This window comes from Parambassis ranga, chromosome 3 (assembly GCF_900634625.1).
Source record: "Parambassis ranga chromosome 3, fParRan2.1, whole genome shotgun sequence".
Classification (NCBI taxonomy): domain Eukaryota; kingdom Metazoa; phylum Chordata; class Actinopteri; family Ambassidae; genus Parambassis; species Parambassis ranga.
The window spans coordinates 26281416-26339914 of record NC_041024.1 but is presented as its reverse complement, the minus strand read 5'-3'; the positions used below and the strand labels follow the sequence as shown (position 1 = coordinate 26339914).

At 42.1% G+C, this 58499-nt stretch overlaps 2 protein-coding genes and 1 long non-coding RNA gene across 4 annotated transcripts; all 3 read right to left on the bottom strand.

Annotated features, from left to right (window-relative positions):
• Positions 1-19040: 19040 nt before the first annotated feature.
• Positions 19041-23908, bottom strand: LOC114433851 (uncharacterized). The gene is made up of 3 exons (XR_003670408.1): positions 23727-23908; positions 19359-19421; positions 19041-19281 (listed from the first exon to the last, which is right to left on the bottom strand). It is a non-coding gene; the product is annotated as an uncharacterized LOC114433851 (long non-coding RNA).
• Positions 23909-25764: 1856 nt separating this feature from the next.
• shcbp1 (SHC SH2-domain binding protein 1) lies at positions 25765-53377 on the bottom strand. 2 transcript variants are annotated; one of them, XM_028401350.1, is made up of 13 exons: positions 52728-53377; positions 51447-51668; positions 51231-51346; positions 50354-50562; positions 47087-47182; positions 46775-47005; positions 46479-46656; positions 46118-46238; positions 42271-42402; positions 40132-40250; positions 28639-28725; positions 27944-28079; positions 25765-26321 (listed from the first exon to the last, which is right to left on the bottom strand). In XM_028401350.1, exons 1-13 carry the CDS (start codon positions 52831-52833, stop codon positions 26014-26016), a joined length of 2061 nt encoding a protein of 686 aa, XP_028257151.1. In that variant the 5' UTR covers positions 52834-53377; the 3' UTR covers positions 25765-26013. The 2 variants fall into 2 exon arrangements, with proteins under 2 accessions (XP_028257151.1, XP_028257152.1); XM_028401351.1 differs by lacking the exons at positions 25765-26321; positions 27944-28079 and adding an exon at positions 28127-28334 and having other exon boundaries at positions 52728-53375.
• A 1850-nt stretch (positions 53378-55227) lies between these two features.
• uqcrfs1 (ubiquinol-cytochrome c reductase, Rieske iron-sulfur polypeptide 1) lies at positions 55228-57183 on the bottom strand. The gene is made up of 2 exons (XM_028401352.1): positions 56910-57183; positions 55228-56069 (listed from the first exon to the last, which is right to left on the bottom strand). The coding sequence occupies exons 1-2, from the start codon at positions 57118-57120 to the stop codon at positions 55459-55461; spliced, it is 822 nt and encodes a 273-aa protein (XP_028257153.1). The 5' UTR covers positions 57121-57183; the 3' UTR covers positions 55228-55458.
• Between the last annotated feature and the right edge of the window lie 1316 nt (positions 57184-58499).

Sequence of the window (58499 nt, the reverse complement as noted above, 5' to 3'; positions counted from 1 at the left end):
ATCATCGAGTCTGACCCTAAACACATCTATACAACAATATTGAGGCTTTGACAGAGCGCCACCTACTGGCTACACAAAATGTTGTGTTTTTTATAGGTTTTTCTGCCTGCCCCTGTGGCCTGTTTGAGTAGGGTCACGAAAATTGGCACACATGTTTATCACCCAAGACGCACAAAAAAGTCTCTTGGACCCCCCCTCCAAACCCAACAGGAAGTCCGCCATTTTGAAATGTCTGTTAATTTTGTGGCGATTTGTGACCCTGCTACAAAGTTTTCACGCCTCGCATACTTCATCCAATCAAGCTGAAAATCACTGTGTCCACTCAGGACACGATACAGAATAGACGCATTCCAAAACTCTTACAAAAGTATTACGGTGTGGTGGGGGTGTGGACTCAAAGTTGACCATTTCGCCATTACAAATGAACTCCCTGTATTTATTGCCCTAACGCGTAGCCCCGCTGGCCAGTTTCACACAGGATCATGAAAATTGGCACACATGTGTATCACCCCAAGACGCACAAAAAAGTCTCTTGGACCCCCCCTCCAAACCCAACAGGAAGTCCGCCATTTTGACTTTTGTGGCCATTTTTTGCCTATTTGTGACCCTGCTTCAAAACTTTTCACGCATCACAAACTTCATGCAATTGAGCTGAAATTCACTGTGTCCACTCAGGACACCATAGGGAATAGACGCATTCCAAAACTCTTTCAAAAGTATTACCGTGTGGCGGGGGAGTGGCCTCAAAGTTGACCGTTCGCCATTACAAAGGAACTCGCTGTGTTTTATGCAGTACTACCCATATACTTCATGCAATGTGGCCAAAATCTTACAGTACTGCCATGGACCCGAGTCTGAACACATATATATGCTAATAGGATGATAAGGTCATAGCGCCACCTACTGGTAGCAGGAAAGTGTGGTTGTAAACATGTGTTTGTTGTACATCTCTGCAAATGAGAGGAGAGGAGGGCATAGCACAGGAGAGTATAGGAGACAAGAGCATAGGAGAGAAGACAGCGATAGCCCCCGCGGATCGCAAGGTGCGCGAGGGCCCGCAATGCTGCTTGCAGCTTTAATTAGGGCCCGAGCACCGAATGGTGCAAGAGCCCTATTGAAAACCCTTAGGATTATTATTTTTTTTTTTTTTTTTTTTTTTTTTTTTTTTTTTTTTTTTTTTTTTCCCCCTCCGAGATCGCATTTTTGGAGGCCTTAACATGCCCAAAAACTCACCAAACTTGGTAGAAAAATTCATTCGCCCGAAAAATTTTGAAATTTGCTGACTTTTGAAATGCACACATAAAAATGGCTCTATAGCGCCCCCAACGCGTAGCCCCTCTGGCCGGTTTGACACAGGATTATGAAAATTGGCACACATATGTATCACCTCAAGACGCACAAAAAAGTCTCTTGGACCCCCCCTCCAAACCCAACAGGAAGTCCGCCATTTGAGGTTTGTGGCCATTTTTGGCGATGTGTGACCCTGCTGCCAAACTTTTCACGCCTCGCATACTTCAACGGATTGAGCTGAAATTCGCCGTGTCCACTCAGGACACCATAGGGAATAGACGCATTCCAAAACTCTTACAAAAGTCTTACGGTGTGGCCGGGGCGTGGCCTCAAAGTTTGACCATTTCTGAGGACACAGAAAGTCTCTATAACTTCTTCGTTTTCTGTCCGATCTGTACGAAATGTCACATGTATGATCAGAGTCTGACCCTAAACACATCTATACAACAATATTGAGGCTTTGACAGAGCGCCACCTACTGGCTACACAAAATGTTGTGTTTTCATAGGTTTTTCTGCCTGCCCCCCTGGCCTGTTTTGAGTAGGGTCATGAAAATTGGTACACATGTGTATCACCCCAAGATGCACAAAAAAGTCTCTTGGACCCCCCCCTCCAAACCCAACAGGAAGTCCGCAATTTTGAAATTTCTGTTAATTTTTGGCGATTTGTGACCCTCCTACAAAACTTTTCACGCCTCGCATACTTCATCCAAATGAGCTAAAACTCACTGTGTCCACTCAGGACACCATAGGGAATAGACTCATTCAAAAACTCTTACAAAAGTCTGACGGTGTGGCGGGGGCGTGGCCTCAAAGTTGACCATTCGCCATTACAAAGGAACTCACTGTATTTATTGCCCTAATGCGTAGCCCCGCTGGCCAGTTTGACACAGGATCATGAGAATTAGCACACATGTGTATCACCCCAAGACGCACAAAAAAGTCTCTTGGACCCCCCCTCCAAACCCAACAGGAAGTCCACCATTTTGACTTTTGTGGCCATTTTTTGCCTATTTGTGATCCTGCTTCAAAACTTTTCACGCCTCACATACTTCATGCAATTGAGCTGAAATTCACTGTGTCCACTCAGGACACCACAGGGAATAGACGCATTCCAAAACTCTTACAAAAGTCTTACGGTGTGGTGGGGGTGTGGCCTCAAAGTTGACCATTCGCCATTACAAAGGAACTCCCTGTATTTTTTGCCCTAATGTGTAGCCCCGCTGGCCAGTTTGACACAGGTTCATGAAAATTAGCACACATGTGTATCACCCCAAGACGCACAAAAAAGTCTCCTGGACCCCGCCTCCAAACCCAACAGGAAGTCCGCCAATTTGACTTTTGTGGCAATTGTTTGCCTATTTTTGACCCTGCTTCAAAACTTTTCACGCCTCACATACTTCATGCAATTGAGCTGAAATTCACTGTGTCTACTCAGGACACCATAGGGAATAGATGCATTCCAAAACTCTTTCAAAAGTATTACCGTGTGGCGGGGGAGTGGCCTCAAAGTTGACCGTTCGCCATTACAAAGGAACTCGCTGTGTTTTATGCAGTACTACCCATATACTTTATGCAATGTGGACAAAATCTTACAGTACTGCTATGGACCCGAGTCTGAACAGATATATATGCTAATAGGATGATACGGTCATAGCGCCACCTACTGGTAGCAGGAAAGTTTGGTTGTAAACATGTGTTCGTTGTATCTCTGTGGAAATAAGAGGAGAGCATAGGACAGGAGAGTATAGGAGACAAGAGCATAGGAGAGAAGACTGCGATGACCCCGCGGATCGCAAGGTGCGCGAGGGCCCGCAATGCTGCTTGCAGCTTTAATTATTTTTTTTTTTCCCCCTCCGAGATCGCATTTTTGGAGGCCTTAACATGCCCAAAAACTCACCAAACTTGGTAGAAAAATTCATTCGCCCGAAAAATTTTGAAATTTGCTGACTTTTGAAATGCACATATAAAAATGGCTCTATAGCGCCCCCAACGCGTAGCCCCTCTGGCCGGTTTGACACAGGATTATGAAAATTGGCACACATATGTATCACCTTAAGACGCACAAAAAAGTCTCTTGGACCCCCCCTCCAAACCCAACAGGAAGTCCGCCATTTGAAGGTTTGTGGCCATTTTTGGCGATGTGTGACCCTGCTGCCAAACTTTTCACGCCTCGCATACTTCAACGGATTGAGCTGAAATTCGCCGTGTCCACTCAGGACACCATAGGGAATAGACGCATTCCAAAACTCTTACAAAAGTCTTACGGTGTGGCCGGGGCGTGGCCTCAAAGTTTGACCATTTCTGAGGACACAGAAAGTCTCTATAACTTCTTCGTTTTCTGTCCGATCTGTACGAAATGTCACATGTATGATCAGAGTCTGACCCTAAACACATCTATACAACAATATTGAGGCTTTGACAGAGCGCCACCTACTGGCTACACAAAATGTTGTGTTTTCATAGGTTTTTCTGCCTGCCCCCTGGCCTGTTTTGAGTAGGGTCATGAAAATTGGTACACATGTGTATCACCCCAAGATGCACAAAAAAGTCTCTTGGACCCCCCCTCCAAACCCAACAGGAAGTCCGCCATTTTGAAATTTCTGTTAATTTTTGGCGATTTGTGACCCTGCTGCAAAACTTTTCACGCCTCGCATACTTCATCCAAATGAGCTAAAACTCACTGTGTCCACTCAGGACACCATAGGGAATAGACGCATTCCAAAACTCTTTCAAAAGTATTACCGTGTGGTGGGGGAGTGGCCTCAAAGTTGACCATTCGCCATTACAAAGGAACTCCCTGTATTTTTTGTCCTAACGCGTAGCCCCTCTGGCCAGTTTGACACAGGATCATGAAAATTAGCACACATGTGTATCACCCCAAGACGCACAAAAAAGTCTCTTGGACCCCCCCTCCAAACCCAACAGGAAGTCTGCCATTTTGACTTTTGTGGCCATTTTGTGCCTATTTGTGACCCTGCTTCAAAACTTTTCACGCCTCACATACTTCATGCAATTGAGCTGAAATTCACTGTGTCCACTCAGGACACCATAGGGAATAGACGCATTCCAAAACTCTTTCAAAAGTATTACCGTGTGGCAGGGGAGTGGCCTCAAAGTTGACCATTCGCCATTACAAAGGAACTTGCTGTGTTTTCTGCAGTACTACCCATATACTTTATGCAATGTGGACAAAATCTTACAGTACTGCTATGGACCTGAGTCTGAACAGATATATATGCTAATAGAATGATATGGTCATAGCGCCACCTACTGGTAGCAGGAAAGTTTGGTTGTAAACATGTGTTTGTTGTACATCTCTGCAAATGAGAGGAGAGGAGAGCATAGGACAGGAGAGTATAGGAGACGAGAGCATAGGAGAGAAGACAGCGATAGCCCTGCGGATCGCAAGGTGCGCGAGGGCCCGCAATGCTGCTTGCAGCTTTAATTAGGGCCCGAGCACCGAATGGTGCAAGAGCCCTATTGAAACCCTTAGGATTATTAGGGCCCGAGCACCGAATGGTGCAAGAGCCCTATTGAAACCCTTAGGATTATTATTAGGGCCCGAGCACCGAATGGTGCAAGAGCCCGATTGAAACCCTTAGGATTATTATTTTTCATTTTTTTTCCTTCCCCCCCTAAGATCGCATTTTTGGGGGCCTTAACATGCCCAAAAACTCACCAAACTTGGTAGAAAAATTCATTCGCCCGAAAAATTTGGAAATTTGCTGACTTTTGAAATGCACATATAAAAATGGCTCTATAGCGCCCCCAACGCGTAGCCCCTCTGGCCGGTTTGACACAGGATTATGAAAATTGGCACACATATGTATCACCTCAAGACGCACAAAAAAGTCTCTTGGACCCCCCCTCCAAACCCAACAGGAAGTCCGCCATTTGAAGGTTTGTGGCCATTTTTGGCGATGTGTGACCCTGCTGCCAAACTTTTCACGCCTCGCATACTTCATCGGATTGAGCTGAAATTCGCCGTGTCCACTCAGGACACCATAGGGAATAGACGCATTCCAAAACTCTTACAAAAGTCTGACGGTGTGGCCGGGGCGTGGCCTCAAAGTTTGACCATTTCTGAGGACACAGAAAGTCTCTATAACTTCTTCGTTTTCTGTCCGATCTGTACGAAATGTCACATGTATGATCAGAGTCTGACCCTAAACACATCTATACAACAATATTGAGGCTTTGACAGAGCGCCACCTACTGGCTACACAAAATGTTGTGTTTTCATAGGTTTTTCTGCCTGCCCCCCTGGCCTGTTTTGAGTAGGGTCATGAAAATTGGCACACATGTGTATCACCCCAAGATGCACAAAAAAGTCTCTTGGACCCCCCCTCCAAACCCAACAGGAAGTCCGCCATTTTGAAATTTCTGTTAATTTTTGGCGATTTGTGACCCTGCTACAAAACTTTTCACGCCTCGCATACTTCATCCAATCAAGCTGAAAATCACTGTGTCCACTCAGGACATGATACAGAATAGACGCATTCCAAAACTCTTACAAAAGTATTACGGTGTGGTGGGGGCGTGGCCTCAAAGTTGACCATTCGCCATTACAAAGGAACTCACTGTATTTATTGCCCTAACGCGTAGCCCCGCTGACCAGTTTGACACAGGATCATGAAAATTGGCACACATGTGTATCACCCCAAGACGCACAAAAAAGTCTTTTGGACCCCCCCTCCAAACCCAACAGGAAGTCCGCCATTTTGACTTTTGTGGCCATTTTTTGCCTATTTGTGACCCTGCTTCAAAACTTTTCACGCCTCACATACTTCATGCAATTGAGCTGAAATTCACTGTGTCCACTCAGGACACCATAGGGAATAGACGCATTCCAAAACTCTTTCAAAAGTATTACCGTGTGGCGGGGGAGTGGCCTCAAAGTTGACCGTTCGCCATTACAAAGGAACTCGCTGTGTTTTATGCAGTACTACCCATATACTTTATGCAATGTGGACAACATCTTACAGTACTGCTATGGACCCGGGTCTGAACAGATATATATGCTAATAGGATGATTCGGTCATAGCGCCACCTACTGGTAGCAGGAAAGTTTGGTTGTAAACATGTGTTTGTTGTATATCTGTGGAAATGACAGGAGGAGAGCATAGCACAGGACAGTATAGGAGATGAGAGCATAGGAGAGAAGACTGCGATGACCCCGCGGATCGCAAGGTGCGCGAGGGCCCGCAATGCTGCTTGCAGCTTTAATTTTTTTTCCTTCCCCCCCTTAGATCGCATTTTTGGGGGCCTTAACATGCCCAAAAACTCACCAAACTTGGTAGAAAAATTCATTCGCCCGAAAAATTTTGAAATTTGCTGACGTTTGAAACGCACATAGAAAAATGGCTCTATAGCGCCCCCAACGCGTAGCCCCTCTGGCCGGTTTGACACAGGATAATGAAAATTGGCACACATATGTATCACCTCAAGACACACAAAAAAGTCTCTTGGACCCCCCCTCCAAACCCAACAGGAAGTCCGCCATTTGAAGGTTTGTGGCCATTTTTGGCGATGTGTGACCCTGCTGCCAAACTTTTCACGCCTCGCATACTTCATCGGATTGAGCTGAAATTCGCCGTGTCCACTCAGGACACCATAGGGAATAGACGCATTCCAAAACTCTTACAAAAGTCTGACGGTGTGGCCGGGGCGTGGCCTCAAAGTTTGACCATTTCTGAGGACACAGAAAGTCTCTATAACTTCTTCGTTTTCTGTCCGATCTGTACGAAATGTCACATGTATGATCAGAGTCTGACCCTAAACACATCTATACAACAATATTGAGGCTTTGACAGAGCGCCACCTACTGGCTACACAAAATGTTGTGTTTTCATAGGTTTTTCTGCCTGCCCCTGTGGCCTGTTTTGAGTAGGGTCACGAAAATTGGCACACATGTTTATCACCCCAAGACGCACAAAAAAGTCTCTTGGACCCCCCCTCCAAACCCAACAGGAAGTCCGCCATTTTGAAATGTCTGTTAATTTTTGGCGATTTGTGACCCTGCTACAAAACTTTTCACGCCTCGCATACTTCATCCAATCAAGCTGAAAATCACTGTGTCCACTCAGGACACGATACAGAATAGACGCATTCCAAAACTCTTACAAAAGTATTACGGTGTGGTGGGGGTGTGGCCTCAAAGTTGACCATTCGCCATTACAAAGGAACTCCCTGTATTTTTTGCCCTAACACGTAGCCCCGCTGGCCAGTTTGACACAGGATCATGAAAATTAGCACACATGTGTATCACCCCAAGACGCACAAAAAAGTCTCTTGGACCCCCCGCTCCAAACCCAACAGGAAGTCCGCCATTTTGACTTTTGTGGCCATTTTTTTGCCTATTTGTGACCCTGCTTCAAAACTTTTCACGCCTCACATACTTCATGCAATTGAGCTGAAAATCACTGTGTCCACTCAGGACACCATAGGGAATAGACGCATTCCAAAACTCTTTCAAAAGTATTACCGTGTGGTGGGGGCGTGGCCTCAAATTTGACCATTCGCCATTACAAACGAACTTGCTCTATTCTATGTAGTACTACCCATATACTTCATGCAATGTGGACAAAATCTTACACTACTGCTATGGACCCGAGTCTGAACAGATATATATGCTAATAGGATGATTCGGTCATAGCGCCACCTACTGGTAGCAGGAAAGTTTGGTTGTAAACATGTGTTTGTTGTATATCTGTGGAAATGAGAGGAGGAGAGCATAGGACAGGAGAGTATAGGAGACGAGAGCATAGGAGAGTAGACTGCGATGACCCCGCGGATCGCCAGGTGCGCGAGGGCCCGCAATGCTGCTTGCAGCTTTATTATTAGGGCCCGAGCACCGAATGGTGCAAGAGCCCTATTGAAACCCTTAGGATTATTAGGGCCCGAGCACCGAATGGTGCAAGAGCCCTATTGAAACCCTTAGGATTATTATTTTTCATTTTTTTTTTTTTTTCCTTCCCCCCCTAAGATCGCATTTTTGGAGGCCTTAACATGCCCAAAAACTCACCAAACTTGGTAGAAAAATTCATTCGCCCGAAAAATTTTGAAATTTGCTGACTTTTGAAATGCACATATAAAAATGGCTCTATAGCGCCCCCAACGCGTAGCCCCTCTGGCCGGTTTGACACAGGATTATGAAAATTGGCACACATATGTATCACCTCAAGACGCACAAAAAAGTCTCTTGGACCCCCCCTCCAAACCCAACAGGAAGTCCGCCATTTGAAGGTTTGTGGCCATTTTTGGCGATGTGTGACCCTGCTGCCAAACTTTTCACGCCTCGCATACGTCATCGGATTGAGCTGAAATTCGCCGTGTCCACTCAGGACACCATAGGGAATAGACGCATTCCAAAACTCTTACAAAAGTCTGACGGTGTGGCCGGGGCGTGGCCTCAAAGTTTGACCATTTCTGAGGACACAGAAAGTCTCTATAACTTCTTCGTTTTCTGTCCGATCTGTACGAAATGTCACATGTATGATCAGAGTCTGACCCTAAACACATCTATACAACAATATTGAGGCTTTGACAGAGCGCCACCTACTGGCTACACAAAATGTTGTGTTTTCATAGGTTTTTCTGCCTGCCCCTGTGGCCTGTTTTGAGTAGGGTCACGAAAATTGGCACACATGTTTATCACCCCAAGATGCACAAAAAAGTCTCTTGGACCCCCCCTCCAAACCCAACAGGAAGTCCGCCATTTTGAAATTTCTGTTAATTTTTGGCGATTTGTGACCCTGCTACAAAACTTTTCACGCCTCGCATACTTCATCCAATCAAGCTGAAAATCACTGTGTCCACTCAGGACACGATACAGAATAGACGCATTCCAAAACTCTTACAAAAGTATTACGGTGTGGTGAGGGCGTGGACTCAAAGTTGACCATTCGCCATTACAAATGAACTCCCTGTATTTTTTGCCCTAACGCGTAGCCCCGCTGGCCAGTTTGACACAGGATCATGAAAATTGGCACACATGTGTATCACCCCAAGACGCACAAAAAAGTCTCTTGGACCCCCCCTCCAAACCCAACAGGAAGTCCGCCATTTTGACTTTTGTCGCCATTTTTTGCCTATTTGTGACCCTGCTTCAAAACTTTTCACGCACCACAAACTTCATGCAATTGAGCTGAAATTCACTGTGTCCACTCAGGACACCATAGGGAATAGACGCATTCCAAAACTCTTTCAAAAGTATTACCGTGTGGCAGGGGAGTGGCCTCAAAGTTGACCATTCGCCATTACAAAGGAACTCGCTGTGTTTTATGCAGTACTACCCATATACTTTATGCAATGTGGACAAAATCTTACTGTACTGCTATGGACCCGGGTCTGAACAGATATATATGCTAATAGGATGATTCGGTCATAGCGCCACCTACTGGTAGCAGGAAAGTTTGGTTGTAAACATGTGTTTGTTGTATATCTGTGGAAATGAGAGGAGGAGAGCATAGCACAGGAGAGTATAGGAGACGAGAGCATAGGAGAGAAGACTGCGATGACCCGGCGGATCGCAAGGTGCGCGAGGGCCCGCAATGCTGCTTGCAGCTTTAATTATTTTTTTTTTTTTTTTTTTTTTTTCTTTCCCCCCCTTAGATCGCATTTTTGGGGGCCTTAACATGCCCAAAAACTCACCAAACTTGGTAGAAAAATTCATTCGCCCGAAAAATTTTGAAATTTGCTGACGTTTGAAACCCACATAGGAAAATGACTCTATAGCGCCCCCAACGTGTAGCCCCTCTGGCCGGTTTGACACAGGATTATGAAAATTGGCACACATATGTATCACCTCAAGACGCACAAAAAAGTCTCTTGGACCCCCCCTCCAAACCCAACAGGAAGTCCGCCATTTGAAGGTTTGTGGCCATTTTTGGCGATGTGTGACCCTGCTGCCAAACTTTTCACGCCTCGCATACGTCATCGGATTGAGCTGAAATTCGCCGTGTCCACTCAGGACACCATAGGGAATAGACGCATTCCAAAACTCTTACAAAAGTCTGACGGTGTGGCCGGGGCGTGGCCTCAAAGTTTGACCATTTCTGAGGACACAGAAAGTCTCTATAACTTCTTCGTTTTCTGTCCGATCTGTACGAAATGTCACATGTATGATCAGAGTCTGACCCTAAACACATCTATACAACAATATTGAGGCTTTGACAGAGCGCCACCTACTGGCTACACAAAATGTTGTGTTTTCATAGGTTTTTCTGCCTGCCCCCCTGGCCTGTTTTGAGTAGGGTCATGAAAATTGGTACACATGTGTATCACCCCAAGATGCACAAAAAAGTCTCTTGGACCCCCCCTCCAAACCCAACAGGAAGTCCGCAATTTTGAAATTTCTGTTAATTTTTGGCGATTTGTGACCCTCCTACAAAACTTTTCACGCCTCGCATACTTCATCCAAATGAGCTAAAACTCACTGTGTCCACTCAGGACACCATAGGGAATAGACGCATTCCAAAACTCTTACAAAAGTCTGACGGTGCGGCGGGGGTGTGGCCTCAAAGTTGACCATTCGCCATTACAAAGGAACTCACTGTATTTATTGCCCTAATGCATAGCCCCGCTGGCCAGTTTGACACAGGATCATGAGAATTAGCACACATGTGTATCACCCCAAGACGCACAAAAAAGTCTCTTGGACCCCCCCTCCAAACCCAACAGGAAGTCCGCCATTTTGTCTTTTGTGGCCATTTTGTGCCTATTTGTGACCCTGCTTCAAAACTTTTCACGCCTCACATACTTCATGCAATTGAGCTGAAATTCACTGTGTCCACTCAGGACACCATAGGGAATAGACGCATTCCAAAACTCTTTCAAAAGTATTACCGTGTGGCGGGGGAGTGGCCTCAAAGTTGACCATTCCCCATTACAAAGGAACTCCCTGTATTTTTTGCCCTAATGTGTAGCCCCGCTGGCCAGTTTGACACAGGTTCATGAAAATTAGCACACATGTCTATCACCCCAAGACGCACAAAAAAGTCTCTTGGACCCCGCCTCCAAACCCAACAGGAAGTCCGCCATTTTGACTTTTGTGGCAATTTTTTGCCTATTTGTGACCCTGCTTCAAAACTTTTCACGCCTCACATACTTCATGCAATTGAGCTGAAATTCACTGTGTCTACTCAGGACACCATAGGGAATAGATGCATTCCAAAACTCTTTCAAAAGTATTACCGTGTGGCGGGGGAGTGGCCTCAAAGTTGACCGTTCGCCATTACAAAGGAACTCGCTGTGTTTTATGCAGTACTACCCATATACTTTATGCAATGTGGACAAAATCTTACAGTACTGCTATGGAGCCGAGTCTGAACAGATATATATGCTAATAGGATGATACGGTCATAGCGCCACCTACTGGTAGCAGGAAAGTTTGGTTGTAAACATGTGTTCGTTGTATCTCTGTGGAAATAAGAGGAGAGCATAGGACAGGAGAGTATAGGAGACGAGAGCATAGGAGAGAAGACTGCGATGACCCCGCGGATCGCAAGGTGCGCGAGGGCCCGCAATGCTGCTTGCAGCTTTAATTTTTCATTTTTTTTCCTTCCCCCCCTAAGATCGCATTTTTGGGGGCCTTAACATGCCCAAAAACTCACCAAACTTGGTAGAAAAATTCATTCGCCCGAAAAATTTTGAAATTTGCTGACTTTTGAAATGCACATATAAAAATGGCTCTATAGCGCCCCCAACGCGTAGCCCCTCTGGCCGGTTTGACACAGGATTATGAAAATTGGCACACATATGTATCACCTCAAGACGCACAAAAAAGTCTCTTGGACCCCCCCTCCAAACCCAACAGGAAGTCCGCCATTTGAAGGTTTGTGGCCATTTTTGGCGATGTGTGACCCTGCTGCCAAACTTTTCACGCCTCGCATACGTCATCGGATTGAGCTGAAAGTCGCCGTGTCCACTCAGGACACCATAGGGAATAGACGCATTCCAAAACTCTTACAAAAGTCTGACGGTGTGGCCGGGGCATGGCCTCAAAGTTTGACCATTTAGGAGGAAACAGGAAGTTGCTATAACTTCTTCGTTTTCTGTCCGATCTGTACGAAATGTCACATGTATGATCAGAGTCTGACCCTAAACACATCTATACAACAATATTGAGGCTTTGACAGAGCGCCACCTACTGGCTGCACAAAATGTTGTGTTTTCATAGGTTTTTCTGCCTGCCCCTCTGGCCTGTTTTGAGTAGGGTCATGAAAATTGGCACACGTGTGTATCACCCCAAGATGCACAAAAAAGTCTCTTGGACCCCCCCTCCAAACCCAACAGGAAGTCCACCATTTTGAAATTTCTGTTAATTTTTGGCGATTTGTGACCCTGCTGCAAAACTTTTCACGCCTCGCATACTTCATCCAATCAAGCTGAAAATCACTGTGTCCACTCAGGACACCATAGGGAATAGACGCATTCCAAAACTCTTACAAAAGTCTGAAGGTGTGGTGGGGGCGTGGCCTCAAAGTTGACCATTCGCCATTACAAATGAACTCCCTGTATTCTTGCCCTAACGCATAGCCCCGCTTACCAGTTTGACACAGGATCATGAAAATTAGCACACATGTGTATCACCCCAAGACGCACAAAAAAGTCTCTTGGACCCCCGCTCCAAACCCAACAGGAAGTCCGCCATTTTGACTTTTGTGGCCATTTTGTGCCTATTTGTGACCCTGCTTCAAAACTTTTCAAGCCTCACATACTTCATGCAATTGAGCTGAAAATCACTGTGTCCACTCAGGACACCATAGGGAATAGACGCATTCCAACACTCTTTCAAAAGTATTACCGTGCGGCGGGGGTGTGGCCTCAGAGTTGACAATTCGCCAGTACAAAGGAACTCGCTGTGTTTTATGCAGTACTACCCATATACTTTATGCAATGTGGACAAAATCTTACACTACTGCTATGGACCCGAGTCTGAACAGATATATATGCTAATAGGATGATACGGTCATAGCGCCACCTACTGGTAGCAGGAAAGTTTGGTTGTAAACATGTGTTTGTTGTATATCTGTGGAAATGAGAGGAGGAGAGCATAGCACAGGAGAGTATAGGAGACGAGAGCATAGGAGAGAAGACTGCGATGACCCCCGCGGATCGCAAGGTGCGCGAGGGCCCGCAATGCTGCTTGCAGCTTTAATTATTAGGGCCCGAGCACCGAATGGTGCAAGAGCCCTATTGAAACCCTTAGGATTATTATTTTTTTTTTTTTTTCCCCCTCCGAGATCGCATTTTTGGAGGCCTTAACATGCCCAAAAACTCACCAAACTTGGTAGAAAAATTCATTCGCCCGAAAAATTTTGAAATTTGCTGACTTTTGAAATGCACATATAAAAATGGCTCTATAGCGCCCCCAACGCGTAGCCCCTCTGGCCGGTTTGACACAGGATTATGAAAATTGGCACACATATGTATCACCTCAAGACGCACAAAAAAGTCTCTTGGACCCCCCCTCCAAACCCAACAGGAAGTCCGCCATTTGAAGGTTTGTGGCCATTTTTGGCGATGTGTGACCCTGCTGCCAAACTTTTCACGCCTCGCATACTTCAACGGATTGAGCTGAAATTCGCCGTGTCCACTCAGGACACCATAGGGAATAGACGCATTCCAAAACTCTTACAAAAGTCTGACGGTGTGGCCGGGGCGTGGCCTCAAAGTTTGACCATTTCTGAGGACACAGAAAGTCTCTATAACTTCTTCGTTTTCTGTCCGATCTGTACGAAATGTCACATGTATGATCAGAGTCTGACCCTAAACACATCTATACAACAATATTGAGGCTTTGACAGAGCGCCACCTACTGGCTACACAAAATGTTGTGTTTTCATAGGTTTTTCTGCCTGCCCCCCTGGCCTGTTTTGAGTAGGGTCATGAAAATTGGTACACATGTGTATCACCCCAAGATGCACAAAAAAGTCTCTTGGACCCCCCCTCCAAACCCAACAGGAAGTCCGCAATTTTGAAATTTCTGTTAATTTTTGGTGATTTGTGACCCTCCTACAAAACTTTTCACGCCTCGCATACTTCATCCAAATGAGCTAAAACTCACTGTGTCCACTCAGGACACCATAGGGAATAGACGCATTCCAAAACTCTTACAAAAGTCTGACGGTGTGGCGGGGGCGTGGCGGGGGCGTGGCCTCAAAGTTGACCATTCGCCATTACAAAGGAACTCACTGTATTTATTGCCCTAATGCGTAGCCCCGCTGGCCAGTTTGACACAGGATCATGAGAATTAGCACACATGTGTATCACCCCAAGACGCACAAAAAAGTCTCTTGGACCCCCCCTCCAAACCCAACAGGAAGTCCACCATTTTGACTTTTGTGGCCATTTTTTGCCTATTTGTGACCCTGCTTCAAAACTTTTCACGCCTCACATACTTCATGCAATTGAGCTGAAATTCACTGTGTCCACTCAGGACACCACAGGGAATAGACGCATTCCAAAACTCTTACAAAAGTCTTACGGTGTGGTGGGGGCGTGGCCTCAAAGTTGACCATTCGCCATTACAAAGGAACTCCCTGTATTTTTTTGCCCTAATGTGTAGCCCCGCTGGCCAGTTTGACACAGGTTCATGAAAATTAGCACACATGTGTATCACCCCAAGACGCACAAAAAAGTCTCTTGGACCCCGCCTCCAAACCCAACAGGAAGTCCGCCATTTTGACTTTTGTGGCAATTGTTTGCCTATTTTTGACCCTGCTTCAAAACTTTTCACGCCTCACATACTTCATGCAATTGAGCTGAAATTCACTGTGTCTACTCAGGACACCATAGGGAATAGATGCATTCCAAAACTCTTTCAAAAGTATTACCGTGTGGCGGGGGAGTGGCCTCAAAGTTGACCGTTCGCCATTACAAAGGAACTCGCTGTGTTTTATGCAGTACTACCCATATACTTTATGCAATGTGGACAAAATCTTACAGTACTGCTATGGACCCGAGTCTGAACAGATATATATGCTAATAGAATGATACGGTCATAGCGCCACCTACTGGTAGCAGGAAAGTTTGGTTGTACACATGTGTTCGTTGTATCTCTGTGGAAATAAGAGGAGAGCATAGGACAGGAGAGTATAGGAGACGAGAGCATAGGAGAGAAGACTGCGATGACCCCGCGGATCGCAAGGTGCGCGAGGGCCCGCAATGCTGCTTGCAGCTTTAATTTTTTTTTTTCCCCCTCCGAGATCGCATTTTTGGAGGCCTTAACATGCCCAAAAACTCACCAAACTTGGTAGAAAAATTCATTCGCCCGAAAAATTTTGAAATTTGCTGACTTTTGAAATGCACATATAAAAATGGCTCTATAGCGCCCCCAACGCGTAGCCCCTCTGGCCGGTTTGACACAGGATTATGAAAATTGGCACACATATGTATCACCTCAAGACGCACAAAAAAGTCTCTTGGACCCCCCCTCCAAACCCAACAGGAAGTCCGCCATTTGAAGGTTTGTGGCCATTTTTGGCGATGTGTGACCCTGCTGCCAAACTTTTCACGCCTCGCATACGTCATCGGATTGAGCTGAAATTTGCCGTGTCCACTCAGGACACCATAGGGAATAGACGCATTCCAAAACTCTTACAAAAGTCTGACGGTGTGGCCGGGGCGTGGCCTCAAAGTTTGACCATTTCTGAGGACACAGAAAGTCTCTATAACTTCTTCGTTTTCTGTCCGATCTGTACGAAATGTCACATGTATGATCAGAGTCTGACCCTAAACACATCTATACAACAATATTGAGGCTTTGACAGAGCGCCACCTACTGGCTACACAAAATGTTGTGTTTTCATAGGTTTTTCTGCCTGCCCCCCTGGCCTGTTTTGAGTAGGGTCATGAAAATTGGTACACATGTGTATCACCCCAAGATGCACAAAAAAGTCTCTTGGACCCCCCCTCCAAACCCAACAGGAAGTCCGCAATTTTGAAATTTCTGTTAATTTTTGGCGATTTGTGACCCTCCTACAAAACTTTTCACGCCTCGCATACTTCATCCAAATGAGCTAAAACTCACTGTGTCCACTCAGGACACCATAGGGAATAGACGCATTCCAAAACTCTTACAAAAGTCTGACGGTGTGGCGGGGGTGTGGCCTCAAAGTTGACCATTCGCCATTACAAAGGAACTCACTGTATTTATTGCCGTAATGCATAGCCCCGCTGGCCAGTTTGACACAGGATCATGAGAATTAGCACACATGTGTATCACCCCAAGACGCACAAAAAAGTCTCTTGGACCCCCCCTCCAAACCCAACAGGAAGTCCACCATTTTGATTTTTTTTTGTAATTTTTACCGTTTTCTGACCCTGCTATAAAACTTTTCATGCCTCGCATACTTCATGCAATTGAGCTGAAATTCACTGTGTCCACTCAGGACACCATAGGGAATAGACGCATTCCAAAACTCTTTCAAAAGTATTACCGTGTGGTGGGGGAGTGGCCTCAAAGTTGACCATTCGCCATTACAAAGGAACTCGCTGTGTTTTATGCAGTACTACCCATATACTTTATGCAATGTGGACAACATCTTACAGTACTGCCATGGAGCCGAGTCTAAACAGATATATATGCTAATAGGATGATACGGTCATAGCGCCACCTACTGGTAGCAGGAAAGTTTGGTTGTAAACATGTGTTTGTTGTATATCTGTGGAAATGAGAGGAGGAGAGCATAGCACAGGAGAGTATAAGAGACGAGAGCATAGGAGAGAAGACTGCGATGACCCCGCGGATCGCAAGGTGCGCGAGGGCCCGCAATGCTGCTTGCAGCTTTAATTTTTTTTTTTTTTTTTTTTTTTTTTTTTTTTCCCCCTCCGAGATCGCATTTTTGGAGGCCTTAACATGCCCAAAAACTCACCAAACTTGGTAGAAAAATTCATTCGGCCGAAAAATTTTGAAATTTGCTGACTTTTGAAATGCACATATAAAAATGGCTCTATAGCGCCCCCAACGCGTAGCCCCTCTGGCCGGTTTGACACAGGATTATGAAAATTGGCACACATATGTATCACCTCAAGACGCACAAAAAAGTCTCTTGGACCCCCCCTCCAAACCCAACAGGAAGTCCGCCATTTGAAGGTTTGTGGCCATTTTTGGCGATGTGTGACCCTGCTGCAAAACTTTTCACGCCTCGCATACTTCATCCAATCGAGCTGAAAATCACTGTGTCCACTCAGGACACCACAGGGAATAGACGCATTCCAAAACTCTTACAAAAGTCTTACGGTGTGGTGGGGGCGTGGCCTCAAAGTTGACCATTCGCCATTACAAAGGAACTCCCTGTATTTTTTGCCCTAATGTGTAGCCCCGCTGGCCAGTTTGACACGGGTTCATGAAAATTAGCACACATATGCATCACCCCAAGACGCACAAAAAAGTCTCTTGGACCCCCCCTCCAAACCCAACAGGAAGTCCGCCATTTTGACTTTTGTGGCCATTTTGTGCCTATTTGTGACCCTGCTTCAAAACTTTTCACGCCTCACATACTTCATGCAATTGAGCTGAAATTCACTGTGTCCACTCAGGACACCATAGGGAATAGACGCATTCCAAAACTCTTTCAAAAGTATTACCGTGTGCCGGGGGAGTGGCCTCAAAGTTGACCGTTCGCCATTACAAAGGAACTCGCTGTGTTTTATGCAGTACTACCCATATACTTCATGCAATGTGGACAAAATCTTACACTACTGCTATGGACCCGAGTCTGAACAGATATATATGCTAATAGGATGATACGGTCATAGCACCACCTACTGGTAGCAGGAAAGTTTGGTTGTAAACATGTGTTCGTTGTATATCTGTGGAAATGAGATGAGAGGAGAGCATAGGACAGGAGAGTATAGAAGACGAGAGCATAGGAGAGGGAATTATGTTAACCACGCGGATCGCAAGGTATGCGAGGGCCCGCAATGCTGCCCTCAGCTTTAATTTTACCTTTCCTCTTCTCAGTAGCATCCTTTCGAGCCTGTCCTAGCTGTAATTCCAATAACTGAGCCTGAATCCCTTTTAATTCAACATTCTGTTGGTCTGATTTTGTTTTGTGTTCTTCCATGTGATGTGTAACATGTTGCTCCCACACATTGGAAGCACTTCCAGGCAGATCTGGGTTATTATTTAAAGCTTGTTGCACAGAGACTGGAGGCCCTCCTCTACTGCCTTCCTGAACCACTGCTGTTGGACACCCTGCTGGCTTGGATTCATACCTGTTTTCCTTGCCCAATCCTCTCTGCATTTTACCAAATGCTCCCTAGGGGGCACTGCTGGGTCCAGAGCCGTTGCTTGACACTATAGGGGCCCTAGGCGAGAAGGTAACACTGGGGCTCTACGGGCTACTAGATTCTATAGAAATGCCGCCCCAAACACAAAGACATGTACAGTGATGATTATATAAGCAAACTTTTATTTAAATAATGTGGAACACACATATGAAAATATTATCTTAAGGAAACATAAAAAACCTGTACAACACAATCAAAATACATCATAGAAATATGTACTCTCTGAAGACTGTCCACAGTGGTGGAAAGTAACTAAGTATTTGTACTTTGTTACTGTACTTAGGTAATTTTTCATGTATTTTTTATGTATCCCCAAGTTAAAAAAACAATCCTTGAGTCCAGTTGTCTCGATTTAAACTCTTGGAAATTAAAAGTAAGTACTTAAGACTTTGGTTAAGTAGGATCATTGATGTAGCACATCTCTTTTACTTGAGTATATATTTTGCTGGGTAATTGTACTTTCACTTAAGTACCAAATTTCACTGCTTCCTCCAACACAAGATATGATGACTAGTATTGTTAATATTAAGTTTGTCCACAGTGCAGGATCATCAGTGAGAACTGGACACCTTGGAACCTTCCTCTGTTACCAAGTCAGATGCTGGAGGAGTAGAGGAAGGAGTGGAGGCTCTCAGGTGTTGGACTGCTGCTGGGACGTCCTCTGGAGTTTCCTCACAGGGCTCCACATGACCTGTGTGGTATAAGACCATAATGATCAGCCTGATAATTAACACTGTAAATAATCCAGATTATTCATAATGCACATACCTTTATCTGTGAAGGTTGTGGCATCTTCATGAGGAGACACAGACAGGTGTTTAAGCACAGCACCTGATGAAAAACATAATTTAAAAAAGCCATAAAATAACAACTATATGACAATAATTAACTAGCTTGTCATTTACAGAGAAACACCTGAGCATTATATAAACTAAATACATACATTAGTTTTTCCTGCTGTGGTTTAGAGGTCATTAACTCTAACAGTAAGTTGTAACAGCAGCACTTAGCGGCATTTTTTCCACCAGTGTGTTCACATCTCCTACTGAGTATGGCTTATAGCACAGAAATGAGCCTGCCTGTACTAATGGAAACTGAAAAACAGACTCAGTCGGTTGGGTTTGCTTATCTTGCTGTGTGTGAAATCTAAGTGTCATGGTATGTCGCCGTGGCAGATCAGACTTACTCATCTGGCTCTGCACCTCAACTATGGTTTGGTCTATCTGTTGCAGCAGATCAGTTGGGTTGGTGTGAGTACAACTATTACCATGTCAACATTATCATCATCATCTGTATACACCTCTCCTGCTAACTGAGAAGTCACTACCACCTGCCTTCCTCTTCCTGTTTTGGTGTCAGTTGTAGTGTCCAACTCCTTACAGTCCTCATCAAGACAACACAAATATGCCTGGTATAGAATCTTACGTTTCTCCTCATCTGCCTTCGCTGCCTTCTTCCACTTAACTTTCTCTTACACACTCACTGTCCTACGCTTCTCATTTTTATCTCGCTTTAATTTAATGTTATTCTCCGCTTCAGCGGCTTCCTATCATCTCCTTTCACTCCTTGCTCTATCAAAGCTGCACACACCGCAGCCTGCATGTCAGCAGCTGCTCTCTTCTTGTTGTCTGGACCTGCCTGTCCGCGACAACGGCTCAACATCTTACCAAATCCTTCTTGCGTACCTGCTGTATGTTAAAAATGTACCTTCCTATATGTGCCTTCTTCTATTCCTCAATCTGACTCTGACGGTGCAGAGACACACACACACACACACAGAAACTCATTCAACCTACACCCACACACACTCCGCTCCGCTCCGACAGCGCAGAGTAAACACCTTTCCTCGACGGCGCGAGGTCAAAACAGTTTACCACAATCTTCAATACATAAAACACAACTTAAACAATAGGCTATATATTTTCTTCTCTTTTCTCGTGATTTTTTTGTCTTTGTATATTTTGTGATCACTGTGACACTTTTCTTCTGTGTGTGTTTTTAATTTTTTTATAAGCTTTAGGCGATCATCACTGTCGTTTCAGGGGTCACCAAATCCCACGGGCTTTCAACCGAGCTTTATCTATATTTGCGTCCAAATATAGCGGGGGACGCAACTCCCTATGACATAACGCTCATTCACGTTATTGTATTAACCCTTTTTTTATTCTTTTTATTTTTATTTGGTTAATATCTCTCTCAGTATCACTTTTCCTCTTTCTCTTTCACCTCATCTCATTTTCTCTTTTACTTAACCCTCATGCATTGTTCGCAAACACTACCCTAATGTGTTGTTCGGGGACAAAAACGTCCCCTAACTTTAACGGTTTTAAAAATATATTAGATAAATATTTTTTTGAATTTTTTTTGCATAGACCTTTTAATTAACTTCAGTTCTAATCAACAGTAGTGAAAAAATCATTTTCCCCCAGGATTTTAACCCTTTAATCACCAATTTTATGAGGGGTGGTGCTGAAAATTGAAAAAAAAAAACACAAAATGGCTCATTTTTAATAGAAAAGGTGAATGTGGACTGGATTCTTTTGAACCTTTATTACAGTCTTGGTCATGTCAAACATCAGTAAAAAAATTGACTTGATTGCATTATTAGTTTTTGCACAGCACTGGATTTTCTTTTTTTCTCCCTAATGTGTTGTTCGGGGACAAAAACGTCCCCTAACTTTAACGGTTTTAAAAATATATTAGATAAATATTTTTTTGAAATTTTTTTGCATAGACCTTTTAATTAACTTCAGTTCTAATCAACAGTAGTGAAAAAATCATTTTCCCCCAGGATTTTAACCCTTTAATCACCAATTTTATAAGGGGTGGTGCTGAAAATTGAAAAAAAAACACACAAAATGGCTCATTTTTAATAGAAAAGGTGAATGTGGACTGGATTCTTTTGAACCTTTATTACAGTCTTGGTCATGTCAAACATCAGTAAAAAAATTGACTTTATTGCATTATTAGTTTTTGCACAGCATTGGATTTTCTTTTTTTCTCCCATTTTGTCCCATAGACTTACATTATAAACACACTTTTTTTGACTGCACAGCCATGGCACTAAATAATCATGCATTCTTGATTGTTGGTGGTTTACCCTGTTGGTAGGAGGTAACATTTGTGATTTTTACAGTTAACAACTTAATTACCATATTAACCCTTTACCTGCAGGCCTGTGCTCATGTACTGTAGTTTCTGGCTTGTATATGGAGTTATAGGGAGTATTTTAGCACATAATTGTGTGTCTACACACTGTGTGTGTATGTTAGAGAGGAAGAGAGCCATTTGCACACTGATCTTGTTGTCTGTGAGTACACACAACCACAGAGTCTTCATAGTAAACAAAAACAAAGAAAGTGTTGCTATGCACGTGTGGCCCTTTGATGTCTACAAGTGCAGACTAAACAAAACAAAAAGGCAAGTGGTCTTACATGTGACCTTGTGGTCATTTGATGGTGAGAAGAGCAGAAAGCAACATGAAGAGAGGATTCACTTGTGCACAATCTCTGGAAATGATTGTGCAGCCTGGCTCTATGAAGGGCCAGGCTGTGAAGCTGTGAAGGCTGCACAAGTAGATCCGTCACTTGTTCACAAGCGAATCCTTCATTCGTTCACAAGTGAATCCTTCACTCATGCACAGGTGAATCCTCTCTTCATGCTGCTTGCTGCTCTTGTCACCATTAAATGACCAGGAGGATGCATGCAAGTCCACTAGTGTTTTTGTTTTGTTTAGTCTGAACCTCTCAGCATCAAAGGGCCCGGCACTTACTTTTAGGGCTGCAACAAATTTACTTTACTTTACTTTACTAAACTACTTTTAATACTAATTTTAGTAGGGGACTAAACTGTAGATTAGATTTGGTTAGTCAATGATTATTTATTATGTTATCAAGTTATCTATCTATGGTGTCTATTTAGTAACATGCACATGTACGTATGGTCGTGTGGAGCGCAACACACCATGGAAAAGGGGCACTTAGACCTCACTTAGACTAATTCAGTGATCTCAACTGAGACACTAACCTAAAAGTAAAGTCACTCTACTGGAGGACATGTTTTCCGAAAGCTAAAAAAAAAAAACAGCTATTTTACCCATCCACAACTTCAGACGCCAGAACTCCTGGATGTTTTCATTTTACATGCTTATGCATTGCCGTTGTACGTCTGAATTAGGTACACTTCACTTACTTAGTAACTTTATTTTCCTGACTTTCCTTCCCTGACAGTGTGCAAATGGCTCTCTTCCTCTCTAACATACACACACAGTGTGTAGACACACAATTATGTGCTAAAATACTCCCTATAACTCCATATACTTAAGCCAGAAACTACAGTACATGAGCACAGGCCTGCAGGTAAAGGGTTAATATGGTAATTAAGTTGTTAACTGTAAAAATCACAAATGTTACCTCCTACCAACAGGGTAAACCACCAACAATCAAGAATGCATGATTATTTAGTGCCATGGCTGTGCAGTCAAAAAAAGTGTGTTTATAATGTAAGTCTATGGGACAAAATGGGAGAAAAAAAGAAAATCCAGTGCTGTGCAAAACCTAATAATGCAATAAAGTCAATTTTTTTACTGATGTTTGACATGACCAAGACTATAATAAAGGTTAAAAAGAATCCAGTCCACATTCACCTTTTCTATTAAAAATGAGCCATTTTGTGTGTTTTTTTTTTCAATTTTCAGCACCACCCCTTATAAAATTGGTGATTAAAGGGTTAAAATCCTGGGGGAAAATGATTTTTTCACTACTGTTGATTAGAACTGAAGTTAATTAAAAGGTCTATGCAAAAAAATTTCAAAAAAATATTTATCTAATATATTTTTAAAACCGTTAAAGTTAGGGGACGTTTTTGTCCCCGAACAACACATTAGGGGGTAAAATTTGCCCACAGTGTACCGTTGACCTATGAAAAATTTTAAAATCATATTAACAAAATTTATGTAAAATTAAGCTTATTGAGGAAAAATGATTCAATTTGTCCACATATTGACAAAGTTATGGCCAAAATAAACAGAAAAATTTCTCTCAGAGGACAAAAATGTCCCGAACAACGCATGAGGGTTAATCTCATTTTCTCTTTTAAAGTAAAGCAAAGTAAATACTTTCACCCTTCAGTATTCACCTGGTTTTCCTTGGAGCTCGCTGTCAAATTGCTTGCTTGGCGGAATCTCTCAAGTCTCTTTATCCACCTCGTCCACTCCTGTGGCTTTGAGAAACCCAACGGTTCAGGTGGCTTAATGTCGCATTGGAAGCGAAGAAGGAGCTAGTCATTGTGCTAGCTCCTTCCTCGTCACTGCTAGCGCTCATTCAACCTGCTCCCCGTAAGTTCAGAAATTCCTCCTGAGTCGAAGCCACATGTTGTGTCCCCCACATGTGTGAGTCACCAACTGTACTTCCAAGATAACTTTTTTTTTCTGTTTCCCTTAACATGTCCTACAAGCAGCTGGCGCCCTCTACAGGTCAAAGTGATTAACCATTTACAATATTCCACATTATGGATGCTCGCCTCTTCCAGTGCGGACTTAAGTCTATCCGCACTGGAGCTGGAGTGCTCGGCTGTGCATGTAACTCACCTGTGTTTGCTGCCAACATCCAGTAAAGTTAATGAAACCAAGATAATCCTCTCAAGCGTGGTCCTTCCTCTGCACGTAGACATCTAAAACTCCTGTTAGCCATAGCTAACAATACCATCAATGAAATGCAGCTCCCCAACACCAGCAGCACTCACGCAGCCCCACATAAGGACACTGCCACCACCATGTTTCACTGTAGGCACTATGCATTTTTCTTTGAAATTCTCACCTTTATGATGCCATACAGTTTTAAAACCATTAGTTCCAAAAACAGTGATCTTTGTCTCATCACTCCAGAGTATAGAGTCCCAGTAGTCTTCATCTTGTTCAGCATGGGCCCAGCAAATTTTAGGCGTGCTTTTTTGTGCATGGGCTTTAGGAGAGGCTTCCTTCATGGACGATACCCATGCATGCCATTCCTCTGCATTGTGCGCCATATGGTGTCATGGAAAACAGTCACTCCAGTTTGGCTTTCTACTGCTTTGAACTTGCACAGCGATTTTCTTTAGTGAATTTGCACAGCAAATTCAAGCACAGCATTTTATTCAACCCTTCAATTTTGTAGTTTAGTGTGGTTTCTCTCCTAAGACTATAATTCGGGTGTACTCATTTTTGCAACATGAGCTTGAATAAATTAAAGCGATAAAGGAAAATCACTTTTTCGTGTGTGCAAGTTAACATATCTTATTTTCAATGGCCCACATTTAAGGAAGTATTTTGTAGTACAGTATCTCATAGAAATGTTGCTTCTGAAAGGAAACTAAAGGTTTTCTGACAAATGTAGTGGGGTGCACTTGTTGATGCTGAGCACTGTATGTACCAATTATGAAGTTTCCCCACGGACAGATGGGAACCGGTGCCACCTATGGAGTACACCCTATTTCTGTCACCAGTATCCTCCATGCTGTGGTAAGTTGTGTGGTCATGAGCTCTGCAAGCATTAAGATATTTTTGTTCTTCTATTCATATGTTAAATACCCAAACATGGCAACTTAATGTTTTTAAAGGCGCCACTGTCTAGTGTACAATGTTATTTCTCTCTGTGTTGTTTTAACTATACTGTGTTGTTGGTGAATCGCTATCTAAATGCTATGCTGTATTGTGGTCTGTGTGCTTGGCATGGAGCTCAGGCCAATTCTCTGTGTGTGAGAGGTTGTGCTCCTGCTTCCAGGTACTTATTGTTATTGGTTATATTTTATTGTTAATTCTGTGGCCAGTATCCTCCATGCTGTCCACATGTGTGTGTGCTCTGCCCTGAGCTCAGGCCAATTCTGTGTGTGTGAGAGGTTTCCTCCATACTGTCCGTGTGGATGCATTCAATAAACGGTGAGCTAAGCCAAACAGAAGTGGATTTTGTCTTTTCATATAAAAATGCAAAGACACAGAGATGATAATTCACATTAAAATGGTCCTCATACCATTACAACAGCAGAATCCTGAAGAACCGCAAGCACAGAAGAGACCGGTCAATCACGCTGACCACACCCCCTCATTTATCGATCTTTATCACTTTATATCTGTTTAACAAATTATTTTTATATGGACTACCAGATCACTAATAACCAGAAATTATATAGAGAACGGAACCACAATGAAGAAACTTAATTTAATATGTCAAGTCAAACAATTCCCAGAAACAAACAGTATGGTATGGCCCACATAAAATAAAGGAAAAGTGTGTGTGCAAAATAAGAAATACAGAATATTTCACCAATGTAATTTCAATGTCAGAAGGCATAAATATTCAAAATATGCTCTCTAAGACTAACTATTGCTCACTATCGCTGTAACTATTGCTCAGAGATGGAAATCATGCACTAGTCTAGTTGAGGTTTTTTAGTACAAAAAGGTGCCAAAATCACCCATGCCATTACGTCTGAACTGATTTCCCTGAATGGAGACAAAGATCTGGTTGTCCATCAGATCCTGAACAGCTTGGCTGCAAGACAATCCCTTGTTTTTACTCAGCTGATGACTGAATTGCCACTTTCTGGTTGTAAAGGCAGCCATGTTGCTATCTGTGCTGTCTCCTCCTGACTTTGGTTGAGGACATTTCAACTTGCTACTGGTCAGAGTGGCTGTTGAAGATATCAAGGAAGCTTCTGGTCCCTGCATGTCTTCAGCTGTGTGTGCAGCAATTCCACCTAGAAACAAAACCACTGTTAAATATTTTTCAGTTCTTGAAGTGACAGACACAAAAATGACAATTGTAGTTATTAAAAGCAATTTTTGCCAAAAAACCCTGTTAGCATATATTTCTTGGAAAATTTGAGTTTGCAAAATACCACAAAACGTTAGACTTTCTAAGCTTGATACACTTAAAACCACTTAATAGGACTCCCTGATAATGGTACATGACCTTTGGATGGCATACTAGACTTGTTGAGTCTATATGCTCATATGACTCTACCATACAGGACTGCACTTGTTCACAAGTTGTACACAACTCCGAAAAACTGGTGAGTGTAGTGTAGTGTGCTCTGTAGTTCAATTTGGCATGTTGTTGACTGGGCCCAAATGCCTGGTAGGTGAAACGTATTACATGCTAAAGTAGTGAACCTTTTGTTAGAGGTAAAGCATTTTAAGTCCTCTACTTGCAAGCAAACAGCTCTGCCATCATCAACCCCATCTGCTGTACTGTTCTTGTCATACATTGTGATGACAAACATCTCCAGCAGGCTAAAGTGTGCTTCTTCTTTTACTGATGAATATTTACTGAGCTTTGTGAAGATGCGAGAAACTTAAGGGCACAGTTCCCAGGTTTGCTCCCAGGTTAAACTGTTAAAATCCTTCTATTTATCACTGACAATATTTGGCCCAGTCAGATTGAGATGTGTAATGGATTGACAGCAGGCATTGTGCGAGATGGTTTGGGCCGAGTGCTATCTGTTTACTACCCAACCAACCAAAAACTAAGCACATTGAGGTATGGGATGCAATTGGGTTCAAGCACTGAAGTGATCTTCACCTAGCCCAATCGTTCATTCAGTGCCAATTAAGTCCTGTGCAATCCGCACACCCTCTGGGTAACTAAAGCCCTGTTACCCTTGGCTCAGCTATCCCGTGTTAGCACATCCTGTCAATTCAGTTGCGGCAATCTAAATTATTAGCTGGTGTATATACAAGGGCTAAACAGATAGCATGTGGGACACTAATCTACAAACCACTCCTACCTCCACTCATCTGTGCAATATCTGTAAAAATGCTTATATGTGATCTTATGTTTAACTTTATTGGAAGTTTTATTTTATACTGTAAGTTTTATTTATATCTTATCCTATTTTTACTACTGTTGTATCCATATTTTTGGAACTATGCAATTACCCCATTATGGGACAAATAAAGCACTTCTTAATTTGTATTAATCTGGACTCTGTAGGGTGACTACATTATTCTTATTTAATTTCAGCAGAAAATATTGTCTGTACTTATTAGTCAGACTATTGAACAACTTCAGACCATAAATTGGGCATTTTTTTCATACAAATGACTAGCAGCAATAATACTTAGCCATTTTGAAATTGTTATTGTAGATTTGAATTTCTAATGTCAGAAAGTATGGACTCTTTTATTATTAAAATTGGATCAGGCATTCAAGTTCTAGCTTGAAAAAAAGGTTTTCAAGTGTTGACAAAGTCGGCCATCTTGAAAAATGACCATCATCTAGGATTTTAGGCAACAGCATCTTTACAAACACAGAAAGGATCCTTCTTTGGCACCCAGTGATTATAATCGGAGGTTTTCATGTTGTCATTGCTCTACCTACCTTCATTTTTATCTGCAGGCTTGCTGTACTCTGCAGTATTGGGTTTAACTAAAATCACCCCATAACCTTCGTTGTTGTGGATCACATTGTTCTCCATGGTGATGGACGGCATCACATCCAGCTCATCAGCAAAGTCCTACATGCACAAATACGTACACAACCTTTAAGTAACATCAGCTCATCAAAAATTGGACATTTTTGGTGTTTATATTTCTGAGCTTAAAACATGGTGTTCTCTGACATGAAACACCAGAAATTTGCTGTGAAGCTGCAAAGCACAGATTGAGAAAAGCCACCACAGGAGTCAAGAGGCAGTGAAGAAAGCTGAGCAGCTCCTGTACTTCTTGAGGAGGCTGAGGAAGTTTGGTATGTCCCGAAAGATTCTCAGCAACTGTAAGTGCACATTTATATACAAAATGCAATCATTCAGCATAATTGTTGCCCTATTGTAAGGTTACCGAAATCTTTACATTGCACAGAAAAACCTGTGTCCTTATTGTACATATGACAAATATCTACATATATCTAATTTATACACTGAAAACTGTAAAAGCAGTAAAACAAGGCTGTGTTGCTTATGCTTTATAACTATGATATATATTCACACATATACTAGGGTTCAGTGTGCTGAAGTAGCAGAAAAAAACTGTTCTCAGTACAAAACACTATTGCAAACAGGTCATTTATAGTCCCACCTTGATGAGAATCCCGTCCTTACAGTGATGGATGCCGTTACCAACCAGACTGCAAACACTGCCAGGGTAAATCTCCACACCTGCCCCCTGCATACATGGCACAAAAAGTTGTGCTTAGACAGCATTGCAGGTAAACTAGGGATGCATGATATTACCAGGACAGGGTATAAGCAGGGATGCTGGAGTTGAATTTACTACCTTTTTACAACCTCCACAATATTTTTTACTATCAACAAGATATTGAGCAACAGCCTTTGTGTGTGTGTGCATATGACAGATCATAAATATCAGGTATCAGGTACACTAATGTTTAACTGTTATAATTTAATATTGTCATTGTTATTAAATATTATTATTCTGTAGTTGAGTTTCGGTTGTCCTTTACCCTAGCCAGTAGGTTATCCTAACCATAAACCTTATGGTTAGGATAACCTACCTAGACTCATTAGGTCAACTTGATACTTCTTAAAACAACTGACACTTGACCTGGGGTATAACTCACACATCAGTGATGGGTGAAGCACTGGGGTGCTGAGGCACCTAACCTGGGGGTTCCCTTATAATTGCTTAGTTAGCTACTGTCTGCTAATGTAACCCTGGATGGATCTCTGTGTTGTCTTAATGAGTGGGACGTGACACAAACACTAGGGCTGCTCAATTATGGCAAAAATCATAATCGCGATTATTATGATTTGAATTGAAATCAGGATTATTCAAAACAATTATTCATGGATTTGAAAATTGGCTTTTATTGAACTTGAAACAGGTTTTTAATTTTCACACATTGTTGGAGCCACTGTGGTTGTCTGGGTTAATTTCCATGTGTCAATTTCCTGTTTGACCAGAAGGTGGAGCATGTGGTGTTGTGAAGGTATAAGGTGTGCAGGAAGTAATGATTTTAGGGTTGTTTAGTTATTTTGACCGTCGGGTAGCGTGTCATGATAAATTTGATTTTATTTCAGCATGTAAGTTAACCAGTGGTTCTCCTTAATTATATGTGGATCAACGATCAAATATCTGAGTGGACATGACGGTGTCAGAATAAAAATCAACCGGCCAGAGCACCTAAGAAGGATGCTGATCATCGGGAGCTATGGGAAGTGCACCCGGCTGGATCAGTTAAGTGGCGCCTGACAGTTCATGAGGTATGCGTAGCGCTACTAGTTAAAAGATGGAAATTTTTCTAAAATAGGCACAATAGTGCACACAATGCAATTTAATGCAATTTCCCCATTGTGGGACTAATAAAGGTTTCTTAATCTTAATCTTAATCAACATTGAGCGTAATTCCAATGCATTGGTTGCAATATAATACTATTTATTTTACGTGTTTGTGACTTTATGGAGACGCAATGGCTCATCAGAGGTTACAATAAAGACAATGATGGACACTGATCAATTAAGTTTGTACAATGTCCTCCTCACACTTGTCCCACCTTCTCCCTCGCCCCTTTCTCTTTCTCTGCCCTCACTTAATCAGCTGGTTAATATAGAGCAACTCCCCCTCCAATCAGCGGCCGAGCCGCTCCTCTCCTGCCCAATCACCGCTCAGCAATTCATTTAAAAATCTCTCTGTCTCCTCTCCAACTGTCTTTCGGATCGATTTCGGCAACCCTCCTCCACCCCAAGCTCCACCAGTTCCTCATCAGGGCAGGGCCTCTTATCCCCTTCTCTTCTGCTCCTTCACCACCACCAGGTCTAGACCCGGGGGGATTCCTGCCTAAGCGGCCTCATCTCCTGTCCTTTCCCCCTTCGGATGTCGGTCATCGCATTGGGGTCTAGAACGCCAAAGCACATTTCATTCATTCATTCACTGTATTTCAATAAATTCTTTCTCATCTGAACATCTAGTCTCTCCTGATTGAAATTGCAAAAGGAAAGAAAAGATAAACTTAAAAAGGTAAAAAACTTAAGGGAGCTCATACCAGGGTTTATGCTAATCAATGATGTGTCTAAGGTGCAATGTGTACTTAAAAAGTTCATTAGTCTTTGTGAAGAAGCAAAGGGTGTTCATGAATCTGTGGTGTCTTTAATGCCAACTGAAGAACAGGACAAACAAAATACATGGTTTGGGGCACAGGTTATTGTTGAAGATGGATTCATTAATGATGTAAAACAGGGGTCTCAAACTTACCCGGGGGGCCGCTGGGGGTCGAGTCTGCGTGAGGCTGGGCCGCATTAAGTATTCCACAAAAAAAGAGTTCAAATATTCAAAAAAATACAACTGGTCCAACCTTCTCAATCTATATTAATAACAGGTCCGAATAGGGATGCAAATTGTAAAAAAAAAATGCAAATTCATTAAACGTTAGTTAACGATTAATTGATAAGCAGCGATTTTCCCTCAGTTTCACTAAGATTAAAAGCTAAACATTGTTTACTAAATAAAAACTGCATGTCATATTCCTTAATGAGTGATTTGCTGTACCTTTGGGGATAAGGTACAGACAATGACATTTATGTAAGCTAGAATAACAAAATCAATTGTGAATAGAAATTGAATAAAATATGTAGGCTGTGTTAACATGAAAATAAGTTGTTCACAGTCGCTCCTAACACAGACACATGTCCAGGAGTCAGGCGTGTGCGCAGCTTGTTTACAGTTAGGGCAGCTACTGGGAACACGTGTTCTAGCACCCTGATTAAAAACAAAGAAAGAAATTCCAAGTACTTCATGTGAGCTGCGTATTCACAGCGAACAAATTAAAACACATATTATCACGCGGCAATCTCCTAGCTTGATCTATTTTGGGACTATATTCTGACGGAGCACTGCTACATGCGCAGAGATCACGCAGCACCTGAAAACAAACACCGTCAACATTTTCCAGCAGACAGCGCGTCACTTGGCACAGTTTCCAATGCGCGCTCTCTGTCCGCTCGTGGGAGTGTCCTCACATGTGTGTGCGCATGCCAGTGTGTGTGTCTGTGTCTGTCTGTCTGTGAGGGTGGAACTCCTCTGTGCACAGTACAGAGAGCAGCGGAGAAATGTGCGAGCATAGAGACAGAAACCACACGCCGAGCAGAACTGAGGCTGCCACTCCTCAAAAAATCCCAAACTAAATATCAGAGAAATACTGACGGGGCAAATAAGTGTTTGAGTAAAATGCGAGGGCCGCACCAACACTAAACTTTGATGTCAAGTGGGGGGCCACAAAATATCGGCTTGCGGGCCGCTTGTTTGAGACCCCTGATGTAAAACAATGGTTGGTAAATAGGCCCAGTGATTACACTAGTGGTCAAGGTGATGTGTTTGATGATGTTAACCCTGATGATAGTATATCATCATATATAAACGTAGCGAGTAAGCAACAGAGCACAGAGCTAACAGGCAAAAAGTGACAAATTTGTGAAAGTGACAAAACAACATCCTCATCACGATCAGAGTTGAATCTGAAAGAGCTGGACCTCTGGCTCGTGCTGCAGCTTTAAAGGAAAAGCATGCTCGGGAGGCACAGGAGAACAGAACAGCTTCGACGGAAGAGGGATCAGCTGGAATTGGACTCTGAGTTGGCAGCATCTGCAGCTAAGTTAGCTGTCTTGCAAGCGGCTTCAGACTGCCATGTGGGCACCCAGGTCCTAAGCAATGAAATTAATTCATATCTTGAAAAGAATATTGGCCATCAAATGCCTTCTAAGGCACTTAATCCAGCAGCAAACCCATATGAACCATAGAGGATGAGTGCAATGCCATCTTGGGATAAAGAAATGAAACAGGAAAAAAATTACAATGAAACACTTTGAAAGCTGAATAGGAAGGATGACAAAGGTGACAATCAAAGGATTGAAAGGCACAGAGTAACACAATATCCACCTCCTTCCATATTATCCAATGATGTGCAGCCCGTGCCAGGAGATGATCAGAGACATGGCTTCCTCTCATCAATGCAGGGAGAAATTTGCACAATTTTGCACCATCAAACTGAGATAACGGCTACACTGGTGGAACAACAACGTTCTATGTCTTTGCCACAGAGGGACATCCCAATATTTGATGGGGATCCTCTTCAGTACAGACGCTTTATACACTCAACAAAAATATAAACGCAACACTTTTGTTTTTGCTCCCATGTTTCATGAGATGGACTTGAAGATCTAAACTTCATTCCAGATACACAATATTACCATTCCTCTCAAACAGTGTTCACAAATCTGTCTAAATGTGTGATAGTGAGCACTTCTGCTTTGCTGAGATAATCCATCCCACCTCACAGGTGTGCCACATCAAGATGCTGATCTGACATCATGATTAGTGCACAGGTGTACCTTAAACTGCCCACAATAAAAGGCCACCCTGAAATGTGCATTTTGTTTCTGCTTTATTGGCGGTCTGGGGACTCAGAACCAGTCAGTATCTGGTGTGACCACCATTTGCCTCATGCAGTGCAACACATCTTCTTCGCATAGAGTTTATCAGATTGTCTATTGTGGCCTGTGGAATGTTGGTCCACTCCTCTTCAATGGCTGTGCGAAGTTGCTGGATATTAGTGGGAACTGGTGCACGCTGTCGTATACGCCGGTCAAGCACATCCCAAACATGTTCAATGGGTGACATGTCCGGTGAGTATGCTGGCCATGCAAGAACTGGGACATTTTCAGCTTCCAAGAATTGTGTACAGATCCTTGCAACATGGGGCCGTGCATTATCTTGCTGAAACATGAGGTGATGTTCATGGATGTATGGCACAACAATGGGCCTCAGGATCTCATCACGGTATCTCTGTGCATTCAAAATGCCATCAATAAAATGCACCTGTGTTCTTCGTCCATAACAGATACCATGACCCCACCACCACCATGGGCCACTCGATCCACAACATTGACATCAGCAAAGCACTCACCCACACGACGCCACACACGCTGTCTGCCATCTGCCCTGAACAATGTAAACCGAGATTCATCCGTGAAGAGAACACCTCTCCAACGTGCTAGACGCCATCGAATGTGAGCATTTGCCCACTCAAGTCTGTTACGGCGACGATCTGGAGTCAGGTTAAGACCCCGATGAGGACGACGAGCATGCAGTTGAGCTTCCCTGAGACAGTTTCTGACAGTTTGTGCAGAAATTGTTTGGTTATGCAAACCAATTGTTTCAGCAGCTGTCTGAGTGGCTGGTCTCAGACGATCTCGGAGGTGAACCTGCTGGATGTGGAGGTCCTGGGCTGGTGTGGTTACTCGTGGTCTGCGGTTGTGAGGCCGGTTGGAGACGGATTATGGTGGAGAAATGAACATTCAATGCACGAGCAACAGATCTGGTTGACATTCCTGCTGTCAGCATGCCAATTGCACGCTCCCTCAATGCTTGTGGCATCTGTGGCATTTTGCTGTGAGACAAAACTGCACATTTCAGGGTGGCCTTTTATTGTGGGCAGTTTGAGGTACACCTGTGCACTAATCATGATGTCAGATCAGCATCTTGATGTGGCACACCTGTGAGGTGGGATGGATTATCTCAGCAAAGCAGAAGTGCTCACTATCACACATTTAGACAGATTTGTGAACAATGTTTGAGAGGAATGGTAATATTGTGTATCTGGAATGAAGTTTAGATCTTCAAGTCCATCTCATGAAACATGGGAGCAAAAACAAAAGTGTTGCGTTTATATTTTTGTTGAGTGTAAAAGCATTTGAGTATGGTGTGGAGTCAAAGGCCACTAAAGCAGACTGTTAATATTTTTGGAGCAGTTCACCAGGGGACAGCCACAAGAGCTGGTGAGAAGCTGCCAGCATATGGCTCAAGACAGAGGATATATTATTGAAAAGGAGCTTCTCCATGAGAATTTTGGATATGAATATAAAATTGCTACAACATATATAGAAAAGACTCTTGGAAGCTGTTGTAATGTGATGGAAGTGCTGCAATATATGGAAGAATTGAACCTGCCCACAAACATGAGAACAGTCATGATGAAGTTGCCGTTTAAGCTTAGAGAAAGATGGAGGACAACAGCACATGACATAATGGAAAGACACAAGTACAGAGCTAAATTTAAAGACCTGGTCATGTTTATCGAATGTCAGTTAAGATTTTAGCTGATCCACTCTGTGATGGTTGGAGCCAGGAGTATCAGCAAAGCCAAGTCTCACCCAGAATTTAACAGGGGTAAAAGTAATAGTTTTGCAACTACTGTCTCAGTCGTTGACTCATTCAAAGAATCTGTAACATCAAAGGCTGCACAGGGAGTTCGTGATTCGGTGCCTACTTGTTACCTGTGTTCTCAGAGTCACCTTCTTGAAGAATGTCCACAGTTCACGGGAAAGAAGCACCAGGACAAAATATCCTTTCTGAAGGAAAGAGGACTTTGGTTGTTTGCATACTGGACACATGAGTAAGGAGTGCACTAAGCTTATCTTGTAAGGTTTGTGGAGAAAGTCATCCTAGTGTGCTTCATATTACCAGGAAAGTTGATGACAGTTCAAGGAAGGAGCAGCGGAAAAAATCATCATGTGATAAACTTTCTGGGGGAAACCTGGTCTTATTAGGAAAGATGGCATCCATCCCACCCAGGGTGGTGCAGCCCTGATTTCTAGCAACATAGCCAAGTTTTTTAGACCAACCTGACAACCCAGGGTCGAGGCTAGGAGGCAGAGTCGCTGTCCTACACACCTCTGCTGCTTCTGGAGGACTGCCGCCCTCCGTTAAAAACATATTAAATACAAATACACATAGAAACACTAAGCTTAATAAAGTTATTGAAGTGGTGTCAGTCGCACGTCCTCCCACAGTTCATCAAGCACACAAGCTATATTTATCATAATAACCTCATAAAAATACACACTAACACACACAAACAAATGTGTTTGCTGCTGCTGCTTATTCAGAGTTCCTGCTGGAGTTTTCAGACTTATCAAGTTTAGTGCTCAGCACAGATAAAGTCATTATAAGGGGTGACTAACGACTCTGACAGTCTGAAGCCTGCCTTCAACTCACTCTTGGATTCAGTTGAGTTCTGTCAGTTAGTAAATGAACCCACACACTGTCACAGTCACACCCTCGATCTGGTTCTCACCTACAGCCTGGAAGCTGAGAACCTGCTAGTGTGGTCTCAAAATCCTGTGGTCTCAAAAAATTCTTTCAGATCACTCATTAATAACCTTTGACTTCTCTCTTTCAGACCTATCAGCATCTGGGGAAAAGGTGTACTACAGCAAATGTCTGTCTGAAGACGCCGTATCGCAGTTTAGGACAGCAATCCTACCAGTACTCCCCACAGTCCCATGTATAAGTACTTATGGGGGTACCAACTTAAATATTACTCCTGCAGAAATTGACTGCTTTGTTAACCACACTGCAGACACATTACACTCAGTCTTAAACAGGATTGCTCCACCGATCCTCTTCACCGATAAAATCACCACTATTACAGGACAAATCAACCACAATCTCTCTGTTCATGTTAATGATGTTTCCTCCTCATGTACAAGGGTTAATCACGGTGTTCCACAGGGTTCTGTGCTCTCACCCTCTACATGCTCCCTCTAGGAAACATCATCCAGAAGCACGGCATAAACTTTCATTGTTATGCTGATGATACCCATGAAGCCTGAAGAAATGGAGCCGCTAGTCAGACTACAGGCATGTCTAAAGGACATAAAGGACTGAATGACCTCCAACTTTTTACTATTAAACTCGGACAAGACTGAGGTCATTGCTTTTGGACCTATACATCTCAGAACTAGATTATCAGATAATATTTTCCCCCTGGATGGAATTACTTTGGCCTCCAGTACGACTATGAGGAACCTCGGAGTTATCTTTGCGGAAAGAGGAATGTTGTCCATAATCAGCTCTGTTTATGATCCTATCGGTTTTCTTGCACCATTTACTCTACCAGCCAAAATCATGTTGCAGGAACTTTGTAGGAGGAAATGTGACATATTCACCAACAGCTGGGCTATAGTGGGAGGAATCATACATTGGCAAAGCTGCGGAAGAAGTTCTGGATAACAAATGGAAATTCAGTTGTAAGAAAATTGATATCCCAATGCTCTTTTTGCCGGCGCCACAATGGGCAGAATGAGCAGAAAATGGCAGATTTGCCAAAGGAAAGGCTTCTGCCTGATCTTCCTCCTTTTACAAATGTAGGCGTAGATTTTTTCGAGCCTTTTAATGTGAAAAGAGGACAAAACTGTGTTAAGCGTTATGGTGTCATTTTTACCCATTTCTCAAGCAGAGCTGTGCATTTGGAGATGGCACAATCCTTGGATACGGATGCCTGCATTAATGCTCTGCTCTGAGATTCATCTGTCTAAGAGGACAAGTTTCTTCTATGAAATCTGACAATGGTACAAACTTTGTTGGAGCAGAAAGAGAGCTGAGGGAAGCTCTGTCATCTTTAAATCATAACCAAATACACAGAGCCCTGCTTCAGGATGGAATTCACTGGAGTTTTAATCCACCAACAGCTTCCCATCATGGTGGTGTGTGGGAAAGACTCATTCGCAAGGTCAGAAAGGTGCTGAATTCTGTGTTGCACTTACAAGTTCTGTACGAGGATGGATTAAATACAGTTCTGTGTGAGGTGGAGGCTATATTAAATGATCAACCCATCACCAAGCTCTCTGATGATCCTAATGACCTCGAGCCTCTTACACCTAACCATATACTGCTTTTGAAGGGTAAGCCCTGCTTACCACCTGGCTTATTCCAGAAGGATGATTTGTACGTCAAGAGGCGTTGGCGCCAAGTGCAGTATATGGCAGATCTTTTTTGGAAAAAATGGGTGCAAGAATATCTGCCTTTGCTACAAGAACGGCAAAAATGGAATCAAAGTAAAGGAAACTTCGTTCCTGGAGACATCGTTTTGTTGGCTGATTCATCTGCTCCTCAAGGATCTTGGTTGATGGGGAGAATTCTAGAGGTTTTCCCAGACAAAAAGGGTTTTGTGCGCTCAGTGCGTCTTAAGACCAAAACAAACATCTTAAAAAGACCGGTGACTAAACTTTGTTTATTGCAGGAGGTGTCAAACTCTTAAGGTTTTCAAGTACGACCAATTGTTGAACTAATTCATGAGTTAAAGTGCAATTGGTGTTCCTTATCTCAGTTGTATATAATGTATATTTGTGGGGTTTTCTTTTGTTGTTGTTTTTTGTATTTTGAGATTGAGTAATTGTTATGTCTACACACCATGAACAATTAGGGGCCGGTGTGTTGGAGCCACTGTGGTTGACCTCTGTCTGGGTTAAAATGTGTCAATTTCCTGTTTGACCAGAAGGTGGAGCATGTGGTGTTGTGAAGGTACAAGGTGTGCAGGAAGTAATCATTTTAGGGTTGTTTTTAAACAAACAAACATAGTATGATAAGTATAATAATGTTCAACTTAAAAATGTTTAAATATTGTTTTTGAGGCCAAAAGGAGTAACACATTTTAAAACAAAAGCTGGATTAATTAAAACAGCATGCAATAACCTGTCCCCTTTTAAATAGAAAACTTTTCAAAATACTAAATGTAGGAGGAACCCCAATAATCATTTTATGTTGATTATCTTTTTTCATAATCGTAGCCCTAATACACACACTTGTGGAGAGACGTATTTATTTTGACAATAACAAAGGACAACAATAATGAGACAGCAGTGTCTGGTGGAGGTCAGCAGCAGTCAGTGTGGCGAAAGCATCCAAGCCAGGTATAACCATGTTTGGGAGGTGGTCAGCCAAAAACGTTGCATGCAGATGGGAAGCTGAGTCCAAGCCACTGATGGGCATTGGACCAGTGGCTTCACAAATGGGCTCCTACTCAAAGCATCTGCCACAACATTTAGCTTGCCAGGAACATATCTGATCTCAAAGCAGTATGGCGCTGCTCACAAGCATCCAGCTTTGGCTTCGTATGTGATGTGTGTGAGAGGACTGTTATCATTTCAGACAGTAAATTTATGGCCTTTCAACCAGTGACTGAAGTTAGCACACACAGATCACTTCAGCGCTAAGAAAACAAGCCTATGGGCAGGGTACTAAGCTTTGCTGCAACTACGGGGTTTGCCTGCAAAAGCCACCGGTCTTGCTCTCTCCTCACCAGCAGTGACCTGTGATACAACTGCACCCAACCCATTTAAAGAGGCATCAGTGGAGAAAATAAATGTTCTGCGAAAGTCTGGGTGAGGCAGTACCACACAGCTCAAAAGTGTAGTTTTAGGGCCTTCGGACAGTAGCATCTCAAACCTAAATCCATAAAACCTAATGTTCAAAACATAGATGCCTTTTGATTGTGTGAGAAGGTCATGACCAACAAGGACCACAGTTTCTGGAACAGGCACAGGTTAAGAATAACCCTGGATTTATACTGCATGCGAAGCTGCAGCATAACTGCAGCGCAGCGTCAAGTGCTGTGAAACGCTTCCATTATAGTCAATGAGAGTATTTACACTTGCGTTGCTGCGCACTGCTCCGCGAGTAATATGCGGAAGCTCTGTTTTGGAGTTGTGACGAGCCCAAGACGCATCTATTTGCACCAACTATATCGAGCAGGCAGGAAGTCAAAAGATTCCGTTTAAAAGTAGAGAAACAGCATTTTATATGATAGAACATGCTTTTATATGGACAACATCAGAAAGAAAAAGGCAGGGAGAGAAGCAGCAGCTGTTCTCAGAGTGAAAAGTGAGGAGCTGCCCTGTGTGTTGAGGGAGTAAACTGAGTCTTCAGTAACTGCTCTGTAACCCAGCCTGACACATAGAGAGAATATTAACCATCAGATAAACAGGCAGATTACTATGTGACTTTGTGAATCTCACGAGAGTGTGGAGGCAGTGCTACACAGTGCTGTGCTTCTGAAACGCTCCTGGTGTAAATTGATGTTGTGAGACATTAGGTCTGTAAAGCGTCACTCTGCACTTTCGAGTGTGGTATAAATCCGCTATAATACGCTTTTAGTTTACACTCTGCTTCTTCACTCATGCATGACGTGCTACCTGAGCTGCTGGCCCTCACAGCCAGTGGTGATCGATGCAGTGCACATCTGTTGAACAGCAGGTTCAATAGCTGAGAAGCTGGGGCAGTTGGTGTCAATGACATAGCTTGCACATGCACAGGGGTGAACAAGCCAAAGATGGTTGAGACTGACAATGTAGAGAGCCAGTTGACAGAGGCTGACCAGGCACAGCAATACTTCTCTACAGGACAATGTAGAAACAGGAAATGATGTAATACGTTACCAGGGATCATTCTGGGGAAAACCTGGTTTTATTCGGAGAGACGGCACTCATCCCACCTGGGGTGGTGCAGCTCTGATTTCTAGCAACATAGCCATGCTTTCTTTCTGCTTTTTTAGAAGATTAAACATATTCAAAAATAAAACTTTGCACATGGATCAGACTTAAATAAAATGTATATATTTTTCAGGGGTTGCCTGAGTAGGCAGCTTTTGAATGCGATGGCATGTGGTGGTTTTCTTTTAAAGACATTTTTAAATATTTTTTTTTAAATAGAGGGTAAGAAAAATATTGACTAAAAAGAAGCCTTAGAGATTTATATGATCTCAAGTGTGCAGTACCTACCTTAGAGCCATACAGGTCACACATGTTCATGGTGAGGCGGGCAGATGTTCGGACAATAACTCCAGTGGCATTACACTGCAGCACACAGTTCTCCATGTTAAGAGTTCCTTTACGCACACCTGGCATTCAACAATCAGGACAGAACATACATTACAACATACATCCATACATAAGCATGAGTGCACTAACCTGTGCATGTATGGTGTGCATACATTCAATTTAAAAAATTGACAGTTATTTTAAAAAAGGACTTTATTTGTCTGGTTGTACTGACAATGGCTCTGGATTCAACTTTTATTTTTGCACTCACACTACTAAAACTCATACAGTATGATAAGATGACTTTTTTCCAACTGTCTATAACCTATGTTGTGACTCCAGCCAGCATGCCTACCACTGTGTGGCAAGAAAAAAAGGTAACATGAGCATTCTGCTAACAATTGTCTAATCTATAGATGATAAGATGATGATGGAACCACATGCACAGATTGTAACCTCCAGGACATTAAAAACTGCTGTGGGATGGCATTTGCTAAGACCTGGCTATGCCCCACAATACCACACTTGGCCAATACACTGGCAAGATTTATCATTTTTCGGCAGGACAAAACATACAATTCAGGCAGGTAGAGAAAGGGAGGTGTGTGCGGTGTATCAGAACTGACCTGAGCTCAGACACTGCAGTGAGGAGACAATAATGCTGACCAGACCTGGAGAGCTTTTACCTTTTAAGGCAGGGGTCTCAAACTAGCGGCCCTACAGCGGAACTACAGATGGCAGAAAAAGTCGAATAAAATAAATTGGAATGCGTCTATTCCCTATGGTGTCCTGAGTGCAAACAGTGAATTTCAGCTCAATTGGATGAAGTATGCAGGGCGTGAAAAGTTTTGTAGCAGGGTCACAAATATGCAAAAAATGGCCACAAAATTCAAAATGGCGGACTTCCTGTTGGGTTTGGAGGGGGGGTCCAAGAGACTTTTTTGTGCGTCTTGGGGTGATACACATGTGTGCCAATTTTCATGATCCTACTCAAAACAGTTCCATGAACGTGCGCGTCACCTATGCTCGGAATGCAAAGTGTGGACAAGCTGGAGGTGGAAGAGAACCATCAGGAGAGGGACAGAACAGCTGCATACCCAGCCAAAGGATGGAAAAAAGTGCGACTTAATATACGGAACTACGGAAAACAAGATATGTGAACATTGGATAATTTCCTTGAATAAATTAATAATAATAATAATGATGCATTGGTCTTATATTGCGCTTTTCTGCTCTGTTGGGCAGGCACTCAATGCGCTTACATTGAGATGCATTATTCTTTCACACCACATTCACACAGTGGCAGTGGTGAGCTACCAGTGGTAGCCACAGCTCCCCAGGGGGAGACTGACGGAGACGTGGCTGCCAAGGTGCGCCTACGGCCTCTCTGACCACCGCCGATCCATTCATACGCATTCATACACCAGTGAGTGCACTGGAGGCAATGCGGGTAAAGTGCCTTGCCCAAGGACACACAACAATGACTAGGGAGGAGCTGGGGTCGAACCGCCGACCTTCCGGTTATTGGACAACCCTGCTCACCACTGAGCCACTGCTGCCCACAAATTGGTGAAGAGTTAGAACATTTCTGTTTTACTTGTCTGATTAATGTCCCTCTTTCCTTTTTCAGGACTTGTGTGCAACCTGGCTGATTTTTTTGGGTTATATTTATGCAGGAATATAGAAGATTTGCTCAGTATTCAACAACATTGTGCTTATGAAGCTCATTCAAAAGTTTAGGATTCTGTCTGCAACTGTTTTTTTAGCTTACTGACAGACCCAAGGTGGTTAAGATGGGTATCATCTGCCCCTTCACATTTGTACTAAGCACAGGTGCCTTTCACGGCCGTGTTCTCAATGTCCCCTGATGACTTACAAATGTGTGGCCAAACAGAGGTCTAATGCCACTCTAAAGTTTGCAGACAACACCTCAACTTCCAAACTGTTTCTTTCCCACAGCCATCTGCTCATTATTATTTTAACCTTACTTTATTCATTTTTATTTTTTTATGTAATGCTACTTTCAATTATTATAGTGCCCACTGTTTACATAAAACATCTACATATTCGGTGTAATGTAGTGTAGTAAGGAATACTCACACAGAATCCCTTCAATAGCATCATGTTGGATGAACTTGATGTTGGAAAGTCTGACATCATCTCCTGTAGACTCTACAAATGAGTCCCCTTTGTTTTCTTTTTCAATCACCACTTCATCAGGAAACCCAAAGCCTGGCAGACAGACACATATACAAAAGCAGTCAGTTCTGTAATAATAATTGCTGTGAGACTGCACTACAAGATCTCTTTCCATTGTAAATTAACACACCCAATTTTTAAACAACAAAGTTCAATTTCAAATATATGAATTATCACATCAATTTATAATGTATAGGGCCCTATGATTTCCGCGACCACAGAAATGCGGCATTGGCCGATTAAAATGGACTCTACATTTTAACCCTCATGGACTGTTCGCAAACACTACCCTTATGTGTTGTTCGGGACAAAAACGTCCCCTAACTTTAACGGTTTTAAAAATATATCAGATAAATATTTTTTTTACATTTTTTTTGCATAGACCTTTTAATTAACTTCAGTTCTAATCAACAGTAATGAAAAAAACATTTTCCCCCAGGATTTTAACCCTTTAATCACCAATTTTATAAGGGGTGGTGCTGAAAATTGGAAAAAAATTATTATACTCATTTTTAATAGAAAAGGTGATTGTGGACTGGATTTTTTTAACCTTTATTACAGTCTTGGTCATGTCAAACAACAAAAAATTGACTTTATTGCATAATTAGTTTTTGCACAGCACTGGATTTTCATTTTTTCTCCCATTTTGTCCCATAGACTTACATTATAACCACACTTTGTTTGACTGCACAGCCATGGCACTACATAATCATGCATTCTTGATTGTTGGTGGTTTACCCTGTTGGTAGGAGGTAAAATTTGTGATTTTTACAGTTAACAACTTAATGACCATATTAATTAACCCTTTACCTGCAGGCCTGTGCTCATGTAGTGTAGTTTCTGGCTTGTATATGGAGTTATAGGGAGTATTTTAGCACTTAACTGTGTGTCGACACACTGTGTGTGTATGTTAGAGAGGAAGAGAGCCATTTGCACACTGATCTTGTTGTGTGTGAGTACACACAACTGTGGGTGTGTGAGTACACACAACCACAGTTTTCATAGAGTAAACAAAAACAAAGAATGTAGGAATGCAACAAATAGCTGAGAACTTCTACCACGATGACCATTACATTATGTCAACACAAAATTTTGTTGTTGATGCCTCATAATATTTAAGCAACCTGAAAGGCATTTAATAATAGAATTGTGCACAGTCATCAAATGCACCCCAGGACGGGTTGGGGGCAGTAGCTTCGTTCTTTGCACCATCTGCCTCCTAAGTCAACCCACCGCTGAAGAAGTCAAACAGATGAATTATGGGAGATGCTCTGGCTCAATTTGAGCAGTGAAGTAAAGTTGAGACCACAATGATCTAAAGTCTGGGTGTCAGGGAAGGAAAGTCAGGAAAATAAAGTTACTAAGTAAGTGAAGTGTACCTAATTCAGGCGTACAACGGCGATGCATAAGCATGTAAAATGAAAACATCCAGGAGTTCTGGCGTCTGAAGTTGTGGATGGGTAAAATAGCTGTTTTTTTTTTTTAGCTTTCGGAAAACACGTCCTCCAGTAGAGTGACTTTACTTTTAGGTTAGTGTCTCAGTTGAGATCACTAAATTAGTCTAAGTGAAGTCTAAGGATTCGCTTGTAAACGAATGAAGGATTCACTTGTGAACAAGTGACGGATCTACTTGTGCAGCCTTCACAGCTTCACAGCCTGGCCCTTCATAGAGCCCGGCTGCACAATCATTTCCAGAGATTGTGCACAAGTGAATCCTCTCTTCATGTTGCTTTCTGCTCTTCTCACCATCAAATGACCACAAGGTCACATGTAAGACCACTTGCCTTTTGTTTTGTTTAGTCTGCACCTGTAGACATCAAAGGGCCACACATGCATAGCAACACTTTCTTTGTTTTTGTTTACTATGAAGACTCTGTGGTTGTGTGTACTCACAGACAACAAGATCCGTGTGCAAATGGCTCTCTTCCTCTCTAACATACACACACAGTGTGTAGACACACAGTTATGTGCCAAAATACTCCCTATAACTCCATATACAAGCCAGAAACTACACTACATGAGCACAGGCCTGCAGGTAAAGGGTTAATATGGTCATTAAGTTGTTAACTGTAAAAATCACAAATTTTACCTCCTACCAACAGGGTAAACCACCAACAATCAAGAATGCATGATTATGTAGTGCCATGGCTGTGCAGTCAAAAAAGTGTGGTTATAATGTAAGTCTATGGGACAAAATGGGAGAAAAAATGAAAATCCAGTGCTGTGCAAAAACTAATAATGCAATAAAGTCAATAATTTTACTGATGTTTGACATGACCAAGACTGTAATAAAGGTTAAAAAAAATCCAGTCCACATTCACCTTTTCTATTAAAAATGAGCCATTTTGTGTGTTTTTTTTCCAATTTTCAGCACCACCCCTTATAAAATTGGTGATTAAAGGGTTAAAATCATGGGGGAAAATGATTTTTTCCACTACTGTTGATTAGAACTGAAGTGAATTAAAAGGTCTATGCAAATTAAAAAAAATATTTATCTGATATATTTTTAAAACCGTTTGTACCGTTTTTAACCATTTTAAAACCGGGACGTTTTTGTCCCGAACAACACATAAGGGGCTAAAATTTTCCCACAGTGTACTATTGACCTATGAAATTTTTTTAAATCATATTAACAAAATTTATGTAAAATTAAGCTTGTTGAGCAAAACTGATTCAATTTGTTAACATATTGACAAAGTTATGGCCAAATTAAACAGAAACATTTCTCTCAGAGGACAAAAATGTCCCGAACAGTGCATGAGGGTTAAAGCAGAATATCGCGGAATTCGACATAATTTGACTGTAGCGCTGTTTTCGTTTGTAAGAGGAACGTGTGTCTGGGGAAAACTGCATAGAGGTAAGCTAATCATGGTGGCCCTCCCCTTTCAAAACAATGTAAGCATGCATACAACTCTGTCTTCGTCACCGAAACAAAACTGTGAAACTCTGCACCCCTACAGAGCTGAGCAGTTCCCGAACAACTTTTGTGGGCCAGATGCAGTAGAATTAAAAGTAGGACAAAATAAAAATATATAGTATAAAGTAAAACTACCAATAATAATACGAAATAATTAAAATAAGAACATATAACATATTAATAGATATTGCACAGATGAGGTGAGTAGGTGGGAAACTTGTAGAGAGGGCGGCTCACAGGGACTAACTGTTCCTACAGCTGAAATAACTTGTTTAAGTTCCCCTTGAAGAAGTTTCAAATGTTTGGTTGTTTTATAATAAGTCAACTAAAGTTTCATCACTTGCTGCAAATATATTGAGGAAATGTGTTGTCACCCCAATAAATTTAAGTTAGTTTCTATTCAATTTAGTCATTTACATTAAAAACACAACATTTTAGGTAGTAAAATGAGGTCATAAATTGGGATTCCCAAAAACTATACTGTAAAAAACAGATTTCCCCAAAATTAAAATGGAAAAAAACGGAATTCGGGAAAAAATAAAATGGATTTTATAGGGCCCTAAATGTAAGTTACCTGAGTTGGTGCACACAAAGTGTACAAACATAAAACTGACCACGCCATGTTATTCAACACTGAGTACATGTAAAACATGTAAAATATGTGTTACACAGTTGCATGTGTTCAGCATTAAAGTCATTTTAAATGACACACATGGAATTACACAGACAATTATATGTTGGAAATTTTAGTTCTTGTGCTCAGTTTTATTCAATGCCACAATTGGCACCACGTGTTATAAAATATAGAAGAAAGTTGTGTATTTTCCCCACCTTCTATAGTGATGGAGTCAGGTATGACAATGGAGCTACTGACAATGTAGCGTCCTGGGAGAAGAATCACCACATCACCCTGATAGCACAAATCCACAGCTGATACAGGATCTCTGTGGAACTAAACACATGCCACATCTTATGCACTGTGTTTCTACATACATATATACATACATACAGCTTAGACCAATACTATTTATACTATTTTATAATTGTACCTGGCGAAAGTGACTGTGGTCAAGGCTGATTTAAAAAAAGCTGCTCCGTTACATTTTGTTCTGAACACTAATCTTTGTTCATCAAAATAGTGACGAGATAACAGACCTTGTTTGTGTCTCCAGTGGCATTTTGTAGTACTGACCTCGATCACTGTATCCTGAGAGGAGCAAAGAGGCATCAATCTAGCACTGAGCAGGGACTGGAGTTGGATGGGGCTGCAGGAGGATGTGACCACATGAACAACCTTCATACCTGATGCTCTTGGCCCATGGCTCTGCACACGCTTCAGCCTTGCACTGCCTTTGTAGGCTAGCACATACCTGGACATAGTAGAGAAGTTGAAGTCCATATTACATGTAAAGACTCAAAAGGCCAAGAAAACATCGTGCAGACTGCAGACTATTTAAGTGAAGAAGAATGAAGGACAAAAAATGCTACCTCAACAGTGGGTTCTCAATTATGTGTAGCTTGCGTTTGTACATCTCCAACTGGTCAAAGAGCTTTAGAACCTCTGCCATGGATATGTTGTCCAGCTCAGAGTCTGAGTCATAGCTAAGGTCACTGCGCAATACAGAGAACTGCTGGAAGCATTTGGAGCAGTTCTCCAGTAGAGACTGATACTCGACCACCAGACCTGCTGGGACTCTGTCTTCTAGGATGTCATAGTAGCTAAAACAAAACATAAGAAACATCACCCTTAAACCACCACTTATCAATGCAATTTTATGAGAGATTAACATGTATACTCACAGTCTCAAACGAGGTTCCACACAACGAACAAAGTAGTCAAAGTCATCATCTTCATCTTCCTCATCCCACTGCCTCCAAATGTGTTTATAAAAAAACCTGAGTGAGAGGGAATAATGTCAACCAGACTGTTTAATTATGTGGCCAAAGGATAACATCTTAAGTAGGGTAGTGAGATCAAACAAATATATTGATTATATAGAGCCCATCAGGATTTCTGTAATTTTATTTGAATATTTTACACTGCCCCCTTGAGAATTAAATTCTGAAGCACATTTAATCTTTTGCTTAATGACTGTTATGTTTCAAAGTCAGGCACACCCACAGGCAGTCCTGTGTTTTTTGTGCTGCCGCATGTGAAGGACCCCAAGCCAAAAGTTTTTGAAAATTCTATAACAGTCCTGGGAGATAAAAGTAGTGACCAATACAACAGCTCTCACTATCTGCATTGGTCTGAGTGTGTGCACACACGTCTGCATGCATTTATGTGCGGACTAAGGCAACTTATCGATTAATTTATTAATCATTAGTTGAATTACCTTATTGATCGATTACCGATTATTATGATAAGCGATTTTCATGTGCCTAAATTTCCCTCAGTTTCACTGAGATTAAAAGCTAATTAAAGCTGCAACTTTGAGGCCACTCCCCTGCCACACGGTTATACTTTTGAAAGAGTTTTGGAATGCGTCTATTCCCTATGGTGTCCTGAGTGGACACAGTGAATTTCAGCTCAATTGCATGAAGTTTGTGAGGCATGAAAAGTTTTGAAGCAGGGTCGTCACAAATAGGCAAAAAATGGCCACAAAAGTCAAAATGGCGGACTTCCTGTTGGGTTTGGAGGGGGGGGTCCAAGAGACTTTTTTGTGCGTCTTGGGGTGATACACATGTGTGCCAATTTTCATGATCCTGTGTCAAACTGGCCAGAGGGGCTACGCGTTAGGGCAAAAAATACAGGGAGTTCCTTTGTAATGGCGAATGGTCAACTTTGAGGCCACGCCCCCACCACACCGTAATACTTTTGTAAGAGTTTTGGAATGCGTCTATTCCCTAAGGTGTCCTGAGTTGACACAGTGAGTTTTAGCTCAATTGGATGAAGTATGCGAGGCGTGAAAAGTTTTGTAGCAGGGTCACAAATTGCCAAAAATTAACAGAAATTTCAAAATGGTGGACTTCCTGTTGGGTTTGGAGGGGGGGTCCAAGAGACTTTTTTGTGCATCTTGGGGTGATACACATGTGTGCCAATTTTCATGACCCTACTCAAAACAGGCCAGGGGGGCAGGCAGAAAAACCTATGAAAACACAACATTTTGTGTAGCCAGTAGGTGGCGCTCTGTCAAAGCCTCAATATTGTTGTATAGATGTGTTCAGGGTCAGACTCTGATCATACATGTGACATTTCGTACAGATCGGACAGAAAACGAAGAAGTTATAGAGACTTCCTGTTTCCTCTGAAATGGTCAAACTTTGAGGCCACGCCCCGGCCACACCGTCAGACTTTTGTAAGAGTTTTGGAATGCGTCTATTCCCTATGGTGTCCTGAGTGGACACGGCGAATTTCAGCTCAATCCGATGACGTATGCGAGGCGTGAAAAGTTTGGCAGCAGGGTCACACATCGCCAAAAATGGCCACAAAAGGTAAAATGGCGGACTTCCTGTTGGGTTTGGAGGGGGGGTCCAAGAGACTTTTTTGTGCGTCTTGAGGTGATACATATGTGTGCTAATTTTCATAATCCTGTGTATAGAGTCATTTTCCTATGTGCGTTTCAAACGTCAGCAAATTTCAAAATTTTTCGGGCGAATGAATTTTTCTACCAAGTTTGGTGAGTTTTTGGGCATGTTAAGGCCCCCAAAAATGCGATCTAAGGGGGGGAAGGAAGAAAAAAAAAAATGAAAAATAATAATCCTAAGGGTTTCAATAGGGCTCTTGCACCATTCGGTGCTCGGGCCCTAATAATAATCCTAAGGGTTTCAATAGGGCTCTTGCACCATTCGGTGCTCGGGCCCTAATAAAGTTGCACCGGAGTATTAGTCGCACCAGCGGGCCAGTGTAAATCACTACATTTTTAGCGTAACGTTGGATCTTGAATCCCTCTTAAGTGGTACGGCTGCAGGGCATTGAGAGTGAGAAACGCATTTCAACAAGTCCTCACACGGAGAAATAAATAGCTTCACTGCACAAAAATTCCTATAAATATCCTGTAAATGAGTAAAAGGCAGACTACAGTGCACTAATAGCTGTCTGGAATTAGCGACCTATCAACTGAGGCTTAGCTGCAAGCACATGTTCCATGAACGTGCGCATCACCTATGCTCAAAGTGTGGACAAGCTGGAGGTGGAAGAGAACCGTCAGGAGAGGGACAGAACAGCTGCCATTATATCTGTAATGGAAGGTCAGTACACAAGGCTAACTAATTGTATATTTTTTATATTTAAGTCACACCTGAGTATAAGTCGCATACCCAGCCAAAGCATGAAAAAAAGTGCGACTTGTAGTCCGGAAAATACGGTAACCACATAAATACATTAATAACATAAATAATCAGATATATGGAAGGACTAAAGGCACAACAAGGCAGCTAACTAAATAAAACAGCTTTTGGTGTTATTATTCTTTATGTGACTGGGCATAGTTTATCTCAACTGTAACCGCATTTCACCTTAAACCGCCTAATGGTTTGCTGCGTTACCAGCTCTGTGTACACTGAATTAGGGTGTGTGATGTTCATTATCAATAACGTTGACCATCTTCTCTGTGCAAATATCCGCTGTTTCGAGGTTTTCCTTCAACAGTCTATAGGTGTCAGGCATTGCACGTTGAGAGGAGGAGCGGGTGGATCAGCTGCTGTCAGTGTGTGTGCATGCATGTGTGTTTGTGTGTACGCGTGTGTGTAAACGAGGAAGAGAAAGTTGCGGAGTTGAATGAACGGAAGGATAGCTGTATTATAAAATCGCACTGACGAAAAAAAACATGAAACAATTGTGGTGGCGGGCGTTGATTATGTGGCGGCCCGCCATAAATTGGTCTATGTGTGGGAAACCCTGGTGATTATGATTGTGATTATTATTATGAGTTTTGAGATATGCAGACTACTATTATGAGGCTGCTAATGAACTTTTGCTGGTCCTTTACATGTTCACAATGTGAGCAATGCCACAATGTCCAACATTGCAATATTACAACATTTCCCCATCCCATTCTATTTATTGTACGGCACAATTTTAACATATTCCTCAATTCTGATGTAAAGTCCAAGTACGGGTCCTACCTGAGGTGTTCCAGAGCCAGAGCAGTCTGATCAAAGTCCCCAGATTCCTCATAGACAACCTCCAGCTCTTGAAGAGGCACTTTGTGCTGAGTAGCCACCAGAAGAAATTTCATAGACTCTTCAGTGATTTCACAACCTTTGGTGTCACACTGCAGAGGCAGCCCAAGTCTAACACAGGCCTTCAGATCCTTCAGGTCAATATCTCGCACCTGAAATGACCAATGGCTGTTCAGTACTAACACTGCCAATCAACAACAGCTGTACACTAGATACAGGCTCAACCAAACAGTTTGTGTGTTAGGGATACAATATATAATTTCAAACCATTCAGTACATCCACAGTCCATGGTTCAATATGAGCTAGTGAATTGCCATTTTGTATATATACATGCATGTTTGCACTCTAGTGGCAGCAAACAACCCATACGTTCAAACAGAAAAGTCATACCTGCAACATAACATTACCATAAGTTATTATTTAATTATAGTGTACAATTCCAAACTTGGAGTGTTAATAAAATGTAAGTCTTCTGAAGAGAACTGTCACAGAGACAGCTTAGGGGTTGCACTTAGATAATGTGTTGCACAGTGATTCCTACAACTTGAAAGCACAACAGTATTCATTATTGATATCTGCTAAACATTTTTCGTTGATTTTAAGCTGTTTTTTCTGGAGACTTTCTATTTAAATTTGGGATGATTTCACTATCTTTACAAGGTTAATCCATTTCTGTTAGAAATAATCCTCTACTCCCAATGTTAGTGCAATGTTTTGACAGTTGATATAAAAAACGTTTTAGTTATTACTAATGTTGCCTCAACACATACAAATGAAAATAGTCTGTGCAATATCACTCTAATTTGCATTTCGTTTTACCTCCACCAGAACATCAAAGGCATCAGTAGACCACACAGCCAACCAATCACATGGTTCCATCACTTTCTCCAGGTACTCTGCAATAAAAGTCTTCACCTCCGAGGGTTTACAGTCTCCTACAGGCAAACAGAACAAATATGAACAAATGTACAAAGAACTTAGATACTTAGATCAGAGTTGATTATTCAGGAATGACAAATGTGGGTCTCTGGTTACCAAGCATGTAGTCCTGGTATGCCTTGAACCTCTCATAGAACAGCAGGTGGCTCGACTGGAATGTGTCAGGAAGATTAGAAGTCCCTCTGTCATGTCGCTTACATCTTTGAAGCAGGGTTTCTGTCTTTCCTGTGTTAAGGTGGTCTGTGCCACTGTCATTGTCCCCGTCATCATTGTCGTTACCCTCCTTATCCTCCTTCTCCTCTTCATTGTGAAAGAGAGCTGTTCGGGAAAAAAATTTGTTTTTTTTCCACCATTTAATTTATAATAATAACATTATAATAAATTAAATAAATATAATAATAAAAACATTATGGCTAGTTGCAATTTAGTTATACTATACAAAGCAATATTAGATATATATCCAATATTAGATTATGTGCATATATATGTACACGTTGTTTAAACATGGGGAAGGGAAACAAGAAATATGTTGAAGCACGTAGCAATAAGTACATATAGTCCAGGAGTAGCAGACAGAGTAATAAATATATACAAACATACTGTATTCACAAAAATCCTAAGAATCCCCTCAGACAGCTTTTATGCTAAAAAGAGATTTATAAACAGTCTCAGAGCAACTCTGAGGAAGGAGCAGACTAAAAGTTTGATCTTAGTGAGGAGGCTGGTTGACCCCTATGAGTGTGACGCATTGGTTTAGGAGATGCGATTGGTTGACAGGAAACATGACAATACGTTCCTAATAATAGCCTATAAACAGCATATAAGTGAAAGTCTTGTAGTCCCAAACAATGATGTGATCATAAACACAAATAGCTTGGATGTAATTCAACCTGTATGGTACTAACGTGAGTCTACTTGCTCTGCTGTCATCAACTATCTGTGATTGCTGTCAAACACGCCCTGGTTAGTGCAGATTTACCTGCAAATAAAATGGAAACGGGTAAAAGAACGCGAAAACCAAAGTTGACAGAAGAGCAATGCTTAATCTGACCACAGTTAGAGACGAGAGAAGAATTGGGCCCAGTTATACGGTGCAATCTAAGAGACAGATATAACGCAGCACATCAACGTTTCCTTCCTTTCAATCTGAGATGAGGTCAACCACAAAAACATTATGCCCGCTCCAAGTATCTGTAGGGGAGAATGGACAGACAATTTGTCGTTTGGCGCTTTGACTCAACTTCCCTTCAGTGGCACAGTGGAAGCTAATTTCTGCATATTTTACCGGAGGATTTTATTTTAACTACAGCGAAACGTTACATTTCAGACACAGACGTGTGTGAGACTTTTTCGGCGGAATCACATCATGCCACAAACCTTGAGTTACAGTCGACACATGATCGCCTTCTTCAGTAATGCCGTTTTCTGTGTCCAGCTCACTTTTAATGGCTGAGTCCAGATCAACCGCTGCCAGCTCCGACATCGTTTCCAGTGCGAGCCGTTTCGTCCTGTTGCTTCAAGTTCTTACAAAATTAGGACAATGACCGCCGAAAACCCAAATGCATGTATGTGGCAGTTTGTTTCTTTCGCCAAACCCAAAACCATGAAGACATCCGGTAACTTTCAAAGTATCTCTACAGTGCTACAACCAATAAGAACAGCCCAGCTGTAGAGTTGATCCTGCCCCCTTACTTTTGAGCAGCTCCGTCCCACGCAGTTCGGTCCAGAACAGAAACATGGCAAGCCAGTGGTATCACCTTTCGCCAGACTCTGAACCCCTTAAAATTGCTGTTTTACGCCACCCAAATGACCAAACGGAATTTTACGCCGTTTCATATCAAATATTACAATAATCTATGCCCCTTCTTCTTCTTCTTCTAGTTTAATGGCGGGTGGCATCCTACTCTCAGGTGCATTACCGCCACTGTCACTGAGAAACTTGTTTTTCCTGTTTTGGGATCTTTTGAACCGTCTGTAAAAAATAGCAACATACTCCTTATACTCTCTTTCTAATCTGTATTTTACGAACATAGGGGCGGTTGTTAAACCTTTGTACTTGTGTCTATTTTCTATAAAGTAAAGATCAGACTGCAGGGAAGAGCCATGGAGGTGTAGCTGACAGTGGAACTGTGGGAGTAGGCTAAAGTAAGATTATATATACACTACTCCATATTAAGTTGTTATTTCTTTCATTTCCACAATTCCATGATTATCCTGAGAATTATCCTGTAATTCATCAATAATTGTTTTCTCCTTAACTCCTTAATTTCACATGCCCTTGAAGTTCAATTCCAGTGTGAAATTTCCACTTGAATTGCGGCAACAGGAGATGTTTTATACGCTCCACAACATAATCTTAACACCTGGGCCTGGACTACATCCAGTTTCTGTAACTGAGTTTTAGCAGCAGATCCATAAACAAACATTTGTGGTCTAATATAGCCCATATCAATGCAATATTAATGCCCTCTGTATGAAGTAGTTTTAACAGGACCCAAATGCAGACACACACACATTTAATTGTGTGTGTCTGTGTCTAATTGACACATTTAATATTAAAAGACAAAGTCCAACTCAAATCAAAGTCCAAAAGGTACAAACAAAATACAAAATAAACAGCAACATTGAGAAACTAAGCAAATAACATACAGACACACAGTAACAGTATATTCCTTGTCTTCAGGTGTGCTGTGGCTAAGAATGAGCGCATCTCCGAAGATATCTGTAACACTATTCAGGCTTATGCATAATAAATGCAGTGAGAAATAGTAGGTCAAACCACATACCGAGGAATTTTAATGTGTTTTTCTTGCTCTATTGTTTGTCCATACGATTTTATATACCATATTTTTCTTTCTAGTAAATATTACTACTTTTACAAACAAATACCTGCCAATATCCCTTTGTACATGATCAAACATACCATTAATCATAATTGAAAAAAAAAAACTGGGCTAATCACACTTCATTATCCACCTAATACTTTCTATATGGATAGGCTCCCAAATCCACTCTGATTTGAATTAGTAAGACAACCTCTACTTTGATCCACTGGTGTTCTGTTTTCACTGCTGCCTTTAGGGGAGTGAGGTCAACACAGATCTTTGGTGCCTTGTTTTGTCTTAGGATGACTGCCATTCCTGAGCAACACTGTTGGCTCTGTGACTTTTAAGATAAAGGTTTTTAAGGAGTTTTAAAGGGTCTGGTTACAGTTGAAGCGTTCACCTATGCACAGAAAATGCTGAGTCATAGATCTAAGTTCATTTAGAGGGCTGAACAGGACTGTGAAAACACCCTGAAAGACTTTAAAGCATCCATGATTGTGTGTTTGCCTTTTAGCTGCATAATATTGCAAATAACGTGTTTTTGTGGTTTATTGTGTTTTTTTTTACTGTTTTGTTAAAACCATCAACACTGCTTTTATCTTCTGGTGAGACCATTCAAAATCTGCTTCTTAAGAACCAAATTACCTATGTTTCATTAACCTTGACAACTTGTCAGTCTGTTTTATCGAAACCCCAACAGAATCCACTATTATTTTTCCAGTCAGTACCATTTTGCAGTTAATTTGTCTTTAGCATCTTTGGCCTTGCTGATGCTTCAACGTCTTACAGGGTCCAAGTTCTGTATCATCTTCAGTGTTAATGTTACTGTAATAAAGTCTGTTATGTAGTAGCAAAAGTAATCCTATAATCCTATGTAAGCTGCTTTGTGAACAATGACCCAGTGCTCTGCAACATCTAATGTATGTTTGCTGCATGTTTGTTCCTCTCTCTCCTTCATCCTCTCTGTCCTGTGAACAAAGACTAGGCATCTTCCAAGTCTCTGCACATTACCTCTAAATAACCATTATGAACTGACAAAGACAAGGTGAAACTGACTTCTGCTCCTGCTTACTTTAATGTAAAAGATAACAATGTAAATTTAAATACAACAAAAGAGCAAACAAGATAACCATGTCTGGGGTCATGTTTTGATGCTGCAGCTAGAGCTAAATTTGTCAAAATATAATTTACTGCAGGGAACTGATAAAGACCCTCACCATACTGTTTACACCTTTATCATGTCAGATACATTATGCACTGTGCAGAAGTGCACAAGTTACAAATTATCCCACCACCACTGTGTCATCATCTGGAAACTCATAGTAGGGGACCTCCAGATTGAGCGGGGCAGGGCCTTTCCTTATCCGGCCTGAAGCATCATAGTGTGAGCCATGACAGGGACAGTAGTAACCTCCAAAGTCACCAGCATTGGCAATGGGAACACAACCAAGATGTGTGCACACTCCTAGAACAATGACCCAGCTGGGGTTGATAGCCCGGTCTTTGTCATGTTGAGGGTCTCGCAGCTCTGCAAGGTTGACAGCAGCTTCTGCTGCAATCTCTTTCTCTGTGCGATGACGTACAAACAATGGTTTACCTCGCCACTTAAAGGTCATGTTTTTGCCTTCTGGGATGTCATTTAGCTTTATTTCAATCTTGGACATTGCTAGGACGTCGGCTGAGGCACTCATGGAGGACACAAACTGAGTGACCACGGTCTTAGCAGTGTAGACTCCCACCACAGCTGTAGCACCAGTGACCAGATAGGAGAAAGTTCTCCTCGATTCACTACTTTCCTGGGATGACTTGTTGGGGTCAACCACCTCCGGGCGCCTGTAGTCAGAGAAGTCTGGCATCCTGATGTCTGTGTGGGCAAATCTGACTCCTGCACATCCTGCAAAAATAAATGGCTTCTTAGTTGGTCTGAAATGGACAAGCATGAACACTGACGACTAACAAAGGATGGATCTATGCCAGTTTTCATGTTTACTACCACAACCATAAGCATCTTCTATGCACTACTCTATTTCAACAGCAATATTCTACTCCACTAATGAAAGAAATACAGTTCCTACTGTTTGTGTGCTGCAGCTTGCTCACAAGTACCTTGTTTTACAGCATGTTGCTCAAGATTTATTGAGCTTGTCCTTTATTAGTTTAGGCCAATGGATCAAATTGAGTAAATCCCTTTCCATTATTTTGCAAATCATTGGTCTGATACCAATACTGCATACTACACCGACTCATCTCAAGCCACAACTTTCCCACCTGATGCCGAAATTAAGATAGGAAGACATTGCTAACTTTGCAAATGTTGGATCTATCCTGTATTTCACAAACAAAAATTCAAATCAGTTACTAAACCAAGTTAAACATCCACATTATATAAGTAATTGAGTGATATTGGCAAAAAACATGTTTTACCTAATGTTAGGCAACAGTGAGCTTATACAAAGTTATACAAAAGGGCAGTAAGAAAAAAAAAGGACTTCATAAATCAAACCTATTCAAACATATTCCAGAGCGTCTGCACTGGCGTTACGGGAACAGCAGTAACGCAGCAGAAATTTGACTTCACGTCGATGATAATTACGCTGCGTATGTAGTCTTTACATAGCTGTCTAGGCCAAAGAGACGCTTTAATTACGAAAGGCTTTAATTTCAGTAAGAAACTAAATACAGAAAAACTGACTTTGTCGGTTAAGCTAACGATAGTTTCAGTCACAATACGTACCACTGATGCCAACTGAAACAGCAGGCCCCGTTTTGGGGCTTTGACCGCTTAGCGACTCACGGCATAAGAAGTGTGTCTTCGGATTCAACAATATCTTCTCCCCTTTCACAACAACCCCAGGTACCAAAGACTTTAAGGGACCGGTGACTGCAAAAGCTGTAACCTGCATGAAGGGAGAAAATACCCCTGACCGAGCACCTAAAGACATCATGTTTTAACTACTGCTACAACGACCTTTACTGCCTTTCCTGCGCAGTGATATGACGTGCTTAGTGCGTACTGCGTGACGTGATCGTCATCGTCGTCGTCTTCTTCTTCTTCTTCTTCTTCTTCTTCTTCTTTTAGTTTATTGGCGGGTGGCATCTTACTCTTAGGTGCATTACCGCCACCTATACTGGAGTGTGGGCCTGAGTGGCGAGAACAAAACATGCATAACACATGATGAACTGTTTCTTCTTCATTACAATTCTCGCATAGTCCCGATGTATGTTTACCTAATAGTTTCAGTGTTTTGTTTAATCCAGTGTGTCTTAGCCTTGTAATGCATCTTTCTTCTCTTGTACTGCTGGTCTCATTTTACCTACTTCCCTTTGAATAGAGTATAAATGTCTTCCTGTTACTTCCTCATCCCACTGCTTTTGCCATTCTTTCAGAAAATATCTTTTGATTATAGATTTTGCTTCTAGTTTGCTAAATGCTGTTACCATGACATTATCCAATTGCTTCCTTTGCTAGTTTGTCTGCCCTTTCATTGCCTATTACACCCTGATGTGCTGGAACCCACATAAAAAACTGCTAAATGATCTGGAGTTCTGCTGATATCAATTGAAAATGCAGAAACTGTCACTGAAAAACCTGTTTTTCCTGTATTGGGATCTTTTGTACCGTTAATAGCAACAAATTCCTTATACTCTAATCTGTTTACTAACATAGATGCAGTTGTTAAACCGCTGTACTTGTGTGTATTTTCTAGTAAGTAAAGGTCGGACTGGACTGCAGGAAAGAGCCATGGAGATGTAACTGAGGAATAAAACTGAGATTATTTAGTCCCGTTTCCCTAGCAATATTATACTACATACTATTAAACTTTTATTTCTATCATTTCAACTCTCCCAGCATGGAAGGAGCACCTTAGTAGCCAGATGGGTTTCCTGAGAATGCCCTTGAACATATGTCCAGTAATTCATCAACAGTTGTTTTCTTCTTAATTTCAAGGGCATTGCGCCCATTTCCACTTGGATTGCAGCAACAGGAGATGTCTTATATGCTCGCTCAACAACATAATATTAATGCCTGGGCCTAAACTACATCAAATTTCTGTAATTTAGTTTTAGCAGCAGATCCATAGACAAAGCATCTGTAATCTAATATCGACCGTATCACTGCAAAATATATCTTCCTTAATGCCCTACTACTAGCCCCCCACTCACACCCAGTGAGGCACCTTTAGATTTATTAGATTTAAAATTCCTTTACATTTAGCACATTAAAATATGTTAATTCCAGGTCAAAGTGCTATCAAACTACATACCAAGAAATTTGAATGTTTTTTTCTTGCTCTATTGTTTGTCCATACAATTTTATATCTGT

Coding starts and splice junctions, on each gene's coding strand:
- shcbp1 (XM_028401350.1), bottom strand. CDS start 52,833: ATGTCGGAGCTGGCAGCGGTTGATCTGGACTCAGCCATTAAAAGTGAG. Junction 42,403..46,117: donor TGACTCCATCACTATAGAAG/GTGGGGAAAATA, acceptor TCTGTCTGCCAG/GCTTTGGGTTTCCTGATGAA. Junction 28,726..40,131: donor GTGACCTGTATGGCTCTAAG/GTAGGTACTGCA, acceptor CCATGTATGCAG/GGGGCAGGTGTGGAGATTTA.
- uqcrfs1 (XM_028401352.1), bottom strand. CDS start 57,120: ATGATGTCTTTAGGTGCTCGGTCAGGGGTATTTTCTCCCTTCATGCAG. Junction 56,070..56,909: donor TGTTTCAGTTGGCATCAGTG/GTACGTATTGTG, acceptor TTATTTTTGCAG/GATGTGCAGGAGTCAGATTT.